General features: G+C 42.8%; 1 protein-coding gene across 1 annotated transcript; it reads left to right on the forward strand.

Moving 5' to 3' along the window:
- Nucleotides 1-6,319: 6,319 nt before the first annotated feature.
- gpr143 (G protein-coupled receptor 143) lies at nucleotides 6,320-60,376 on the forward strand. Its single transcript, XM_063054911.1, has 8 exons — nucleotides 6,320-6,578; nucleotides 19,173-19,279; nucleotides 19,468-19,562; nucleotides 27,687-27,779; nucleotides 30,517-30,626; nucleotides 33,680-33,788; nucleotides 42,377-42,494; nucleotides 60,065-60,376. The coding sequence occupies exons 1-8, from the start codon at nucleotides 6,320-6,322 to the stop codon at nucleotides 60,374-60,376; spliced, it is 1,203 nt and encodes a 400-aa protein (XP_062910981.1).
- The last annotated feature ends 10,109 nt before the right edge of the window (nucleotides 60,377-70,485 follow it).

Raw genomic sequence — 70,485 nt, forward strand, 5'->3', positions numbered from 1 at the left:
AAAGGGTAATGTTACAATAGTCATGGGGGATTTCAATATGCATGTAGATTAGTAAGATCAGGTTGGTGCTGGATTCCAGTAAGGGGAACTTCTCGACTGCCTACGAGATGGATTTTTAGAGCAGCTCGTGGTTGAGCCCACTAGGGGATCAGCTATTCTGGATTGGGTGTTGTGCAATAAACCAAAATTGATTGGACAGCTTAAGGTAAAAGAACCCTTAAGGGAAAGTTATCATAATATGATCGCATTCAGACTGAAATTTGAGAAGGAGGAGCTATCCATATTATAGTGCAGTAAAAAGAATTACAGAGGCATGAGAGAGGAGGCGGCCAGAATTGATTGGAAAAGAACACTGGCAGGGATGATGGCAGAGCAGCAATGGCTGGAATTTCTGGAAGCGCTTTGGAAGGCACAGGATATATACATCCCAAAGAGGAAGAAGTATTATAAAGAAAAGTTGACTCAACCGCAGCAAACAAGGGAAGTCAAAGCCAACATATAAGCCAAAAAGAGAGCGTATAATAATGCAAAACTTAGTGGGAAGTTACAGGATTGGGATGCTTTTAAAAACCAACAGAAACCAAATAAAAAAATCATCAAAAAGCTAAAGATGGAATACAAAAATAAGCAAGCCAATAATATTAAAAAGGATACCAAAAGTTTCTTCATATAAAGTGTAAAAGGTGAGAGTGAATATCGAACCGCTGGAAAATGATGCTGGAGAGGTAGTAATGGGGGACAACGAAATAGCGGACCAACTGAATATGTTATTTTACATCAGTTTTCACTATGTAAGGTATTAGCAGTATGGTGTCAGGGCTCATGAAGTGTGTGAAATTACCATAACTAGAGAAGGTTCTTGGGAAACTGAAAAGTCTGAAGGTCGATAAGTCGCCTGGACCAGATGGTGTACACCCCAAGGTTCTGAAAGAGGTGACTGAAGATATCATTGAGGAATTAGTAATAATCTTTCAAGAATCACTAGATTTTGGAATGGTTCCAGAAGACTGGAAAATTGCAAATGTCATTTCACTCTTCAAGAAGGGAGAAAGGCAGAAGAAAATAAACTATAGACAAGTTTGTCTGGCCTCAGTGGTTCGGAAGATGTTGGATTTGATTATTAAAGATGAGGTCTCAGAGGCACATGATAAAGTAGGCTGTGGTCAGCATTGTGTCCTCAAGGGAAAATCTTGCCTGACAAAGCTGTTGGAATTCTTTGAAGAAATAACAAGCAGGATAGACAAAGGAGAATCAGTTGATGTTCTGTACTTGGATTTTCAGAAGGCCTTTGACAAGGTGCCATCCATGAGTGAGGCTGCTTAACAAGCTACGAGCCCACGGTATTACAGGAAAGATTCTAGCATGGATAACGCAGTGGCTGAGTGGTGGGAGGCAAAGAGTGGGAATAAAGGGAGGCTTTTCTGGTTAACTGCAGGTGACTATTTATGTTTCACAGGAGTCTGTGTTGGGACCGATTCCGGGAGGCAAAGAGTGGGAATAAAGGGAGCCTTTTCTGGTTAACTGCGGGTGACTATTGGTGTTTCACAGGAGTCTGTGTTGGGACCAATTCTTTTTACATTATATGTCAATGATTTGGATGATGGAATTGATGGCTTTGTTTCAAAGTTTACAGATGATATGAAGATAGGTGGAAGGACAGGTAGTTTCGAGGAAGTAAAGATGCTACAGAAGGACACTGACAGATTAGGAGAATGGGCAAAGAAATGGCAAATGGAATACAGTTTCAGGAACTGTATGGTCATGCACTTTAGTAGAAATTAAAGGGTTGACTATTTTCTAAATGGAAAGAAAATACCAAAAAAAAATCTGAGGCACAAATCTGAGTCCTTGAGCAGGGTTCCCTAAAGGCTGATTTGCAGGTTGAGCCTGTGGTGAGGAAGACAAGTGTGATGTTAGCATTCATATCAAGAGGACTAGAATACAAAAGCAAAGATGTAATGTTGAGACTTCATAAAGTACTGGTGAGGCCTCACTTGGAGTATCATGAGTAGTTTTTTGGCTCCTTATCTTCGAAAGAATTTGCTGAAACTGGAGCGGGTTTAACAGAGGTGCATGAAAATGTTCCAGGATTGAATGGCTTGTCATCTGAAGAGTGTTTGATGGATCTGGGGCTGCATTCACTGGAATTCAGAAGAATAAAGGATAACCTCATTGAAACCTATCAAATGGTGAAAGGCTTTGATCGAGTGGATATGGAGAGCATGTTTCCTATAGTGGGTGAGTCCAAGACCAGAGGACACAGCCTCAGAATAGAGGGGCCTTCTTTTAGAACAGAGATGAGGAGGAATTCCTTTAGCCAGAGAGCAGTGAATCTGTGGAATTCTTTGCCACATGTAGCTGTGAAGGCCAAGTCTTTATATTTAAGTCAGAGACTGATAAGATTCTTGATGATCAGGGCGTGAAGGGATACTGGGAGAAGGCAGGAGACTGGGGCTGAGAGGAATATTGGATCCGCCATGATGAAATGGCGGAGCAGACTTGATGGGCTAAGTGGCCTAATTCTGCTTCTATATCTTATGGTTTTATGGTCTAAAAGGTTTGAAGGTATTACTGAGACTGTAAGGTTTAAAATATTAGGAAAGGCTGGAAAGCTATGACCTCTTCCCCAGGGGCTGATGGAAGACCTTTTGCGAGTTTTTTTAAGGATCATAAGGGGCAAAGAAAAGACAAATGACCACAGTCTTTTCCCCAGGGTATTTAAGTCCAAAACTAGAGAGCATGGAGTTAAGATGACAAGGGAAAGATTTCAAAAAGGACTTAAAGGGCAACTTCTTCAAACAGAGGATGGTATGTACATGCAATGAACTGCAAGAGGAAGTGGTAGAGGAGGGTACAGTCTTAAGATTTAAAAAAACATTTGGAAAGACACACGGCTAGAAAAGGTATAGAGGGATTATGAGCCAAATGGGACTAACCCAGTTAGGTAACATGGGTAGCATGGATGAATTGGGTCAAATGGCCTGTGTTCCCTGCTGTATAGAGGGTGGAGAGTGCTGGTAAATGGCCTCACCGGAGATAAGTTCTTAATGGCCAGCAGAGACACAGTGGCCTGAAATGCTTGGTTTTGGTGCGGTAAGGTTCACAAATTTCAATTTTAATACCAAGATTTTTGCCCACCTGGAGATAATACAGGTCAGTAAATTCAGGAGCAATGGGTGACCTTTGGGGCAAGTTGGTACACAGGCTTTAGGGCACCTTAAGTGTTAGGGAATAGTAGGAAGAGGAGTTCAGGTAACTCATCTCCAAGTTGTTTCCAACTATTCACACCGACAAGTGTAAACTATGTTTTACTTAAATGAATAGAATCGAGACTCGCAAACTGCTGGGAGGTAATGGATGATGCAGTGGATATTGTATATTTGGATTTTCAGAAGGCCTTTGACAAGGTGCCACACATGAGGCTAGTTAACAAGATAAGAGCCCATGGAATTACAGGAAAGTTACATACGTGGATAGAGCATTGGCTGATTGGTAGGAAACAGAGAGTGGGAATAAAGGGATCCTATTCTGGTTGGCTGCCAGTTACCAGTGGTGTTCCACAGGGATCCGTGTTGGGGCCGCTTCTTTTTACGTTGTACATCAACGATGTGGATTATGGAATAGATGGCTTTGTGGCTAAGTTTGCTGATGATACAAAGATAGGTGGAGGGGCCGGTAATGCTGAGGAAACAGAGAGTCTGCAGAGGGACTTGGATAGATTGGAAGAATGGGCAAAGAAGAGGAAAAATGAAACACAATGTTGGAAAGTGTATGGTTCTGCACTTTGGCAGAAGAAATAAACGGGCAGACTATTATTTAAATGGGGAGAGAATTCAAAGTTCTGAGATGCAACGGGACTTGGGAGTCCTCGTACAGGATACCCTTAAGGTTAACCTCCAGGTTGAGTCAGTAGTGAAGAAGGCGAATGCAATGTTGGCATTCATTTCTAGAGGAATAGAGTATAGGAGCAGGGATGTGATGTTGAGGCTCTATAAGGCGCTGGTAAGACCTCACTTGGAGTACTGTGGGCAGTTTTGATCTCCTTATTTAAGAAAGGATGTGCTGACATTGGAGAGGGCACGGAGAAGAATCACTAAAATGATTCCGGGAATGAGAGGGTTAACATATGAGTAACGTTTGTCCACTCTTGGACTGTATTCCTTGGAGTTTAGAAGAATGAGGGGAGACCTCATAGAAACATTTCGAATGTTGAAAGGCATGGACAGAGTGGATGTGGCAAAGTTGTTTCCCATGATGGGAGAGTCTAGTACGAGAGGGCATGACTTAAGGATTGGAGGGCACCCTTTCAGAACAGAGATGCGAAGAATTTTTTTAGCCAGAGGGTGGTGAATCTATGGAATTTGTTGCCACGGGCGGCAGTGGAAGCCAAGTCATTGGGTGTATTTAAGCCAGAGATTGATAGGTATCCGAGTAGCCAGGGCATCAAAGGTTATGGTGAGAAGGCGGGGGAGTGGGACTAAATGGGAGAATGGATCAGCTCATGATAAAATGGCGGAGCAGACTCGATGGGCCGAATGGCCGACTTCTGCTCCTTTGTCTTGTGGTCTTATGGTCTAATGGAAACCCGGCTAATTATTGCCCGTGCATTATCTAATCCATGCCTCATAGGAGATTTACACCACACTGCCATTCTGTGGGGATGATCCCTGGCTCTGCCCTCTCTGAGGCACTCTTCTCCAGCCTTTTGTTTGTAACTGGATCATTCCTACTAATAAAAAGTGTTGGCGCCAATATTTCAAGTCGCAATGTGTGTGAAGAAAGCACTAAGCTTGGCTCAAACAACGGCCCGAAAGACTTCCACTTAAATTAACGTAGCTCAGAGGATAGTTTTACCTCTTGTAAGGGGCTTTCGACTTTTATGTTACTGCGGAGGCTAATTAAAATGGCGTCTTTGTTATGTTAATCTGGGGAATGCGACTTTGTTGTGTTAAACGTTGAGAAAGTTTGCGCTAGCAGCTTGTTTTTGCTTTAGAGTGTGATAAGAGAGTGCTATTAACCAAGTTGGATAGTTGTTATGTTTTTGGTGTATTTGAAGATACTGTATGTGCGGGGTTTTGGGGCAGAAGGCGGGAGAGCGAGACAGAGGATGGACGATGTGCTGTGATGTCCACTGACGGGGTCGGACCCCGAGCGGGACATTCGGCGAGGAGACGGAGACGGAGACGGACTCGTGTGGAGCGTCTGGTCGACCACCGTTGGTGGTCCCAGGCGGCCGGTCGAGGTGGTCCGAGAGGGTCGCAGGGTGAAGAAGAAGGTCCTTGAGCTCCAACGGTTGTTGTGCACGAAGAGATTGAACTTTGATAAGTGTGGCGCCTTTTATTTTCCTTTTATATTTCTCTTTTAATTATATAGTTCCAGTAATATCTATAAACTGTAAATTATTTAATTGCATCTGGTGTATTGTCTGTTATTTGGGCGGGGTGGGGTACCTCACACAGCATCCACACAAACGAATTACCCAGTTTGGCGGGGCCGAGGCTGTTTCCCTAGATGACAGCGAGCCGAGCGACCCTGAGGGTGGCCGGGGGGGCTACACTCTGAAGTAACAAATCTAAAAAGTGGCCACATTCCAAAGCTCTTACAAACTGTAGTTAACATATTCGCTTAATAAACTTGTGATTACACGAGACCTTTAGCTTGGGATGTGTACACAATACTCACATTGTAATCGTTTATTTAAACGTCTGAAGGGTTCTTTCAAAATTCCCCCATTTACAATGGTCTTTTTTGTTTAAAGAAGATGAATATATAGTACATTCCTCATTCAAATTATTCACTATTTCCGCAACCAAAAATTTCTCAGTTTGTCCAAACGATTTGAAGGGAGACACTTAACATTAAAAAAAAGATGAGCTTTGACAATACAGTAAATGAGAGACAACCGCCTTCATAACGCTTTTAAGGCCCCGACTACATCTAGTTACTATTTATTGTCCTTTGATGCATCTCATTCATTAAAATCATTACATCAGGAACGTGGAAGTCCGCCTCACCTCCCTGCACCAACAGTGGCCCGGCGATTGTGATCTTACCCTGAGGCTGAACAAGTTTATCATGAGGATTCACGCGTGATTATAAAGTAACGAATGATCCTCTCCTGGATTCTGGTACAACAAAGAGTCTCGGGAATCGCGGACTATCAAAGGGATCTAATTTTTTTCTCCCAGTCAATTAAAAGAGAATTGACTCAGCGAGTGAGATTGTGATGAGACTTGAGAGAATACGCATGATGTTCGTCCCGTGATCCAAGAGAGAGGCGGTTCATGCTTCTCCCGCTCGCTCTGGCTGCCTGTTTCCTATGGCTTCTCCACGCTTGGAAACTTTTTGCTGTCCCACTCGGGACCCGGCCACCGATTTTGTCCTCGGTTTTCAGTCTGTCTTTTTCAACGGCATCTGCGTGGCCAGTGCCAGTCTGAGTCTTGTTGGCACACTTATTCAGATCTTGCCAAAACGGAGGTTCAGTTACCGCAGGTTCAGCCAGTACCCTCTGCAGAAGCCATCAGCATCTTCTCGAATCCTGCTCATCATTAATATCTGTGACATCTTAGGCTGCGTAGGTAGGTGGCTCTCCACTTCCACATTTACTTTCAATCAAAGTTTTTAAATTGTAGAAATTATTATAGCGGACGTCTTCGGTACTTTATGTCGATACTGCCACGTATTTAGTCACGGGTAAATCTTTTGGTGTGTGAATATCTGCTAGAAATGCTTCAAATGTTGCCAACTTGTCAACCCTGGAGAGTGTAAACGTGCTGTGTGGGGTTGATGCCTAAACGTGGGAGTAAAATGCCAATGGAGTGATGGGTGAAACGGGTGTCATTTTAACTGCTGGTCTTCTGGGAGTTTGTGGAAACCGAGGATTTCCATCGATCTCAGGCCACCAGGCAGACATTTGGCGCTAGCTGGGAGGCCCATGGACGGAGCTGTGGGGGGGGGGCTTGTATAACTGATTGCACATTTTTTTCATTCACCTGGTCTGGAGAAACCCATCAGAATGGCCAAGTAAGAATATTGCCAGCAGGCACTGTGACCAAGCCTTCACTGCCTGCTTCAGAATCAAGCAACGCGACTTTGGGTCACAATTGCTTCATAAGGAAATGATCATCTCATTCTACAAACTGCAAATATAAGGAAGCTCACTGGCCAGTTGCCCTTCTCAGGATCAAAAAATTCAAAGCAAATTTATTCAAAGTACATATACGTAACCATATACCACCCTGCTATTCATTTCCTCCCGGGCATACCCAGTAAATCCAAGAAAATACAAAAGAAAAAAATAGGAAATAATAAATAAGCAATAGATATCAAGAACATGAGATGAAGAGTCCTTGAAAATGAGTTATGGGAACTGTTCAGTGATGGAGTTATCAGATGGTTGAGATGGTCCAAGATGAGGAGCCTTGGAGGTTACATGGGAATGGGGTTGTTAGATTTTACCCACTGGTCAGCACAGTGAGTAGGTACCTTACGGTATCAGAGATATGGGTTTAATCCTGACCTTAATTTCTGTTTGAGTGGCTTTCCTCCAGTTCTCATCCAAGGAGGTACAGGTTTGTAGGTTAATTGGCCGCTGTAAGTTGCCCCCAGTGTAGAGGCAAGTGGTAGAATCCGGGGTGGAGGGGAGTTGATGACAATGTGGATGAATGAAGAAAATGGGATTAATGTACAATGGGTAGTTGATAGATGGCATGGGCTTGATGGGCCAAAGGGCCAGTTTTTGTGCCGTATTTCTCTGTCTCTGACTTTGGGCCTGTCCCAGGAACTGAAGATGGATCTCCAATATACTACTATGATCACTCTTGCTGCAGATATGAGCCACTGTCAGCAATTCGGAAGCCTGGGTTAAGGAGTTGTGAGTTCGGCAACTGGGGGATTCAAATTGAGTTAATGAATTAAATAAACCTAATTATAACCTATCATTCATAATGATAACCAGGAGATTACCAGATCTGCATAAGACAAAACTGATTCCCTAGCACCTTTGATACAAGGAAATCTTTGACTCTTGCCTGTCTATTGATGTCCAACTGGTATTTGCAATAGCTTAGCACAGGGGTCCCCAACCTTTCTCGCACTGTGGACCGGTTTCATATTGACAATATTCTTGCGGACCGGCCGACCTGGGGGGGGGGGGGCGCGTTGACAACGGACAAGAGTAGCAGTCAAATACGCTGGGTTTACCCCCGAGAAAGGCTACAATGACCATGAAGCCTTGCGTGGGAACCAGTGCGCATGTGTGTACGATTTTTTTTCCGCAAATCGTTTTTGGCGATTCTTTTCCGGGGCAGGGGGGATGTTAATCACGACCGGAATACCGATGATAATTAGCTAATACACTCAATTTCATTTCTAAAAGGGTTTATCTAAAGAATTTAATATTAAACACACAGCGCATGTTTTCCTTGCATTAATATAGTGATGAGTCAATTATCAGGGGAGGACAGGGGAGCTTGAAGTAAGTGTTGAATGAACTTCCAGTAGAAGTGGTAGAGGCAGGTTCGATATTATCATTTAAAGAAAAATTGGATAGGTATATAGACAGGAAAAGAATGGAGGGTTATGGGCTGAGTGCAGGTCGGTGGGACTAGGTGAGAGTAGCGATCAGCATGGATTAGAAGGGCAGAGATGGCCTGTTTCCGTGCTGTAATTGTTATATAGTTATATAAGTCAATAGCATCATAACATTTTAAGTATTGTTTGGATATTAAACAAGCAGCACATATTTTCCCCGTATGAACATATAAAATCACTGCAACACACCAATATCGCTGAAACAGTGGGAGCCCTGGGATTGTTTTCCTGCAACAAGACGGTCCTATTGAAGGGTGACGAGAGACAGCGATACTCGAACGGAGTTCCTTATGTCCAGTCTATTCCGCAATTTAGTTTTCGTCGCATTCATTGCAGAGATATGTTGGGAATGGAAGCAATGTTTTCAGTGCTTTCGCGGCTATCTCAGGATATTCAGCCTTGACTTTGATCTGGAATGCCAGCGGAGATGTCAAACATACTTTTCAGTCCACCGTCATTTGCAAGCTTGAGGAGTTGATCTCTTTCCTGCGCTGACATGGACGACGCGCGGGTAATGACCTCGCATGCGTAATGGCTCAACAGTGCGCGTGACAGGGAATGAGGAAAGGTGCAGCTGACTCATATCGCCAAATCATATCGTTTCCTCGCGGCCCGGTAGCATGTGCTCTGCGGCCCGGTGGTTGGGGACCGCTGGCTTAGCAAACCATAAGTTGTATCATGATAAAATAACAACAAAAACAGATGGAGAAACACAAGTTTCTATGAAAGGTTTGAGGTATGTGATGGACAGGGGGTCCTGATTGGGAGAGGGAGTGGTATGGGGATATGAAGAGAATGTTTTCTCTTGTGGGAGTTTTTATAAATGTTTAATACTAGGAATCTGCCCAGTTAAGGCAGAGATCAAATCACTACTTTTTTTTCTCACAGGTTGTCATGACTCTTTGGAATTCTCTTCCTTAAATATGAATGGAAACAGTATTTAGATATTTTAAAGACAGAGTTAGATAGGTTATCATTGAGTAAAGGGTGAAAGGTTATTCTGTGACGCTGTGCTAAGTTTACAATAGTTCAGCCAAAATTGCAGAGTGGGTTTGAAGAGCAGAGTGGCCTACTTCTGCTCCTAACTTGTATATTTGGGCAGTAAACTCTGCCCATTGAATCATACCAATTCTTCCTTATTAATATTTTAAAGTTGCATCCAAAATGGGAGAACTGTGCCAGAGCTTAATGAAGTAGTGCAGTGTGCTTGATTGGAGGAGCAACAAGAGGGAAGAGCCAACTTAACCGTCGTCAATCCATTCACGACTGAGGAAAGACAATATGCTTGCTTTATATGCTTTGCCACACATAAACGCAAGATTCTGTGCAGGAGTGTAATCAAGCAAATTCTCTTACTTGTCATATGACTGCTTCAGACCGGTCTCTCTCTCTCTCTCTCTCTCTCTTCCTGCTACTACCATTGGGCAGGATCAGCAGGAAGCTTGGGTACCATGCCACCAAGTTCAGGAACCGTTGCTGCCCTGCACCCATCGGATTCCTGGATGGGCTTCATTTGCTTCTGCACTAAGCTGACTCCGCAGCCTGTGGACTCAGTTTCAGGGACACTGGAGCTCATGTTCTGTGTGTTACTTGTTTACTTTTTTATTATTTGCACGATCTGACCTCTTTTGCATATCGGACATGCGGTGGACTTCGTGTGTGTATTTTATTTTTGGTGGATTCCATTGTGAATTTTGTTTTGTGAGTAACTGCAAGAAGATGAATCTCAAGGTTATATATGGTATACCTGCTTTGATAATAAATTTGGAATGAGGTGCGATTATGGCAGTAACAAAACTCTTGGTCAAAGAGAAGAACGAGAAGGGACAAGAGGGTCAGGAATGGAATTCTAGAGCACAGTCACCATTAGTGGAATGATTAAACCAGAGGATGATTAAGAGATCAGAATGGAATGATTATAAGTATCATGTGGGAGTGTTAGCCTCGTGATGACTACAGAGATAGAGTGATAACGTCATTGTAAGATTTGAAAGAAGAGCATTTTGCAAACTAGTTGTTGGTTAACAGAGCTAATGAAGGGCACAAAGAGCAGGGATTATGGGAGAGGAGGACGAGGATCACCTTAGCCGAAGGCCTCTATCATGATTTGGAAATTAATCAGTACAGTTGATTGGAATCAAGGTGCCTCCACCAATGAGCAGTGTGGAATTATTTTCAAAGCCCCGACTGATAACAATTCAATAGCATAAGGCAGTATTTTAAGTGAGAATGCTGGACACTAAATGCTTGTGTTTAATGCTCACATCCCAAGAAAAATTTAAGAAAATCATGACATTAAATAACAGTTTTTAAAAACTTTGTTTGAATATGCAGTAGCCTTTTTGTTTGTTGAAATTCTGGAAATGATAGAAATTGTGTTATTTTTAAATCTCCTACCTCGATTAAGCAGCATAGTGTCCCAAATAAATGAAGGGAATTTCGGCAGTTCTCGCAATTTGCTTTGTTCCTTAAGAGTTGTCCAAAATAAGCAGCGTCATTTATTAACCTGTGACCCAATTAACCTGAATCCACTGTATTTGAAAACCATGACTCTGTTATCAACTTATTGTCAAAAAAGTTTCTCCCTATTTGATCTGTCAAGACTCTTAATAAATTTGCATAACTCCTCCTGGATCTACTACTAACATTAACCATACTTGAAGAAAAGAAGTACAACTTCATCTGTTGGGACATTAGTGAAATCTTCAGTTCTATAATTGCCATCCTTTCCAAGCATGGTATCTATGCTTATATTCAGTACTCTGAGTGAAGACCCAGCCAATGACTTGCAAGTATTAGCATTATTTCTGTTTTTAGTATGCCATTCACAAAGCCAAATTTTCCCAATGTACTTTGTCACGTTTATAAATTCATGCATGTTTCCCAACCTCAGTTATTGACAGAGGAATTCATCCGGTGTAGGTGCCGTGTTCTTTTGATTGACTGTTAATGTACAAATCAGCAGGAACATGATGAACTACTTTCATACAATGCTTTCAATGATTGCACCTTTCAAATCTTCATTTTCATTGTAACATTCAAAATGATTGTTTATACCTTCAAGTTCTTCGTAGTTCCTAACTTGTTGAAATAATGAAATTATTTTCATTTTCGCTTACTGCCATTTCTGGCATTTCTAAGCCTGAATGCTTGAATCTGTAGTGAACGACACAGTTCTGAATTGTCTTACTGGTTATTTCATGCCAACTATCAGTGACTAAACTCACTGCTTTATGAACACAAACACAAGCAACTGATGCTATTTTAAAAATTGTTTGCTCTAAGCATTGATGTGATGTCTAACGACCATGACACACGACTGATAGTTAGAAATTGTTTGGCAACAGTCTCCTGCCCCACTTGTGACATAGTGTCCCAAATAAATGAGGAGAGTCCCTGCTATTTTCTCAATTAGGTTTTGTTCTTTAAGTGTTGTCCCAAATAAGCGGCTGCCACAATTTACCAATGACCCAATTAACCGGAATATACTATAAATAGCAGAATTGGTTAAAAAGAAAGAAAAATTAAAAACCGAATGTGCAGGAAATACTTGTTGAGTATTACAGAACGAGGAACAGTTGATATTTTGGATTGGAGATTCTTCAACTGATTCCTTCATCACTTCTGAGCAGAAATATTAAGCTGCATCTCTTTCTGCAGATGTTGCCTGACAAGTTGAGTTTTGTGCTATTTTTTCTGGTTTATTTCAGATTTCCAGAATCTGCAGTTAGCTGTTTAGACAATTTTGTTATGATTCCTACATTGTGCTTTGAGGAACTAAAATTAGTAGCTCCTATGGCTGCACTCTTCTCTTTTCATACTTGTATCAGAAATGTAAACCATAAAGCAGGTACAGTAGTTTTTTAAAAAAAGTCCCCTGGATGAGTGAAAAGAAAGTAATTTAACAGAATAAAACATAGGATCAGAATTAGGCCACCTGGCCTATCGATTCTACTCTGCCATTCCATCATGGCTGATTTATTCTCCCCATCAATCCTATTCTTCTGCCTTCCAGTAACCTTTGACACCCTTACTAATCAAAAAACTATCAACCTCTCTTGAAATATACCCAATGATTTGGTGTCCATAACCGACTGTGGAAACAGATTCACCACGCTCTGGCTAAAGAAATTCCTTCTCATCTCTGTTCTAAAGAGACGTCCTTTCATTCTAACATCCTTCTATCATCCCCATGTCTACTCTGTCTGGGCCTTAAAATATTCAGTAGTTTTCAATAATAATTCCCCCCTCATTCTTTTAAACACTGGTGAGTACAGGGCCAGAGCCATCAAACAAGCTTCATACATTAACACTTTTATTCCTGGGATCATTCTCATGAGAAAGTAGGATTTATACATTTGTACTTTTTATAAAAGGAGAATTTATGGTTTTGTCATTTTATACGTTTGACTGTGACCAAAGGTAACTTATCTGAACAAGAGTTCAAGGCCAGTTGGTCTGTCAGGCCCATTCTAAAGCATGAAGATGTTAGCTGTGTATGCTGTAAATTGCACAAGTCCTCACTACTACGATTGCATTCTCTCCTGGGAAAGGAACTTTTTTAAATGGATGGAAAAGGATTCGAGGATGCTGAAGCAAGAGGTTCCCTGATACTCTGTTTTCTGTAAAATATGTTTTTACTTATCTTCGTCACTGTTGTAAATATTCTTTGCCCATACATGTCCTCTTTACTTTCCTTACGGACACTGAATCATAAACAGAGGCATGGTTATAATATTGTCTGAAGCAAGAATTTACCCAGCCTCACCTGAACCGTTTCCATGGAGTCCACACAGTGAATGGGCCAACAGCATATCTATAGATCGAAGTCTTTGTGAAAAGAATTCCCTACTGTGGTTTTCGTCGGAAGAAATTCATGGACTCTGGGTAACTCAAAATAACCCCTCTACATGAACCAAACATAAGGTTTTTGTGCCTTCTGCCTGATGTGAGGGGGAAGAAGAGGAAATGTCCGGGGTGGGAGGGCTCTTTGATTATGCTGACTGTTTTACTGAAGCAGTGAAGAGTATAGACAGAGTCCAGAGTCCATGGAGATAAGGCTGGCTTTCCGTGACCCGCTGAGCTGCAGCTTCAGATGGTTTCAGATAGAGCAGTTGCCAAACCAAGCTATGATAAATCCAGATGTGGTGCTTTCTCTGGTGTGTTGATAAAACTGATGGGTGTCAAAAGGGACATGGAATTAGTTTGGAACTTGTATCCATCCCAAAACCAAATAAAGCGCACAGTTGTTCTATTTCTTTGCCAATCCAGGTGCACACAATAGTTTAAAGAGTAAATGTACAGAGGAGCATTTATCTCTGTTCTTGCTTTCCTAATTCACCTGAACCATATTGTTTCTTTCAAATTGGTTCTTTCCATAAGGTCTTCTGAAAAGTTGAGGATTTCTGGAGTCATTCTTTTAAAAAAAGAAACTCTACAGTAGTTCACACAAAATGCTGGTGGAACGCAGCAGGCCAGGCAGCATCCATAGGAAGAAGCACAGTTGACGTTTCAGGCCGAGACCCTTCGTCAGGACTCGTACTGAGGGTCTTGGCCTGAAACGTTGACTGTGCTTCTCCCTGTGGACACTGCCTGGCCTGCTGCATTCCACCAGCATTCTGTGTGTGTTGCTTGAATTTCCAGCATCTGCAGATTTCCTTGTCTCTACAGTAGTTTCTTTGTAATGGATATTATTGTCAACACTACTTATGGAGATGGATGTATTATTCCCTCTCTTCTGTTGTCCCATCCCTCATGTCAGAATTGCAAAGCTGTTTTCTAATGAGGCCACGAACACAAGTCAAGACTATGAATTTGCTGCATCATGACATTTCAGAAGAAAGCCAAAAGTAAGAGTCAGCTAATTTTTACTCTGACACACCAGAACTTAAAATATCTTGGGAGAGAGAAAAAAGCAAAACTTGTACTAAATGGAAAAAAGTTCAAAAATTTCAAAGTAGCCAAGTCAGCTTGAAAAAGTCACTGAATAGTTTTTTTCAACAAATCAGAATCAGATTTAATATCACCAGCATATGTCATTAAATTTGTTAACTTTACAGCAGCAGTACAATGAAATACATGATAAATAAATAGAAATAAAACTGAGTGACAATAAATGTATACATATTATAATAGTTAAGTTAAAATAAGTATTGCAAAATAACAGAAATAAAAAAGTAGTGAGGTAGCGTTCATGGTTTCAGTGTCTATTTAGAAATCGGGTGATGGAGGGGAAGAAGCTGTTCCTGAATCGCTGACTGTGTGCCTTCAGGTTTCTGTGCCTCCTACCTGAGGGTAACAGTGAGAAAAGGGCATTTCTGGGTTGTGGGGATCCGTAATGATGGATGCCGCCTTCCTAAGGCACCGCTCCTTGAAGATGTCTTGGATACTGTGGAGCCTGGTACCCATAATGGAGCTGACCAATTTTACAAGTTTCTGTAACTTATTTTGATCTTGTACAGTAAGTAGCCCCCCCTCCCTCCCACACCAAACAATGATGCAGCCAGTCAGAATGCTCTCCATGGTATATTTGTAGAAGTTTTCAAGTGTTTCAGTTGACAAACCAAATCTCCTCACGCTCCTAATGTAATATACCCACTAACTTGCCTTCTTTATAGTGGCATCAATGTGTTGTAGTACCAGAAAAAACAACACACTGGACCACTGTCACACTAAGATCAAGAGTGCTTACCGTGCTATTCCATGCCCTCACTTCGGGAAGTCTGATCACTTAGTTGTACTTCTACTCCCTGAGAACAGGCAGAGACTAAAGACTGCAGCGCCAGTAGTGAGGACCAAGAAGGTTTGGACGAGAGAGGAACAGAAGTGCCTACAAGACTGCTTTGAATCGGTGGACTGGACTGTATTCAGGGATTCATCTTCGAACCTGGATGAGTGTGCTGCAGTTGCCACCGACTTCATTAAAACCTGGGTGGATGAGCGTGTGCCTGCAAAGATTTACTGTACATTCCCAAACTAAAAGCCATGGATGAACCAGGAGGTTTGTCATCAGCTGAGGACTAGATCTGTGGCATTTAAGTCTGCTGATCCAGGTCTGTATAAGAAGACTAGGTATGACTTGCGGAAGGCTATTTCAAGAGTGAGTGAGGTTGGGGGTGTCATTGGATGCACGTCAACTCTGGCAGGGCTTGCAAGATATTATTTCCTACAAAGTGAAACCCAACATCATGAACGACAGCGAAGCTTCACTACCAGACGAGCTCACACCTTTTATGCTCACTGTAAGAGGGAGAATAAAACTACAGCTGTCAGGTTCCCTGCAGCACCCGGTGGCCCGATGATCTCTGTCTCAGGGGCTGATGTTAGGAGGGTGAACCCTTGCAAGGCAGCAGGTCCCGATGGAGTACCTGATAGAGCTCTGAAAACTTGTGCCAACCAACTGGCAGGGGTATTCAAAGACACTTTCAATCTCTCACTGCTACAGTCAGAAGTTCTCACCTACTTCAAAAAGGTAACAATTATAGCAGGGCCCAAGAAGTGCTGTATGAACTGCCTTAATGACTGTCGTCTAGTTGCACCCACATCTACAGTGATGAAATGTTTTGAGAGATTGGTCATAGCTAGGATCAACTCCTGCATCAGCAAGGACTTGAACTCACTGCAATTTGCCTATTGGCACAATAGGTCTGCGACGGATGCGATCTTAATGGCTCTCCACGTGGCCTTGGATCACCTGGACAATACAAACACCTATGTCAGGATGCTGATTATTGACAATAGCTCAGTGTTTAACACCATCGTTCCTACAGTTCTGATCAGAAAGCTACAGAACCTGAAACTCTGTGTCTCCCTCTGCGACTGGTTTCTCAACTTCCTAACTGGAAGACCACAATCCGTGCAGATTGGAAATAACTTCTCAGCCGCTGAGAATTAACACTGGCACTCCATGGGGGTGGTGTGCTTAGCCCACTGCTCTACTCTCTCTATACCCATGACTGTGTGGCTAGGCCTAGCACAAATGCCATCTATACATTTGCTGATGATTCAACCATTGTTGGCAGAATCTCAGATGGTGACGAGAGGGTCATACAGGAGTGAGATATATCAGCTACTTGAGTGGTGTCATAGCAACAACCTTGCACTCAATGTTAATAAGACCAAAGTGCTAATTGTGGACTTCAGAAAGGATAACATGAGGGAACACAAACCAATCCTCATAGAGGGATCTGAAGTGGAGAGAGTGAGCAATTTCAATTTCCTGAGTGTCAATCTGGTCCCAACATATTGATGCAGCTATAAAGAAAGCAAGACATCGGCTATATTTCATTAGGCGTTTGAGAAGATTTGGTTCGTCACCTAAAACACTCAAACTTCTACAGATACTGTATACCGTGAAGAACGTTCTGACTGGCTGCATCACTGTCTGGTATGGGAGGCGGGCGGCTACTGCACAGAATTGAAGTTAGCAAGCTGCAGAAAGTTGTAACATTAGTTAGCTCCACCATCGGTACCAGCCTCTGCAGTGTCCAGGTCATCTTCAAGAAGCGATGCCTGAGAAAGGCGGCATCCATCATTAACCTCCATCACCCAGGACATCTCCACTTCTCATTGTTACCATCAGAAAGTAGGTACAGAAGCCTGAAGGCACACACAGTCAGCAATTCGGGGACAGCTTCTTCCCCTCTGCCACCCGATTCTTAAGTGGATATTGAACCCATGAAGGCTACCTCACTTCCAATTTTGATATCTAATTTTCCACTACTTACTTTAATGTAGCTGTTTAATATAGACATATACTTACAGTAATTCAGTTTTTTCTGTATTATTTATCATGTATTGCATTGTACTGCTGCTGCAAAGTTAGCAAATTTGACAACATATGTCGATGATATTCAACCTGATTCTGAAGTACACTTATTATCAAGTATTTATACTGTATAGTCTTGAGATCCATCTTCTTGCAGGAAGCCACGAAACAAAGAAACACAATAAAACCCACTTTTTAATAAAAATCCACATAACAAAGACAGTCAAACATCCAATGTGTGAAAAAAGAACAAATCGTGCAAACAATAAAAAAGTCAACAAATAATACATCAAACGTTAACCGCAGAGTTCCTGACAGTCAGTCCAGAGTTACAGAGCACCAACAATTACAGAATCCCTTCCTCCTCAGCTGTCATCTCTGGCAGTGTCATTGGTGCTACTTTGTTGATAGAATATCAGCGAGTGACAAGGAGGTTTAAAGGAGTGAGAAAGTTCATCTGGTTGGGTGGTATCACAACAATAACTTTGTACTCAACATCAGCAAGACCAAAGGACTGGTTGTGGACTTCAGGAAGGAGATGTCAGGCTGACACATGCTGGTCCTCATTGAAGGATCAGCGGTGAAAGAAAGTGAGCAGCTTTAACCTCTTGGGGTCAACATCTCAAGGACCCTACCTTGCACTGAACACAGACACAATTGTGAAGAAAGCACACCAAAGGCTGTCCTTCATCTGAAGCTTTGGAGATTTGGTACATCAAAAAGACTTGCAAATTTCTAGAGATGTACATTGAAGAACATTCTGACTGGCTACATCACAACCTGGTATGGAACCTCCAATGCACGAGGTTGCAAAGGGTTGTTCACTCACTCAGTTCCATCGTGGGTACAAACACTCCCTGGCATCAAGGACAGCTTCTAAAGGTAGTTCCTTAGAAAGGCCCTCTTATCCTGGATATGCCCTCTTCTTGTTACTTCCATCAGGGATTCAGTACAGGAGCCTGAGACCTGCACTCAATAATTTAGGAATAGCTCCTTCCCCTCTGCTGTCAGATTTCTGACCAGCCCATGAACACTATCTTATTATTCCTTTTTTTCTCTTTTGCACTAGCTTTTTGTCTTTGTACTGTCCTACTGCTGCAAAACAACACATTTCACTTCATGTGTAGGTGACAATAAATCTGATTCTGATGTCAAAATATATCCTGACTTGTAAATATATCACCATTCTTTCATCATCTTTGGATCCATATCCTGGAATTCATACCCAACAGAACTCTGGTGGGCCTTTGGTAGAAGAATTGTAGTAGTACAAGAAAATGGCTCAGCATGTTCTAGATGGGCTGAAGGGCCTGTTTCTGTGCTGTACTTTTCTATGACTCTAAAATAGCTCATCACCACCTTCTTAATGGCAACTAAGAAAGCAACTATGCCTATAGCTTATAGAATTGGATTAATAAAAAGTGGCTTCTGTTATGCTTTGTTACCTGAAACCACAATCAAGATGTTTTTCTCCATGTTTTCGATGCACAATGCATCACCTAGAACTACAAGATAATGGTTCACACAATTATGATCAAAGATCTGATACATTCTGGTGCATCTGTTTTTAACTTCACTTTGCACCACTATCTATGGTTCAATAAATAAAGTGAGGGAACATTTAAAAAGTGAACGGTGAAGTTCGTCCATGTGTAAACAAGTAGAGATGTGTCCATATGAGAGAAGGGTTCAAGTGATATGGTCTAAAAAGAGCATTAGTAATTGCTTAAAAGGGATCAACTTATTGCAGGTTTCCTGCTACTAATGTACTTACTCTGTGTTCAAAGTTCTCTCATGACTATCTGCCCCTTAGGTATTATAATCAGATCATCAGTGTGGCTTAGCTCTCCAAATTTTACATCAAGAATCTCTGCTAATGGGACTGAATTGTGGCCAACAGCCTTCTGTGTAGCCAGTGCTGTAAGTAGAAATTACTTGTAAAACCTCAACATTGCTTTTTTTCTAATGTTGCAATTAAGATATTGAAACATGTTTAAGAAGTAACATTTTTCTCTGCACCCTTATTATCTATTTAAGATGATCAATTTGTAAGTTGTTTATCTGATAGCAATAAAGACATCTAAATTTTTGTCCCTTCCTCCTAGCAGATATGGATTCAGCTGTTCTACAGTGCCACATTCTGGTGGTTGTTCTGCTATGCTGTGGATGTTTACCTTATTGTAAAACGATCTTCTGGACTAAGGCAAGTTCACAGAGTAAATTATCTAAATAGTTTGTAACAGCATCATACATTGCAGACAGGAATAACCTTCAACTTGGGAGCTGTAGGCCTCTGTTAGTCTCGTGAGACCATGGATTTGCACTTTGGAAGGTTTCCAGGGCGCAGGCCTGGGCAAGGTTGTATGGAAGACCGGCAGTTGCCCATGCTGCAGGTCTCTCCTCTCCACGCCACCTATGTTGTCCAAGGGAAGGGCGTTAAGACCCATACAGCTTGGCACCGGTGTCACCGCAGAGCAATGTGTGGTTAAGTGCCTTGCTCAAGGACACACACACTGCCTCAGCCAAGGCTCGAATTAGCGACCTTAACCACTTGGCCACGCACTATAACTTGCGAGTTATAGTATTAAAATTAATTTGCACTTTTTGTAATTTGGGGCTACATTTTTGAAGATTCAATTATTACACAAAAATATACCGTAATAAGCTTAAGAATTCTTGCTGAAATAGTTGCATTCAATGTTAATTGAGTTATTTTCAGTGTTTGTAAAAACTATTGACAGAGGTTGATTATAACACAATGTCTGTATGACAATTGAAACACATTAGACAGTTTTAGATGGATAGAATGAGAGAACGTGAGGGAAGTTGGTGGTAGATCTTGTTTATGTGTAAAGAACCAAATGTGTGCAAATGAGAGAAGGGTTCAAGTGATGACTTTTTTTTAAAAAAATTGGTAATTATTGAAACATGTCTGCTGATTGTGATTCTCCTCTTACTAATAATTTGCTTTTTTTCTATTTTTTCAATTTTTTTTGGCTGCTTCTGCTCTCTTTCCCATCATACTACTGTCTTGTTACATGTTACACTTAGTGAAGGGACTTTTGGAGATTTCTGAAGAGCAAATAATAAAGTGGTAATCATTCTCCACCAGTCATGATTCCCTTGTAGCTCCTCCAAATATAGTCATTATCTCTGCGTCGCTGACTAGAGTGGCAAATTTTAAAACTGGAGAGACACCAAGTTAATTTGAGGATACACTGATGTTTGTTTGCTGATGTTTGAGTGCAACATTATGGAGCATCACTTGGTGAGATAATTAGCACTTGCTGCCTTCAGATATGTTCCCACCAAGCCACAGGGGCATATAATGTACAATTAAAATTGTTCCCTATCACCCATTATGAAATAAATGTTTCATAAGTAATTAGTCCACAGCGATGAAGAGCATTTTCTAATTCTAGAACAGGAATCATATCTCATTTTATACAGCAATTCTACTTAGATTGTCTACAATGCAGCTTGTTAAGTATAGACATACACTTACTGGCCACTTTATTAAGTACGTGCTAATGCAAATATCTAATCAGCCAGTCATGTGGCAGCAACTTAATGCATTACAGCATGCTGGCACAGTCAAGAGATTTAATTGTTGCTCAGATGAAACATGAAGAAATGTGATCTTAGTGACTTTGACTGTGGAATGATTGGTGTCAGATGGGGTGGTTTAAGTATTTCAGAAACTGCTGATCTCCAGGGATTTTTCACACACAGCACTTTCTAGAGTTCACAGACAACAGTGTGTTAAACAAAAAATATCCAGTGAACCACCTTGTTAATGAAAGAGATCAGAGGAGAATGGCCAGAATGGTTCAAGCTGACAGGAAGGCATCAGTAACTCAAGTAACTACGTGTTACAACAGTGGTGTGCAGAGGAGTATCTTTGAATGCACAGCGCGTTGAACCTTGAAGTGGATGGGCTACAGCAGCAGAAGATCATAAACATACATTCAGTGGCCATTCTGTTATATTCAGGAGGTACCCAATAAATTGGCCACTGAATGCGTAGCTTTAGATAATGGAATCTAAGAGTAATACTCAGACTCTCTGACTCTTAATGGGGGCGATGTGGTGCTGGTTGGAGCTGATGGAGGCCAATCTGTTTGTCTATAGCTGGTCTTGGGAAGGGTGGTCAGGACTGCTCCACAGTTAGAACATAGAACAGTACAGCACAGGAATAGGCCATTCAGCCCACTATCATCTGTTGTCAACGAACAAGAATGTTCCAATGTTGGTTGTATTGTGAGGACAAGATTTGGAGGAGACCAATAGCTGAAGATTAGATTGGGGTGGCATAGCGGTTAGCACAATTGTTTTAGATTATGAGGACACTCAGTCCTCGTTTATTGTCATTTAGAAATGCATGCATTAAAAAATGATGCAATATTCCTCCAGAATGATATCACAAGAAAACACAGGACAAACCAAGACTAAAACTGACAAAACCACATAATTATAGCATATAGTTACAACAGTGCAAAGCAATACCGTAATTTGATAAAGAGCAGATCATGAGCACGGTAAACAAAAAGCCAGCAATCACCAGTCGGGGTTTAATCCCTGCTACTGTTTGTAAAAGGTTTGTACGTTCCCTCTGTGACCATGTGGGTTTTCTCCAGTTTCCTCCCATATTCCAAAGGTTAGGATTAGTCAGTTGTGGGCATGCTAAGTTGGCACTGGAAGCATGGCAACAGCACAATCCTTGCTGGTACACGTGACAAAGCCAATCTTTAATCTTTAGTATTCTTTAATTCCATACTGTTTTTAGCAATGTATTTATTAATTTTCGGTTCTCAAAAGCCATCTAACAAAAACCACTGAGTCATTTAAATCGGAGAGATTTCCAGATTGGACACCTGATCTGTGCTGCCAGAAAATCTGTCTGAGGGGGGTGCTCCAGGCAGAGACACAGCCAGTGTTTCATGTGTTTTGTACTAATTGATTGTGTACAGTTCTCATTGCCCCTTTGCACCAAGGGCGTGGGGGCTTTGGAAAGGGTACAGAAATTGCTTACCAGGATGCTGACTGGCTTAGAGTGCATAAGCTATAAGGAGAGGTTGAGCAAATTTCTCGTATTTTCTCTGGAACGCTGGAGGCTGAAGGGATTGAAGTGTACTGTAGACAGGGTAGACAACAATGTTCCGTCTAATTTTTTTACAGCTGCATGGTCCAACTATTGCTCAAAGCAGGACATTTTTACATGGCCTGTAAACTGTGCAGCACTTTAAATGCTTTTTTTGGTTATTATCTTTACTAAGAATATTGACTAGGCGATGTCAGTGTTCAGTAGGCCTACAGTTTATTAACAATGAGTTACTGACTTCCATTCTGTGTTTGTTGTTACAATTTGTAACAGTGTTGTATCTTGAAACACCGACAATGTAAAAATGTTGAAGCCCTAAAATGCTTCGAAGTAAAGGTTGTGGTACATTTATTATTTAGAAAGTTGATTGATTATATTCATTAACGTAATTACAGGATATTTCACAGTTATAGTAGCATAATTTAAAAATTGTATTTACATTATATAAAATTCCAGCTGCATAGCAACAAAGGCTGTGTTAGTGGGAGCATTTCAGTTGCTGTGCGGCCGTGCACCTGAGCAGCTTAGAGGGAACAGTGTAGACAAACTAGTATTTGACATTTCTACCCAAGGGGAAAAATGTTTTTTCTCTCTCTGGGTAGAAATGGATACCAGGGATAGTGGTGGATGCAGATACAATGCCAATTAAAAGGTTTTTCCAGCAGATATTCAGCATTCAAGGACGTGGATCATATGCAGGCAGAGAAGCTTGTTTAATTTGGCATCATATTCAGCAGAGACACTGTGGGTTGAAGGGCCTGTGCCTCTGCTGTACTATTTCCATATTTTTAACCCGACGTTGATCCATTTCTCCAGATTTTCTTTGCTTTAAAATTGTCTTGATTTACAAGATTATGAATTCTGTAATTTTGAGGTCCTGATGCATTCTGGTGTCTCTCCTCTTAATTTAGTCCTGCACTGTAATACCATAAGACAAAGGAGCAGAATTAGGCTATTCAGCCCATTGAGTCTGTTCCGTCTCTCCATCTTGGCTGATTCGTTAACCCTCTCAACCCCATTCTCAGGACTCTCTATGTAAACTTTATTATGTCCTTACCAATAAGTATGTTCTTTTCCTAACCATCAGTTCTTGCTTTTAGATAATATTCGTCCCTTTTAAACAATTATTTCTATTCATCAGCCCTATTAACTACTGAGCAGTTTGAGATAGAGAAATGGATTTGTGAGCACGATTTTTTTTTGGCGGGGGTGCAAAGTGAACCCTTAGAGTACCTATGGCACAAGATATTTAACTACACCTTTCCACGTTCCTCATTCATCTGCACAAATGTATTTCCAACAACAGTAAAGCAGCACTACCCAGGACACAGCAGGCTGAGTGATCCACAACTGGTGCATAGTGACTGCAGTGTGAACCATCTACAAATTTCTCCTGTAGCAATTGGCCTCCCAAACTTGTGATCTCTACTGCTACAGATACTAAAAGCTTTTTTAAGTTTATAAAGGGTAAAAGAGAGATAAGGGTAGATACAGGACAATAGAAAATAATGCTGGAGGTATTGTAATGAGAGACACAGAGATGGCAGAGGAACTGAATGCTTATTTTGCATCAGTATTCACAGTGGAAGACATCTGCAATATACTGGACATTCAAGACTGTCAGGGAAGTGAGTTTGTGCAGTGAAAATTATGACTGAGAAGGTGCTCAGGAAGCTTAATGGTCTGAGGGTGGATAAATCTCCTGGACCTGATGGCATTCACCCTCGGGTTCTGAAGGAAGTAGCTGAAGAGATTGCGGAGGCATTAACAATGATCTTTCAAGAATCAATAGATTCTGGCATTGTACTGGATGACTGGAAAACTGCAAATGTTACTCCACTATTTAAGAAGGGTGGGAGGCAGCAGAAGGGAAATGATAGACCTGTCAGCCTGACATCAGTTGTTGGGAAGTTGTTGGAATCGGTTGTTAGGAATGAGATTATGGAGTACCTGGAGGCACATGAGAAGATAGGCCAAAGCCAGCATGGTTTCCTGAAAGGAAAATCCTGCCTGACAAACCTACTGCAATTTGAGGAAATTACAAGTAGGGTAGACAAAGGAGATGCAGTAGATATGGTGTACTTGGATTTTCAGAAGGCCTTTGACAAGGTGCCACACATGAGGCTGCTTGGCAAGATAAGAGCCCATGGAATTACAGGGAAGTTACTAGCATGGGTGGAGCATTGGCTGATCGGCAGAAAACAGAAAGTGGGAATAAAGGGATCCTATTCTGGCTGGCTGCCGGTTACCAGTGGAGTTAGGTGGAGGAGAGGGTAGTGTTGAGGAAACAGAGAGCTTGCAGAGAGACTTAGATAGTTTAGGGGAATGGGCAAAGAAGTGGCAAATGAAATACAATGTTGGAAAGTGTATGGTCATGCACTTTGGTGGAAGAAATAAACGGACAGACTATGATTTAGATGGGGAGAGAACTCAAAATGAAGAGATGCAAAGGGACTTGGGAGTCCTTGTGCAGGATACCCTAAAGGTTAACCTCCAGGCTGAGTTGGTGGTGAAGAAGGCAAATGCAATGTTGGCATTCATTTCTAGAGGTATAGAATATAAGAGCAGGGATGTGATGTTGAGGCACTCGTGAGACCACACTTGGAGTATTGTGTGCAGTTTTGGGCTCCTTATTTTAGAAAGGATATACTGACATTGGAAAGGGTTCAGAGAAGGTTCATGAGAATGGTTCTAGGAATGAAAGGGTTACTATATGAGGAATGTCTGGCAGCTCCTGGGCTGTATTCCCTGGAGTTCAGAAGAATGAAGGGGGATCTCATAGAAACATTCCAAATGTTAAAAGGCATGAACAGATTAGATATGACAAAGTTATTTCCCATGGTAGGGTAGTCTAGGCCAAGAGGGCATGACTTCAGGATTGAAGGATGTCCATTTAGAACTCAGATGCGGAGAAATTACTTTAATCAGAGGGTGGTAAATCTACAGAATTTGTTGCCACGAGTGTCTGTGGAGGCCAAGTCATTGGGTGTATTTAAGGCAGAGATAGATAGGTTCTTAATTATCTAGGGCATCAAAGGGTATGAGGAGAAGGCAGGGGAGTGGGGATGACTGGAAGAATTAGATCAGCCCATGATTGAACGGTGGAGTAGACTCAATGGGCCGAATGGCCTACTTCTCCAATATCTTATGGTCTTACAGATGCATGGAAATACATCAAGTCACAAAACATTCCGGCTTGGAAATGCATCCCTGGTCTTCCATTGTCATCCCGGAATTCACTGGCTAACTACAGTATGGAAATACTTTCATAAGAAGGACTTGGAGGTTCAAGAAGGGGACTTGCCATGACCACCTTAAGGGTGACTGGAGATGGGTGATAAAGTTGGCCGAACTGATGTGCTCCAATGTTGGAAAGAAAACCCCGAATCTTGGACTGGATGCGGTGCTGGCAGGCGTGTAAATGTGTCGAGAGTTCCTGGAGCACTCTGCAGGGAGATAGAACCGAGATGGGTGGTGGTCTGCTATTTGCTATATAGCCTCCCAACCAATAGGGAGTAGCTGCCTAGCAAGAGGAGGCAACCTCATGGCCTGTCCCTACCACTCTGTCAGTAACTCTGCCCCAACTCTTTCAGTGGCACACCCTGTCACCACTTACAATCACAGGAAAGGATGGGCTTCAAGCTCTGCATAACACCTCATGCCTAATTAGTTCATTATTCTGCTTTGTCCTATTGATCCACATCTGGACCCATAGCTCTCGATTCCCCATCCATGTGCTTATCCAAACATCTCTTAAATGTTGAAATTGAACCCATATCCACCACTTACGCTGGGAGCTTGTTCCACACTCGTAGCTCCCCCTGAATGAAGAAGTTCCCCCTCAAGTTCCCCTTAAATATTTCACCTTTCTCCCTTAACCTATGACCTCTAGTTCTAGTCTCACCCAATGCCTGTGGGGAAGAAAAAAAACATGGTTGCATTTACTCTATCTATGCCCCTCATAATTTTGTAGACCTTTATCAAATCTCTCCTCGTTCTCCGACATTCCAGGGAATCTATGGAGCAAGTATTTCACTGCAAACTGCCTTGTGAAAGCTGCCCTTTGAAGTCCTCATCTGAGACCTCTGCAGTGGAACTTGGACAGTGCTGCCCCCTGTCAGGTTTCCAGTGGTAATACCCTTCCCTTCCTTCCTCTGCCTCATCCCCCAGTCTTGTGCAGCCATCCCTTTGGAGAGGAAAGCATGGGCTGATAATCTTTACAACTGAAGATGTGGCACAGTATCCAAAGATGGGAATCTGTGGCCTTATGATGCCCTATAGTTTCTAGTTTTCTAGAATATTACAGCAGGGACACAGGCCCATTGGCCAATTTAGTCCATAATGAACTTTTATACTGCCTAGTCCCATCGATCTGCACCTGTACCATAGCCCTCCATTCCCCTCTCGTCTATATGCCTAAGCAAATTTCTCTTAAATGTTGAAATGAAACCTGCTTCCACCACTTCCACTGGCAGGTTGTTACACACTCTCACCACCCTCTGAGTGAAGAGGTTCTCCTTCATGTTCCCCTTAAGCATTTCACCTTTCACCCTTAACCCATAATCTCATCCAACCTCAGTGAAAAATGCCTGCTTGCTTTTACTCTTTCTATACCCCTCATAATTCTGTATACCTCTGTCTAATCTCTGCTCAGTCTCCTGTGCTCCAGGGAGTAAAGTCCTAACCTATTCGATCTTTCCCTATAACTCAGGTCCACAAGTCCCTGCAATAGCCTTGTAAATTTTCTCTGCACTCTTTCAATCTTATTGATGTCTTTCCTGTAGGTAAGTGTCCAGAACGACACACTATGATCCAAATAGGGGTCCACCAAAGTCTTATACAACATTAAAATAATCCCGACTCCTGTACTCAATACTTTGATTTATGAAGGCCCATGTTCTAAAAGCCGTCTTTACAATTCTATCTACCTGTGACACCACTTGCAATGAATTATGGATCTGTATTCCCAGATCCCTCAGTTCTACCGCATTCTTAGTGGCCTACTGCTCATTGTGTAAGACTTACCCTGGTTTGTCCTCCTAAAGTGCAGCACTTCCCAATTGTTTGCTTTGAATTCAATCTTCCATTTTCATCCCGTTTTTCCAGCTGGTCCAAATCCTGCTGCAATCTTTGATAGCCTTCCTCACTGTGCACTACGCCCCTGATCTTGGTGTCTTCTGCGCTTTGACTACTAATAGATATTAAAAGTTATTTGTTTTTTTTTAGTATCCTTGTGCTGTACCACATGTTGACCTGGGGTCTGGCAATCCTCTTGTGTGTCGAAGGTGTAAGCATGCTCTACTATCCCTCGATTTCCAGGTAGGTCCACATTCATGGAAGAGATACCTAATGGCAAAAGGGCATGGGTTTTAAGGTGAGGATTTCCAAGGTTAAGAGGGGACCTTCACTGAGAGGGTAGCAGGAATCTGGGACGTGTTCTGAGAAGGTGGTAGAAGTAGATATTTTCACAACTTTTAAAAAACAATTAGATGAGCACTTGAATTGCCAAGGCACTGTGGGCCTTGGGCCATACTGGTAAATGTGATTAGTACATTACAAATGAGGGGAATTAAGAGTTATGGGGGAAAGACAGGCAGGTGGAAAGACAGCCATTCAATAAGATCAACCATGATCTTACTAAATGGAGCAGGCTCAATGGGCCAGACAACCTACTCCTGCTCCTATTTCTTACGTTCTTATGTACATATAGGTACTTGATGGTCAGCAGGGAGCTGGTGGGCCAAAAGGTTTGTTTCAGTGCTCTGTGACCCTGGGTAGGATTGGATGAGCTTTTTTTCCCTCTTAACTTTCACAAACTGGATGCAGTTTAAAAAATATTTTATGATTGTTTAACATTGCTGAACGCTACTTCCCACACACTTGACTGAAAAGGCAATAGTAGAATTTCAACACCTTCTGCAGCTTCTAAATTATATTATTCAAAGGTGTATCTTTCATGATGGTTAACAATTGTATCACAACACCCCTGGCATTGGGCTCAAGTTCAAGTTTATTGTCATAATCGTACATGGTATAAATGCCATGAAGATTGGCTTTTTGCAGCAGCAGTACATTATAAACATTACAAGCATGTTAAAATACTTAAATTAACATAATGATACATTATTTACGTCAAAATTAACATAATGACATTAGTGCATGAGTTCATTGGATAAGACCTAGACAGAGGAATTAGGCCATTCAGCCCATTGAATCTGCTCCACCATTCTATCATGGTTAATTTATTTTCCCTCTCAAACCCACTTTCCTGCTTTTTTTGCTGTAACTTTTGACACCATTACTAATCAAATACCTATCAACCTCTGCCTGACTTATATCCAATGACTTGACCTCCACAGCCATCTGTGACAGTGAATTGACAGATTCATCACCCTTTTCCTGAAAAAAGTTCATCCTCATCTCTGTTCTAAAGGATGTCCTTCTGTTTTAAGGCTGTGCTGAGACTTGCCCACTATTGGAAACATCCTGTCCATGTCCACTCTGTCTTGGCCTTTCAATATTTCATAGGATTCAGTGAAATCACCCCTCATTCTTCTAAACTCCAGCAAGTACAGGCCCAGACCCAACAAACACCCCTCGTGTATTAACCCTTTCATTCCCAGAATCATTCTTACAAACAACCTCTGGACCTTCTTTGCGTGTCATCCTAATCTGTCCAAGTCCTTCTGCAGACTCCCTGCTTCCTCAATGCTACCTGCCCACCCACCTATCTTTGTATCATGCTCAAACTTGGCCAAAAGCCCATCAATTCCATCATCAAAATCGTTGGCCTATAAAGTGGCCCAACACGGCTGATGGGTGTACAGTAAAAGCGAACCTCCCTTCAAATGTTCTGCAGAGTGGTGAGTTGATTAGCCGATGAGCTGTTCCATCATCAAAGTATCAAAGTTCAAAGATGACAGTAAATCTAATACGGAACTACGTGTATGTCCCCATATATTACCTCAAGACTTATTTTCTTGCAGGCATTTACAGAAAAATAAAGAAATACAATAGAATTTAGGAAGAACTATAAACAACAAAGATTGACAAACAACCAGTGTGCAAGGGAAGACAAATTGTGCAGATGATAATAAAAAAGTAAATAAATAATACTGAGTTGCAGAGTTCTTGAAAATGAGTTTATCGATGGTGGAGTCAGTTCCGTGTTGAGGCGAATGGAGTTATCCACACTGGTTCAGGAGCCAGATTGTGGGGTAATAACTGCTCCTGAAGCTGGTGGTATGGGACCTAAGACTCCTGTACATCCAGAGCGGTGGTAATACTGAGAAGAGAGCGTGGCCTGGATGATGGGGTCCTTGAAGATGGATGCTCCTTTCTTGTGGCAGCAATCCTTGTAAATGTTTTTGATGATGTGGAGGACTTTGCCTGTGATGGGCTGGGCTGTATCCACTACCTTTTGTAGGCTTATCCATTCAAGGGATTTGGTGTTTCCATGTCAGGCCATGATACAACCAGTCAGGTCCACTGCACATCTGTAGAAGCTGGCCAAAGTTTTAGACGTGACATGCCGAATCTTTGTAAACTTCTAAGAAAGTAGAGGCACAGTTTGTGATGGCACTTGCATGCTGGCCCCAGGACAGACCCCTGATATGGTCACGGCATATCATGTCATGGATCCCATAACTCACTCTCAAAAAAGATCAATTTACAGATCTGAGCCCCACACCGGACTTCAATAAACTACTAAATGGTGGTCATAGGAGCAAGATAGTGGGAAACAGCTTTCAGATATCAACCAGCTTTTGAGTATATATCCAGATTAACACATGTAACTGATAATGTAATCCTCCTCTACTAGTGAGAAAACATTTAATTCTGACTTGTTTTTGTTCATTTAAGGTTTTAGGAGTTCTCACAAGCACATTCTTGTTGTAACATGAAACGTAGAGCACTACAGTACAGTACAGGCCCTTCAGCCCACAATGTTGTCCCGGGACATTTCAACTCAGTCTGAGACCATGTTTTGTGGTAGGCAGAATTACCCTACCACCAATTCCCAGGCATGGCTAACATAAGTTTAATTATCTTTCAGCTGTGAAAATGGACTACAGCATGCAGTTCCACATTACGTCACCACCTATGCTCCACTGTTACTCGTTCTGTTTATTAACCCCATTCTGTTTGGGAAAGCTGCATCTGCAGGTAGGATCAATAAAGAGTTGTTCACTGTTGGTATGACTTATGCCAGAGTTGCTCATGAGTTCGTTTTCAACATTTAAAGAAGTGGCAATTCTCGGAGGCTTTTGGTGATTAATGAACTGTAAGGGCCTGAGATTTAGTTTCCAGATTCTGCACAGGTTGGTCTCTGCTGAGGTACTATCGACCACAGCGCCTCTAGTTCACTGGGGAAAATTCAACCTCTGTGGTTTTTATCCAGTTCCTTCCCCTGGAAATTCCTGTACAGGCATTGGGCCTACTGTAATGTTGCCCATGGCTGACTTAGTGTGCTCACACTCCGAGGGAATAATATTCACGGGTAATATAATGTCACCCATGAATCGGTATTTGCTCCACACCTCTGTCTCCCATCTTGTGTTACTAGCTAGATGTAAGCTACATACCATTCACCAGGAACTGCTTCATTCCACCAGTGTTTGGCGCTATCTGCTTTACCCTCTGTTTAACAGCATGAATTATAGAATGAAAGTGCACTTCTCTTTGGTGAGTCACCATCGTCCTCCAGCTATCTGATTAGTGAATAAGAATCATGGGATTCCTGATTGCACAGACCTTGGCTTTCCTTGAAAAGTGGAAATGGAATTGTGTGATCCACAACTCCTTCCTTCTGCTAATGATTGGTGCTGTGTAATCCCAATTCCTACTGGTGGCTTGTGGTGGCATTCTGCTCTCCATTCAAGCTGAGCAGAGAGTTGGCAGAGACTCATGGGAGGAATAATTCAAGGCCTTCGAGTGGCAGAAGGAGCAAACACAACCTGGTAAATGAGGAGTATAATTAATTTACCTGATGACTGAGGGCCATTTATTTGTGCCATGGGAGTGAGTGAGGGAGGGGAAAAAATTAATCTATTAAGTCATAAACACAAGAGATTCTGCAGACACTGGAAACCTTGGGCAAGGCACAAAATGCTGGAGACTCTTTGGAGGGGAATAAGCAGTCAACATTTTAGACCAAAACCCTTCAGAAGGGTTGACTGTTTATTCTCCTTCATAGACACTGCCTGACTTGCTGAATTCCTCCAACATTTTGTGTGTGCATTTACAGTGCCTATAAAAAGTATTCATCCCCCCTTCCCTGAAGTTTTCATGTTTTATTGTTTCACAACATTGAATCACAGTGGAGTTAATTTGGCTTTTTTATGCTGATAAACAGAAAAAAACTCTCATGTCAAAGTGAAACCAAATCTCTACAAAGTGATCTAAATTAATTACAAATATAAAACACAAAATAATTGTTGCATAAGTATTCGCTCCTTTTAATATGACACACCAAATCACTGGGGTGCAGCCAACTGGTTCTAAAAGTCACGTAATTAGTTAAATGGAGATAACCTGTGTGCAGTCAATGTGTTTCAATTGATTGTAGTAAAAATACACCTGTATCTGGAAACATACATCAAAGTTGCTGGTGAACGCAGCAGGCCAAGCAGCATCTGTAGGAAGAGGTGCAGTCAACGTTTCAGGCCGAGACCCTTCGTCAGGACCTGTATCTGGAAGGTCCAATTGCTGGTGAGTCAGTGTCCTGGCAAAAACTACACCATGAAGACAAAAGAACACTCAAAGTTACTTTGTGAAAAGCACAAGTCAGGAGATGGAAACAAGAAAATTTCCAAGTCATTAAATGCTCCTTGGAGTACAGTTAAGTCAATCATCAAGAGATGGAAAGAATAGGGCACAACTATAAATCTGCCTAGAGCAGGTCGTCCTCAAAAACTGAGTGACCATGCAAGAAGGGGACTAGTGAGGGAGGCCACCAAGAGACTTATGACAACTCTTGGAGGAGTTACAAGCTTCAGTGGCTGAGATGGGAAAGACTGTGCATACACCAACTGTTGCCCAGGTGCTTCATCAGTTGCAGCTTTATGGGAGAGTGGCAACGTGAAGGCCACAATTGAAAAAAACTCACATGAAATCTCAGCTAGTGTTTGCCAGAGGATGTGGGAGACTCTGAAGTCAGCTGGAAGAATGTTCTTTGGTCTGATGAAATGAAAATTGAACCTTTAGCTATCAGATTAAATGATGTGTTTAGCGTAAGCCGAACACAGCACATCATCAAAAACAAACCATCCCTACCATGAGGCATGGTGGTGGCCGTATGATGCTGTGGGGATATTTCACTGCAGCAGCCCCTGGAAGGCTTGTGAAGGTAGAGGGTAAAATGAATGCAACAAAATACAGGGAAATCCTGGAGGAAAACCTATTGCGGTCTGCAAGAGAACTGCGACTTGCGAGAAGATTTGTTTTCCAGCAAGAGTGAGCCCAAGCATAAAGCCAAAGCTACACAGGAATGGCTTAAAAACAACTAAGTTAATATCCTGGAGTGGTCAACTCAGAGTCCAGACCTCAATCTAGTTGAGAATTTTGTGGCTGGATTTGAAAATGGCTGTTCACTCACGATCCCCATGCAATCTGACAGAGCTTGAGCAGTTTTGTAAAGAAGAATGGGGAAAAATTGCAGAGTCCAGATGTGCAAAGCTAATAGAGACCTATCCACACAGACTCAAGGTTGCAATTGCTACCAAAGGTGCATCTACTAAATACTGACTTCATGGCGATGAATAATTATGCAATCAATAATCTGGGTTTAATAATTGTAATAAATTTAGACCAAATTTGTAGAAATTTGTTTTCACTTTGACATGAAAGAGTCTTTTCTATTGATCGGTGTTAAAAAAGGCAAATTAAATTCACTGTGATTCAATGTTGTAAAACAACAAAACATGAGAATGTCTGCGGGGGGGGGGCGAGGGGAATACTTTTTATAGGCACTGTATTAATTCACCAGGCAGCATGTTTTCACTTGCCTGTGGAAGCTGTGGTGTGCAATTCACTGAGGAAACTAACGCTGTCAGTCAGTTTCTTTCAATTTGGATCACTATATGCTGTATATGATAGTATTTCTGAATGTAATAATATTGTAGGATTCTGCATGTGAATGATCCATCTGATCTGTGCTGATTTGTATATGTTAAGATGTTCTATGCCATGGGGTTCAAAGGAAGTCCTTTATTTTTCAGTTTCTTCATTGCTGAAGGGAAGACAGGGTATCTACACAGAAAATGAAAGGCGTTTGTCAACAGAGATTAAATTAAGGTTTTTCAAGATTCTGCTTGTGTTTATTATTTGGTAAGAGATGGCATTTAACTACCTTGGCTATTCTGTATCATTTGAACTTACTAACAGGATTTTCTTTTCATCCAAGAGTCCCGTAATGCATGTTTGTGCAGTGATGTGCACTACCAAGATCAAATGAGCACATTGGAGCAGGAGTAGAACATTTAGTTCTTTTGATCCTGCCATGCTTGATCTCAATCTTAGTGCCTACTGCAATATCTCTTCAAAACCTTCCTCCACATGAAATAGCCTGATCTCAGTTATAAGCCCTCATAAAGCACACAAAGCAGGACTTCACAATGAAGGGTCCAGTAATCATGAGGATCGTTTGCTGCTGAAACCAATGGTTTCTGCAATACTGTGGGGAGGTGGGTGTCATCGCCGGTCAGGGTTTCTATAGCCATTAGTGGTAATGGCCCAAAACAAAGGCTATTTTGTCCATTGAGTTCATTTCAGCTCCCTCGTGAACATGTTATTCAGTCCATACGATATGGGAGCAGAATTAGGCCACTCAGCCCATCGAATCTGCTCTGCCATTCCATCATGGCTGATGTAATACCCCTCAACCCATTCTCCTGCCTTCTCCCCATAACCTTTGATGCCCTGACTAATCAGGAACCTATCAACCTCTGCCTTAAATGTACTCAATGACTTGGCCTGCACAGCTGTCCGTGGCAATGAATTCCACAGACTCACCACCCTCCATTTTTTAAAAAAAATGTTCTCATCTATGTTCAAAATGGACATCTCCCTATTCTGAGATTGTGCCCTCTGGTCCTAGACTCACCCATTATAGGAAGCATCCTCTCCACATTCACTCCATCCAGGCATTTCAGTATTCGATAGGTTTCAATGAGTTCCCCCCCGCCCCACCACTCTATTCTTCTAAACTCCAGTGAGTACAGACCCAGAGCCATCAAACATTCCTCACACATTAACACTTTCATTCCTGGAACCGTTCTCATGAACCTCCTATGGGCCCCCTCAATGCCAGCACAGCTTTTCTTCGATAAAGTGCCCAAAACTGCACAAATCCTTCAAGCGCAGGCTGACTTGTGCTTTGTAAAGTTTCAACATTACATCCTTGTTTTTATATTTTAGTCCTCTTGAAATGAATGCTAATATGACATTTGCCATCCTCACCACCAACTCAGCCAGCAAGTTCTGCACAAGGACTCCCAAGACCCTTTGCACTTCAGATTTTTTGAATTTTCTCTCCATTTAGGAAACAGACTACGCCTTTATTCTTTCTTCTAAAGTGCCTGACCATACACTTCCTGACACTATATTCCATCTACCACCTCTTTGCCCATTCTCCCAATCTGTCTAAGTCCATCTGCAGACTCCCTGCTTCCTCTGCACAACCTGACCCTCCACCTATCTTTGTACTGTCTGCAAACTTGGCCATAAAGCCATTAATTCCAGCATCCAAATCATTGACACATAACATGAAAAAAGGGGTCCCAATGCAGACTCCTTCGGAGCACCCACTTTTTTTTTAAGAGTACACCCTCATTTTTTTTAACTCTTTGCCTCCTGCCAGTGAGCCAATTGTCTACCCATGCCAGTATCTTTCCTGTAATACCATGGACTCTTAACTTGTTAAGCAGCCTCATGTGTGGCGCCTTGTCAAAGGCCTTCTGATAATCGAAGTAATCACTATCCACTGACTCTCCTTTGTCTTCCCTGCCCATTATTTCCTCAAAGAATTCCAGTAGATGTATCTGGCAAGATTTCCCCTTAAGGAAACTATACTGACTTTGGCCTGCTTTGTCAAGTGGCTGCAAGTATCCTGAAACCTCATCCTTAATAATGGACTCAAACACCTTCCCAGCCACTGAAGTTGGGCTAATTGGCCTTTAATTTCCTTTCTCCTGCCTTCCTCCCTTCTTAAAGAGTGGAGTGACATTTGCAATCTTCCAGTCCTCTGGAATCATTCCAGAATCTAGTGATTCTTGAAAGATCAAAACTAATGCCTCCACAATTTCTTCATCTCCCACTTTCAGAACCCTCAGGTGTAGTCCATCTGGTCCATGTAACATATCTACTTCCAGCTTTCCAAGCACCTTCTCCTTAGTAATAGCAATTAATCTCACTTCTGCCCTCTGACACTCGAATTTCTCGCATACTGCTAGTGACGCATACTGAGGTAGAATACTTAATTTCATCTGCCATTTCTCTGTCCCTCATTACTACCTCCAAGAGTAGTTTTCCAGTGGTCCAATATCAGCTGTCACCTCTTTTGTACTATTTATATATGTTTAACAAAAAAACTTTTTGATATAATTGGCTAGCTTACCTTCATATTTCATCTTTTCTCTCCTTATGGTTTCTTTAGTTGTCTTCTGTTGGTTTTTAAAAGCTTCCCAATCCTCTAATTTCCTACTATTTTTTGATAAATTATATGCCCTATCTTTTGCTTTTATGCTGTCTTTGACTACCTTGTCAGCCACAGTTGTATCATCCTTCCTTTAGAAAACTTCTTCACCTTTGGGATGTATTTATTCTCTGCCCTCTGAATTGCCTACATTACCTCTAGCTATTAACCAGCTCCTCTCCTGTACCTCTGTAATTCCCTTTACACCACTGTAATACTGATACATCTGACTTTATTTTCATTCCCTCTCAAACTGCAGGGTGAATTCTATCATATTACAATCACTGTCTCCTAAGGGTTCCTTTACCTTAAGCTTCCTAATCAAAACTGGTTATTGCACAACACCCAATCCAGAACTGCCTTCCTCCTAGTGGGCTCAACCACAAGGTGCTGTAAAAAGCAATCTCATAGGCATTCTACAAATTCTCTGTCTTGGGGTTTCAGCACTAACCCGATTTTCCTAATCTACCTGCATATTGATATGCCTCATGACTATCATAACGTTGCCCTTATTACATGGTTTTTCTATTTCCCATTTGAAATTTTTATCCCATATCCTGGCTACTATTTGCAGACCAGTATATAAATCCCATCAAGGCCAGAACAGTTAGTGGAGAGGTTGTGGAGACAGATGTTGGTGAGACCTCAAACAAAGTCAAGAATCAAAAAGTTGAGCATGGTGTGACTAGAGTTCTAAGGTCCATACTGTATATTTCAATGCAAGAAGTATTGTAGGAAAGACAGATGAGTTCAGAGCTTGGATCAACAGCTGGAATTATGACATCGTAGCCATTAGTGAGACTTGGTTGCAGGAGGGGCAGGACTGACAGCTCAATATTCTGACATGCTGTTATTTTAGGCATGACAAAGTGGGAGGGATTACCGGTCAGTAAAAATGTCACTCTGGTGCTCTGTCAGGCTAGACTGGAGAACTCGTCATTATGGGTGGAACTGAGAAATAAGAAAGGTATGAGCATGTTAATGGGATTGTATTACAGACTATCCGATAGTCCTAGGGATTTAAATGAACAAATTTGTGGCGAGATCACAGACTGCTGCAAGAAACTTGAATTTGTTATACTAGGTGATTATAACTTTCCACAAATTGACTAGGAGTCCTACACTGTAAAAGGACTAAATGGGATAGAGTTTGCCAAATGTGTTTGGAAAAGTTACCTTCATTAGTACATAGAAGTCCCAACAAGAGAGTGTGCAATACTGGATCTACGATTAGGGAATGAGACAGGGCAGGTGACAGAAGTTTGTGTAGGGGGATCACTTTGCATCCAGTGACCACAATGCCATTAGTTCCAAAGCAAATATGCAAAATGATCGGTCTGATCCACAGTTTGAGATTCTAAATTGCAGAAAGGCCAATTTTGATGGTATCAGAAATGACCTGGCAAGTGTGGATTCGGACAGGCTGTTTTCTGGCAAAGGTGTACTTGGAAAGTTGGAAGCCTTCAAAAACTAAATTTTGGGAGTACAAAGCTTGTATGTGTCTGTCCGAATAAAAGGTAGAGATAACAAGTGTAGGGAACCTTGTTTTTCAAGAGGTATTGAGGCCCTAGTTAAGAGAAACAAAGAAGGTGAATAGCAGGTTAAGCAGGTAAGAACAAATGAGGTGCTTATGGAGTGTAAGAAATGCAAGTGAACACTTAAGAAAGAAATCAGGAGGGCAAAAAGAAGGCATGAAGTTTCTCAGCAGGCAAGGTGAAGGAGAATCTTAAGAGATTCTATAGCTATTTTTAAGAGTAAAAAGAATTCAAGGAACAAAATTAGATCTCTGAAGACCAGAATGTTAATTCATGTGTGGAGCCAAAACAGATGGGGGGGGGATCTTAAATTATTTTTTTGCATCTGTATTTACTCAGGAGACAGACCCAGAGTCTATAGAAATGAGGCAAAGAGGCATCAACTTCAAGGACCCTGTACAGATTAGAGAGGAGGAGGTGTTTGCTATCTTGAGGCAAATCAGGGTGGAAAAATCCCCAGGGCCTGACAAGGTGTTCCCTCAGACCCTACAGGAGGCAAGTGCAGAAATTGCTGGAGCCCTAGCACAGATATTTAATTCTTCCTTAGTGACAGGAGAGGTACCCAAGGACTGGAGGATAGCCAATGATGTTCCACTGTTTTTTTAAAAAATAGGCTCTAAACAGAAACCAAGAAATTATTGAGTTGTGAGTCTGGCATCAGTTGTGTGAAAATCATTGGAAGATATTCTAAGGGACCGGATATAGAAGTATTCAGATAGACATGGACTGATTAAGGATAGTCATGCAGGCTAGATCATGTCTAACCAATTTTAAGAGTTTTTTGAGGAAGTTGCCAGAAAAGTGGATGAAGGCAAGGCAGTGGATGTTGTCTGCATAGACTCTAGCAAGGCATTTGACAAGGGACCGCATGAGAGGTTGGTCAAGAAGGTTCAGTCACTTACAATTCAAGATGAGATTATATTGAGTATAAGAGCTGGAATGTTATGATGAGGTTGTATAAGGCATTGGTGAGGCCGAATCTGGAGTATTGTATTCAGTTTTGGTCACCAAATTACAGGAAGGATATTAATAAGGTTGAAAGAGTGCAGAGAAGGTTTACAAGGATGTTGCCGGGACTTGAGAAACTCAGTGACAGAGAAAGGTTGAATAGGTTAGGACTTTATTCCCTGGAGCGTAGAAGAATGAGGGGAGATTTGATAGAGGTATATAAAATTATGATGGGTATAGATAGAGTGAATGCAAGCAGGCTTTTTCCACTGAGTTAAGGGGAGAAAAAAACCAGAAGACATGGGTTAAGGGTGAAGGGGGAAAAGTTTAAAGGGAACATGGGGGGGCTTCTTCACACAGAGAGTGGTGGGAGTATGGAATGAGCTGCCAGGTGAGGTGGTAAATGCGGGTTCTTTTTTAACATTTAAGAATAAATTGGACAGATACATGGATGGGAGGTGTATGGAGGGATATGGTCCGTGTGCAGGTCAGTGGGACAAGGCAGAAAATGGTTCGGCACAGCTAAGAAGGGCCAAAAGGCCTGTTTCTGTGCTGTAGTTTTTCCATGGTTTCTATTAGACATTGGCTTTGTGGGGGAAGCCAGAGAGTGGTAGTAGGGGGTTGCCTCTCTGACTGGAGACCAGTGACTAGTGGTGTACTGCAAGGATCAGTGCTGGGTCCTCTGTTATTTGTCGTCTATATCAATGATCTGGATGAAAATGTGGTTAACTGGACCAGCAGATTTGAGGAGAACATCAAGATTGGGGGTGTAGTGGACAGTGAGGAAGGCTATCATGACTTGTAGAGGGGTCTGCGTCAGCTGGAAAAATGGACTGAAATAGGGCAGATGGAATTTAATGAAGACAAGTGTGAGGTTTTGTGCTTCCTTGGGAGCAACCAGGGTAGGTCTTACACAGTGAATGGTAGTGCACTGAGGAGAGTGGTAGAACGAAGGGATCTAGGTATACAGGTCCATAATTCATTGAAAGTGGCATCACAGGTAGATAGGGTCATATAGAAAGCTTTTGGCACTTTGGCCTTCATAAATCAAAGTATTGAGTCCAGTGATGGGATGCTATGTTGAGTTCTAATTTGGAGTATTGTGTGCAGTTTTGGTCACCTAGCTACAGGAAAGATGTAAACAAGATTGAAAGAGTACAGAGAAAATTTAAGGATGGTGCCAGGTCTGGAGGACCTGGGTTATAAGGAAAGATTGAATCGGTTAGGACTGTATTCCTTAGAACGTAGAAGACTGAGAGGGGATTTGATAGAGGTATACAAAGTTATGAGGTGTATAGATCGGGTAAATGAAAACAGGGTTTTTTTTCCCACTGAGTTTGGGTGGGATTGCAACTAGAGGTCATGGGTTAAGGGTGAAAGGTTTTAAGGGAAGCATGAGGGGAAGCTTCTTCACTCAGAGGGTCATGAGAGTGTGGAATGAGCTGCCAGCACAAGTGGTGCATGCAAGCTCAATTTCAACATTTAAAAGAAGTTTGGACAGGTACATGGGTAGTAGGGATATGGGACACTATGGTCCCAGTGCAAGTCGATGGGAGTAGGCAATTTAAATGGTTTTGGCATGGACTAGGTGGGCTAAAGGGTCTGCTTTTGTGCTGTACTCCTCTATGACTCTGATCTCATGTCCCCTCGTTCTAGGGATTTGATTTCATTTCTTTTCTACCACAGAGCCAAATTGCCCACTCTGCCTACCTGTCTAGCCTTTCAATACAATGTGTATCCTTGGATGTTGAGCTACCAACTATGATCTTCTTTCATTCATGACTCAGTGAAGGCATGACAATGTCATACCTGCCGATCTCTAACTGCACATTTCATCTACCTTATTCCATATACTGTATGCATTCAAATATAACACCCTTGGTATTGCCTTTATCACCCTTTTTGATTTTTGCACTTCAACTCATGACATTGACTGCAGTTTTGCCCCATCATCTGCCTGTCCTTCCTCACGGTGTCACTGCACCCTGCATTGACTTGTATACCAACTGCCTCATTCTCAGCCCTTTAAATCTGGTTCCCATCCCCCTGACAACTTAGTTTAAACCCTCCCCGGCAGCTCTAGCAAATGCCGCCAAGGTTATGGTCCTCGGGTTGGTTATTAGTCTCCCAGTCGTTTCCCAAATTCTTTTCCTGCACACCTGGAAACTGTGTAGCCTCGAGAGCTTATTTTGAACTTTACAGGTAGCAAGACCCAGGTCACCATTATTCTGCCTATTTTAAAAAAAAAGTCCCTCACAAACCCTACGTCTTATACGTTTGATTTTTCTGAATTGGGCAGGGGACTTTGGAATCCCTTCATTATGATTGCTTTATTCCAGATATGACAGTGCTGATAACAAATCATCATCTATTTCTTTCATTAGGTAGAAAGATTGGGGATTCTGTAGGAGGGAAGGGTTGGATTCATCTTTGAGTAAAAGGTCGACACAACATTGTCGGCTGAAGGGTCTGTACTGTGTTGTTAATGTTCTAGATCCTAGCGCTGCATTTCAGAAATGGATAGTGTTTATTTAGTGTACAGCACAGCTAAATTACATGTATGTTGCACGCTACGAATTGTGATTGCTGCTTGTTCCATTTTAAACAACTCGAGCTACTACTGCAGTGGGCTTCTGAGAGAAAGTGCATGGCTATCAGTCAGAATCAGGTTTAATATCATTGGCATATAATATCATTTAATTACAATAAGAAATATTTCTATTAAATTAAATGAGTTGTGCAAAAAAAAAATGAGGTTGTATTCATGGGTTTATTGTCCATTCAGAAATCTGATGGCAGAGGGGAAGAAGCTGTTCCTGAAACATTGAATGTGTGTCTTCAGGCTCCTGTACCTCCTCCTTGATGGTAGCAGTGAGAAGAGGGCATATCCTGGGTGACGAGGCTCTTGTGTCCTTGTGCTACGTTAAGCCAATTTGCCCCAGTCATTCAGTTAGAGATATCCTGTTGCATAGAAACCTGGACAAGCTGCCTCTCCCAACCGAAATAAAACTCTTTGCCCCCATTTCATTGATGCCCAGGGTCCTTTTGTGCGGGGAAAGCACTGGCCCTGTTTGAACACTCAAACTGTGCATTAAAATTGTTGAATTGTTTTACAAGTACACGCATGCACAGGGCAATGGAAACATTCTTAGAGGCAGCATGGGCTGTAATTGTAATATTCTCACAGGTACATGGCATCATGTAAACAATATTCGGAAGACACCCATAAGTTAGACCCAATTTGTACTAGAAAGAACACAACTGGGACAAAAAAACACACACTTTAGAGAAAAGTGGTCGAAGTGGCCATGGTGATTTGGACTGTGCCAGTTGGTTCAAGAACCAGATGGCTGAGGGAAGTAGTTGCTCTTGAACTTGATGGTGTAGGACTTCAGGGCCAAGGTAGCTGAGAGAAGATGGCTTGGTTCAGATGGTGGGGATCTTTGATGGAGATTGCCTTCTTGGGGCATAGCCTCCTGTAGAAGCTCCTAATGGTGGGCAGGGATGTGCATGTGCTGTATCGGCCAGAGTCCCCAGCTCCAGCATCTGGCATTCCCTGCGTATTCAAATTGCCAAACCAGACAACGGTTCAACCAGTCAGATAACTGACAAACCAAATAATCTATTGTGCTATTTCTGACGGCGATGGAGAGGCAGCTTGTTATATCAAATTCACTCTTTGCTTTTAAGTCCGTTGCTGTGCTTCTGAAATGATACAGATATTGTTCCTTTCCACACAGTTGGCTGCCAAACCTCATCAATGAGAGCCTTTTATTCTACCTTGAACTGCAGCCAGACATGAACAAAGATCTGCAGAAGAATGTCAAGAATGCAGCTCTCATCACTTGGTTTATCATGGTAAGATATCTTCACACAGACTCTAATATTCTAGACCACATTATCATTCCTCAGCAGGACGACGATGCTTCCTGAGAATAAAAGCTAACTGTTGGGTTTAATTTAAAAGTTCACTAGTTTTTTTTTAGCCGAGTTTGTCAAAGGATGTCTTAGAAATCTGCTAGTTACATCACAATGACACATAAAAAAACAATTAGAGAAACAATAATACTTAGTGGCCATTTTATTAGGTACAGTTATGCACCCAACTCTGGTCTTCTGCTGTACCCGTCCACCTCAAGGTTTGACATGTTATGCATTCAGAGATTTTCTGTAGACCACTGTTATAACATGTGGTTATCTGAGTTACTTTTTCCTTAGTGTCAGCTTGAACCAGTCTGGCCATTCTCATCTGAGCTCTCTCATCAACAAGGCGTTTTCTCCCACAGAAGTGTCACTCACTGGATGTTTCCTTTTCCGTACCATTCTCTGTAAACCCTTGGCGGGGACTGTTAAGCATGAAAATCCCAGGAGATCAGCAGTTTCTGAGATGTGCAAACTTCCCTATTTGGCATCAACGATGAAAGTCACTTGGATCAAATTCCTTCCCCATTCTAATGTTTGGTCCGAAGAACAACTGATTACGTCAGCATGCTTTGATGCATTGAGTTGCTGCCACACGATTGGCTGATTAGATATTTGCATTCGCGAGCGGTGTACCTAATAAAGTGGCCACTAAGCGTATTTCCTTGAATAAATCGAGCGGATGTTGTTTGGTTGGCCTGGAAGGTAAGAAACAGCTGTTAACAACTTGGTCCAGAGATTGCTGGAAACACTCAGCATCTGTGGAAGGGAGACGGTCAACATTTCAGGTCACGGACTTTTCATCAGAACCAGGAAGGAAACGTCCAGATGAAAGGTCTAGTCCCAAAAATGATGAGTGTCCCTTGCCCTTCACAGATGCTGTTGAGTTCCTGCTCCAGCATTTTGCTGGGAAAGGAAGAAAAGCAAGTTAGCAACCAATAGGAGAGAAGGTGTGGTGAGAAGAAAGGGAATGTTTCTCCAAATGGATTAACCTCCAAATCCAAAAGGCTTCTGTGTCTGCAGAATGTGGTGGTAATGGTGACACTGAGGGCTTAGAATGCTTGAATTAGATCCATGTGCTTCACTCTCATTTGAATACTGATGACCACAATCATTACATAGTGCCAGCAAGTGCACATGTGAGTTCAGACAGATTATGCTGTCACAAAATCATAATCCATACTTATTTGTAAAAACCTGATTATAGAATACTGCAAATCACATGTTGTGCAAGAGGCCAGTTATTCAATCTGATTAATTGCTCTGATCGACTCGACCTACAGATGTCAACATGGGAGATAAAAAGGAAATCAAACTGAGTATTCATTGAGTCAAATGAAAACATTTTTATGAAGTACAGCCAACACAGTTGTCGATAGTTGTTACTCACTGCCTTTGCCATATAATGCTGGATATTTTACCAGGAGGAACCCACAGGCAAATATTCTCCATTGTGACAAGTGGAGAGTGTGGAAAACATGAAAGGAGATGTCTACATCCTGCCTTCACCTTGCTAATTTAAGAAGAACATTCGCTGGTCACTTTTCGGTTAGTCTTGGGTTTGCTGAGGTTTTGTATTTGGTCCCTGACATCTGTACCCCTGTGTGTAGGGGAGAAAGCAGGTGAAGGCAGTTTCCAGGTCTGCTGTGATTTGCAAATGAATAGCTGTTGACTTTTGCGTTCTGGGTGTAATAAAACATGGAGGAAAGAGCACCTGGCTGTGCTCTGAGGCGTTGCTAATACTCAAGGCAAGATGCTGAATTGTTGTCTCCCAGGGAGCTGTACCTTGACATTAAACATAGACCAGCATGGCCCATGGTGCCATATTAATCTGAAGTAACCCTATCCACCTGCTGATGATTCACATCCCTTCAGTCCTTGCCTGTTAGTGTGTTTGTCTAAATGCTTGTTAAAGCCCACTATCGTATCTGCTTCCACCACCGCTAGTGATGCAGTGTGTTTCAGGCACCTACTATTCTGTGTCGGCTTTAAAAATAGTTTTCCCCTCACATTCCCTCCTTTAAACTATCCCCCCTCACCCTTTGGTATACAATCGTTCCACTCAGGGAGGGGGCAGAGAAAGACTCTGTTGATCCAATCTATGCCGCTCATAATTTAGTAACTTCTAGCAGGTCTTCCCTCAGCCGCTGCTCCTGCGAAAACACCCCAAGTCTGTCCTCGCTCTCCTTATCAATAAACCAAGCAGCATGGGTGAACCTCTTCTGCACCCTCTCCAAGGCCTTCACGTCCTCCCTGTGACAGAGTGACTTGAATTGCACACAGTACTCCAAATATAGCCTGACCAAAGCAAACATGCCATATGCCTTCTTTTCTTTCCACTTGTGTTACCGCCTTCCGTTAACTGTAGACTTGCGTCCCAAGGTCCCTCTGTACGACAATGCTCTGATGGGTTTTGCATTTAATCTCCAAACACTTCACCTTTGCCCAGATTAAAATGCATCTGCTGTTCTTTTGCCTATATTTGTATTGACTATATCTTGCTGAATCCTTTGACAAACTTCACTGTCTACATTTCCATCCAATTCTTGTGTTGTCTACAAACTTAATCAGCTCATCTATGTTTTCATCCAATTTGTATATCATCATCAATAGACATTTATGATATATAAATACTAATATATCCACTCAGTGGCCACTTTGTTACGTGCCTCCTATACCTGATAAAATGGCCACTGGGAGCAGGTTCATGGTCTTCTGCTACTGTAGCCCACCCACTTCAAGGTTCGATCTGTTGTGGGTTCGGAGATGCTCTTCTGCACACCACTGTTGTAATGCATGGTTTTTTGAGCCACGATCTCCATCCTGTCAGCTTGAACTGGTCTGTCCATTGTCCTCTGACCTCTCTCGTAAACAAGGCATTTTCACCTCACTGGATGTTCTCGCACTATTCTCTGTAAACTCTAGAGACTGTTGTCCGTGAAAATCCCAGCTGATCAGCAGTTTCTGAGGTAGTTAAACTATCCCATCTGGCACCAACAATCATTTCACAGTCGAAGTCATTTAGATCACATTTCTTCCCCATTCTGATGTTTGGTCTGAACAACCAATGAATCTCTTAATCATGTCAGCATACTTTTATGCACTGAGTTGCTGCCATGTGATTGGCTGATTAAATATTTGCATTAATGAGCAGGTGTACGTATGTACCTAATAAGTTGGCCGCTGAGTATAAGTATTGATATATATAAGTACTGATCCCTCCAGAACACACTAGTTACAGACTAGAATGAAACTCTTCTACCAGTAACCTGTCTTCGATGGCTAAATCAACTTTGAATCCAATCGACCGTGTCACCGTGGATCCCATGCATCTTAATCTTCTGGATCAGTTTACCAAGTGGGATCTTGCCAAAGTCCATGCTTACTAAATTCCATGTATACAACATTCACTGCACTGCTCTGATCAATCACCTTCATCACCTCAAAAAGAGACTAAATAAGGATTGTAAGATGTGGCCTGCCCTGCTCAAAGCCATGCTGACCATTTCTAATAAGTCCATGCTTCTGCAAGTGTGAGTAAATTGTACCCTTAGGAACGTTCTCCATTAAATTCCCTGTCTTTGATGTGTAAACCACGGCCCTTTTATTTTTCAGATTATCTCTATTATCATTCACTAAGAAGGGAAAAATATTGGCTACCAGGCAGTCTTCAGGGCCTCTGCCCATGGCTGAAGAGGATATAACAATCTTTGCCAAGTCTATAGCAATTTGCTGTCTTGTCTGTCTCAATGCACTACAACAGATCCCGTCAGCCCCTGATGACGTAGAAACATAGAAAACCAACAGCACAATACAGGCCCTTTGGCCCACAAAGCTGTGCCGAACATGTACGTACTTTAGAAATTACCTAGGGTTACCCATAGCCCTCTATTTTTCTAAGCTCCATGTACCTATCCAGGAGTCTCTTAAAAGACCCTATTGTATCCACCTCCACCACCTTTGCCAGCAGCCCATTCCATGTACTCACCACCCTCTGCATAAAAAAACTTATCCCCTGACATCTCCTCTATACCTTCTTCCAAGCACCTTAAAACTGTGCCCTCTCGTGTTAGCCATTTCAGCCCCAGGAAAAAGCCTCTGACTATCCACACGATCAATGCCTCTTATCATCTTGTACACCTCTATCAGGTCACCTCTCATCCTCCATTGCTCCAAGGGGAAAAGGCTGAGTTCACTCACTTACTGGCATAGAACATAAAAACGGACTGTAAAAGCTTTTATAGATATGTAAAAAGGAAAAGACTGATAAAGACAAATGTAGGTCCCCTGCAAACAGAAACAGGTGAATTGATTATGGGGAGCAAGGACATGGCAGACCAATTGAATAATTACTTTGGTTCTGTCTTCACTAAGGAGGACATAAATAATCTTCCAGAAATAGTAAGGGACAGAGGGTCCAGTGAGATGGAGGAACTGAGCGAAATACATGTTAGTAGGGAAGTGGTGTTAGGTAAATTGAAGGGATTGAAGGCAGATAAATCCCCGGGGCCAGATGGTCTGCATCCCAGAGTGCTTAAGGAAGTGGCCCAAGAAATAGTGGATGCATTAGTGATAATTTTTCAAAACTCGTTAGATTCTGGACTAGTTCCTGAGGATTGGAGGGTGGCTAATGTAACCCCACTTTTTAAAAAAGGAGGGAGAGAGAAACCGGGGAATTATAGGCCGGTTAGCCTAACGTCGGTGGTGGGGAAACTGCTGGAGTCAGTTATCAAGGATGTGATAACAGCACATTTGGAAAGCGGTGAAATGATCGGACAAAGTCAGCATGGATTTGTGAAAGGAAAATCATGTCTGACGAATCTCATAGAATTTTTTGAGGATGTAACTAGTAGAGTGGATAGGGGAGAACCAGTGGATGTGGTATATTTGGATTTTCAAAAGGCTTTTGACAAGGTCCCACATAGGAGATTAGTGTGCAAACTTAAAGCACATGGTATTGGGGGTAAGGTATTGGTGTGGGTGGAGAATTGGTTAGCAGACAGGAAGCAAAGAGTGGGAATAAACGGGACCTTTTCAGAATGGCAGGCGGTGACTAGTGGGGTACCGCAAGGCTCAGTGCTGGGACCCCAGTTGTTTACAATATATATTAATGACTTGGATGAGGGAATTAAATGCAGCATCTCCAAGTTTGCGGATGACACAAAGCTGGGTGGCAGTGTTAGCAGTGAGGAGGATGCTAAGAGGATGCAGGGTGACTTGGATAGGTTGGGTGAGTGGGCAAACTCATGGCAGATGCAATTTAATGTGGATAAATGTGAAGTTATCCACTTTGGTGGCAAAAATAGGAAAACAGATTATTATCTGAATGGTGGCCGATTAGGAAAAGGGGAGGTGCAACCAGACCTGGGTGTCATTATACACCAGTCATTGAAAGTGGGCATGCAGGTACAGCAGGTGGTGAAAAAGGCGAACGGTATGCTGGCATTTATAGCAAGAGGATTCGAGTACAGGAGCAGGGAGGTACTACTGCAGTTGTACAAGGCCTTGGTGAGACCACACCTGGAGTATTGTGTGCAGTTTTGGTCCCCTAATCTGAGGAAAGACATCTTTGCCATAGAGGGAGTACAAAGAAGGTTCACCAGATTGATTCCTGGGATGGCAGGTCTTTCATATGAAGAAAGACTGGATGAACTGGGCTTGTACTCGTTGGAATTTAGAAGATTGAGGGGGGATCTGATTGAAACGTATAAGATCCTAAAGGGATTGGACAGGCTAGATGCGGGAAGATTGTTCCCGATGTTGGGGAGGTCTAGAACGAGGGGTCACAGTTTGAGGATAGAGGGGAAGCCTTTTAGGACCGAGGTTAGGAAAAACTTCTTCACACAGAGAGTGGTGAATCTGTGGAATTCTCTGCCACAGCAAACTGTTGAGGCCAGTTCATTAGCTATGTTTAAAAGGAAGTTAGATATGGCCCTTGTGGCTACAGGGGTCAGGGGGTATGGAGGAAGGCTGGGTTCTGAGTTGGATGATCAGCCATGATCATAATAAATGGCGGTGCAGGCTCGAAGGGCCGAATGGCCTACTCCTGCACCTATTTTCTATGTTTCTATGTTTCTATGTTCTATGTTACTCTCATAAGGCACGCTCCCCAATCCAGGCAACATCCTCTGCACCCTTTCTATGGTTTCCACATCCTTCCTGTAGTGAGGTGACCAGAACTGAGCACAGTACTCCAGGTGTGGTCTGACCAGGGTCCTATATAGCTGCAACATTACCTCTCAGCTCCTAAACTCAGTCCCACGATTGATGAAGGCCAATACACCGTATGCCTTCTGAACCACAGAGACAACCTGTGCAGCAGCTTTGAGTGTCCTATGGACACTTGTTCTTCAATGGACCCAACATTTGATCTCAACATGATCTAGAGCAATGCAAGCACAAGCCTGGTGTATCTTAATCCCCGCGTCTCGTTTCAAATGATTGACAGACAAAACTGGTGCGTCATTATGTTTTTTGTGACTGATCTTTTGTGGTGAGTACATTTTCTTTAGTTGTAATCTGAAATACTGAACATACTGTCCCATTAACTATAGATAGAGGGCAGTAAGACCTCTGATGAAAATTTCTCATTGGTGAAAGTGTAGTGGAATAGAATTATTTTATCACAACAATTCCATTCACCACATATTTCCTGTACCAATTCCCCCCCCCAAAATTCAAAGTAAAATTTATTATCAGAATACATGCATGTCACCACATACAACCCTCAGATTCGTTTTCTGAAGGCATACGTAGCAAATCTATAGAAAAGGAACTGTAAACTGTAAACAAACTGCAAATTCAGATATAAATAAATAGCAATAAGTAATAAGCAATAAGTGGGTGAGGCTTGCAGGTGGACCTGCAAAGCAGGTTGTGAGAAGATTGTGTGGGTCACCTGGCCTGTTATAATTGACTATTGCTGTATGATATCTGTGCCAAGGGTTGTTCAGGTTGATGGAGCTCCCTGCAGGACTAAGACTTCCCCATCTAAGACCAAACTCTGCACCATAAACACCTGTCCTTACCATTGCTCCTCCAAGAGCACCATTCTAACACAACTCCCTTTTGCTGTTACCCACATCTCCTCTGCACCATGTTCACCAAGGAGCAGTACTCACTAATCTATAGCGGTCACCAGTCAAGCACTAGGTACTACCGCGTTTCCAACCACTCGCCCTTGTTTTCAATTCTTCCATGGCTTCACCTTCCTTCTCCACCCTTCATCTCTCAGGCGTAGGAGAGTACAACACAGGATCCGTTTGGGCCACAAAGCCCAATGTTCAATCTGAAGTCCAGAAGTTGAAGAAGTCAAAAGGCCCAATATCTGCAGTCTACCACTCTACTGGAGGCTGGAGGCCTGTCTGGGTGGGTGAGAGGAACAGGGCTTACGTTACTGTTGTTGGTTTGTTGATGTCGTTGCTCATGTTGTTTTGAGAACATGGTGGGTATGTTATGTTGGGAACGGAATATGTGGCCACACTCACATCCCTAGGTTGTGTTGGTTGTTCAAACTTCAAAATAAAACTTATTATCAGAGTACATACGCGTCAGCACATACAACCCTCAGATTCTTTCTCCTATGAGGAATGCTCAGCAAATCTATAGAATAGTAACTGTAAACAGGATCAATGAAAGAGCAAGAACCCAGAAGACCACAAACTGTGCAAATGCAGATATAAATAAATAGCTATAAATAACGAATGCATGAAATAACAGGATAAAGAATCCTTCAAGTGAGATCATTGGTTGTGGTAACATCTCAATTGACGAGTGCAGTTGATCTTCTTTATTCAAGATCCTGATGTTTGAGGGGTAGTAACTGTTCTTGAAACTGATGATGTGAGTTCTGAGGCTCTGGTACCTTCTACCTGACAGCAGCAGCAAGGAAAGAGCATGGCCTGGGTGGTGAGGACCTTTGATGAAGGATGCTGCTTTCCTATGACAGTATTTCATGTAGGTGTACTCGAGGATTGGTAGGGCATTACCCATGATGTACCGGGCCAAATCCTCTACCTGTTGTAGGATTTTCCATTCAAAGGCAAAGGTGTTCCTATACCAGACAGTAATGCAGCCAGTCAATACACTTTCCACCACACATCTATAGAAGTTTGTCAACATTTTTGATGATACGCCGAACTTCCGCAGACTCCTGAAGAAGTAAAGGCATTGTTGTACTTTATTCGCAACTACATTTATATGATGGGTCCAGGACAGATCCTCTGAGATAGTGACACCAGGAATTTAAAGTTCTCTACCTCTGATCCTCCAATGATTACTGGCCCATGGACCTCTGCTTTCCCTCTTCTGAAGTCTACAAGCAGTTCCTTGGTCTTATTGGCATTGAGTGAGAGGTTATTTTTATTACACCTTGCAGCCAAGTTTTCAATCACCCTCCTGTGTGCTAATTCATCACCCCCTTTGATACAGCCCACAACAGTGGTGTCATCAGTAAACTTGTAAATGGTGTTGGGGCTGTACTTAGCCACACAGTCGTCGGTATAAAGTGAGTAGAGCAGTGGGCTAAGTACACAGCCTTGTGGTACAGCTGTGCTGATGGAGATTGTGGAGGAGATGTTTTTGCCAGTCCGATTGTTAAATGGATTATTACTTTGAATTGCTTTACTCTCAGATAACAAAGGAAGTAAAACCTGAAGATAAAGGAGTGCAATTGGTGATGGGCAGAAATTAAAGTTTTTCTGAACAATAATGACTTATTTTACTAGGCTCTTGGTCTACTGTTCCAGTACAGGAGGGTACTAATGTCTATGTCTAAGCAAGCCAAACACAGAGCAGCATAATGAATAGTACGACAACAACAGTATGTAAGAATCCAAACTGTCTAGTCAATCATCATTTCAAGTCCAGTCAAGTTTATTGTCATTTAACCGGTTGGCATCTGTCTGTCTCGGACGACAATGGGTGATGATGATCATTATCACAAGCCTGTGTGGAAGGAATGCAGATGCCCAGTCATGAAGATCCCCCTCTGGACCTCACCAGTGTAGTCCAGAGGAAAGCTTATGAAGCAACACGTTTGGCACCAGCTTGGCTGCAGGAGCTGCCGGAAGGATGTTCAGTGATGTCCAGCTGCCTGAGGGGCTCCACTCCGGATTTGCTGTCTGGGTTTAGTCCCATAGCGTTCGTCTCTCCCGAGGCTGCCCGCAAGGCAGTGGGGCTATTCACCCATAGCTGGGGATCTGGTTCACGAGCACCAGGACGTGTCCACACACCGGTGGGCCTGCATGCCTATGTGTGCAGGGGCCAGACCTCCCATAGTATAGTATAGTCATTTAACTATATACATGTAAATGAGACAATATTTCTCCAGACCAGGGTGTAAAGCACAATAACACATTTTATGTAAATATTGTAAGGTACAGAGCAGATTAACTGGTGACAATTCAAATTCTACTACCTGCCAATGTGTTTTTCGTAATAAAATAACATTATTTATAAAATGCTTATTTGAGTTTTGTAGAAAAATAAACAATAGCATTATCTGTTCTTATGTAGAATCTAGGATTGCTGGCAAAAATCACATCTTTACCAAAGCTATTACCTTTCTGACTGTTGTTCTGCTTTTGCAAATGGTGCAGTTGTATATAGCGGCCAGCAGGGGGCGCGGTTGACCCATTATTGTCTGCATTGGGCCTGCTCCCGATGACCATGACATCTCTGCAGGGGTCGGTGACTGAGCATTGATTAATCCAGTTTGTGCTTCAGGCTGACTGAGGAAGAGCTGCTGCTTTGGCTTGCATCATTAACAGTGAACTTGCTGCTAAGAGATCTGTGCTGTTTCCATTTCTTTTCTCTTTTCTTCCCCTCCTGAGTGGAACAATTAGCTTTTAACCAACACCTTTAACCGAGTAAGGTTCCCCAAGGCCCTCCAAACTGCACAATCAATGAAACTTGACTCTGACTTGCACGTGTTACCGAGGCAGGTTAACAATAGTTTGGTAACAGGTACTAGATCATAAGACATAAAAGTTGCTGGTGAACGCAGCAGACCAGGCAGCATCTCTAGGAAGAGGTGCAGTCGACGTTTCAGGCTGAGGCCCTTCGACCCTGAAACATCGACTGCACCTCTTCCTAGAGATGCTGCCTGGCCTGCTGCGTTCACCAGCAACTTTTATGTGCGTTGCTTGAACTTCCAGCATCTGCAGAATTCCTGTTGTCTAGATCATAAGACATTGGCCATTTGGCCCATCAAGTCTTCTCTGTCATTCCATCATGACTGATTATTCCTCTCACCCCCATTCCCCTACCTTCTACCTGTAACCTTTGATCCCCTTACTAATCAAAAACTTATCAACCTCTGTTTTAAATACAGCCAATGACTTGGCCTCTGCAGCTGCCTATGCAATGAATTCCAGATAGTAACCACCCTCTGGCTAAAGAAATTACTCCTCATTGCTATTCTAAACGGACGTCCTTTTATTCTGAAGCCGTGTCTTCTGGTCCTAGACTCCCCCCACTACAGGAAACATCCTCTCCACGTCCACTCTCTCTAGAGCTTTCAATAATCAATGAGATCTCCCCTCAGTCTCCTAATCTCCAGTGATCATTTATTGAGATACAGTGCGGAATAGGCCCTTTGTGACCTTTCAACTGTGCCACCCGGCATTCCTCAGTTTAACCCCAGCCCAATCACAGAGCGATTTACAATGACCAATTAACTTACCAGCTGTTGTGGCTTTGGACTGTGGGAGGAAACCAGAGCACCCGGAGGAAACCCATGCAGTCATGGGGAGAACGTACAAACTGCTTACAGACAGCAGTGGGAATTGAACCTGGGTCGCAGGTACTGTAAAGCATCATGCTGACCATTGCACTTCTGTGCTGCCCCAGTGTACAGGCCCAGAGTCATCAAATGCTCCACGTGTGTTAACCCTTTCACTCCTGAGATCATTCTCATATACCTTGTCTGGACCCTCTCCAATGCCCCCACATCCCTTTCTTAGATAAAGGGCCCAAAACTGCAAGTGCAGTTTGACCAATGCCTTATAACACCTCCGATGTGACTATTAGAAGCAGAGTGAGGGACAGAGAACTGCAGATAATACTCCTGTGGCAGAAAGATTGGTGGAATGGAGGAGGGTTGTCAAAGGATACAGCAAGATATAAATCAGTGGGGAATTTTGGGGGGAGGGGAATGGCATATAATGCTGTATCTGGAGAAATGTGCACTTTGGGTAGTTACGTGTAAGAAAAGGCAGAGCAGACTTAATGGGCAAAATGGCCTAATTCTGCTCCTGTACCTTATGGTCTAAAAGTATATAGTCACGTGTGTTGGCGCGTGGCCAAGTGGTTAAGGCGTTCATCTAGTGACCTGAAAGTTGCTAGTTCGAGGCTTGGCTGAGGCAGTGTGTGTGTCCTTGAGCAAGGCACTTAACCACACATTGCTCTGCGACGACACTGGTGCCAAGCTGTATGGGTGCTAATGCCCTTCCCTTGGACAACATCGGTGGGATGGAGAGGGGAGACTTGCAGCATGGGCAACTGCTGGTGTTCCATACAACCTTGCCCAGGCCTGCGCCCTGGAAACCTTCCAAGGCGCAAATCCATGGTCTCACGAGACTAACGGATGCCTATATATATAGTCAATGGCAGGACCCTTGGGAGCATTGATGTAGGGAGGGGCCTCAGGGTGGTAGCCCATAGCCTCCTGAAAATAGGAACATGAGCAGATAGGGTGGCCAAGATAATACAGCAATGTCAATATAGAAGTTAGAAAGTCATGTTGCAGCTGTATAAAACTTTGGCTAGGCCACATTTGGAATATTGTGCAAACAACAGGAATTCTGCAGATGCTGGAAATTCAAGCAACACACATCAAAGTTGCTGGTGAACGCAGCAGGCCAGGCAGCATCTGTAGGAAGAGGTGCAGTCGACGTTTCAGGCCGAGACCCTTCATCAGGACTAACTGAAGGAAGAGTGAGTAAGGGATTTGAAAGCTGGAGGGGGAGGGGGAGATGCAAAATGATAGGAGAAGACAGGAGGGGGAGGGATAGAGCCGAGAGCTGGACAGGTGATAGGCAAAAGGGGATACGAGAGGATCATGGGACAGGAGGTCCGGGAAGAAAGACGGGGGGGGGTGACCCAGAGGATGGGCAAGAGGTATATTCAGAGGGACAGAGGGAGAAAAAGGGGAGTGAGAGAAAGAATGTGTGCATAAAAATGAGTAACAGATGGGGTACGAGGGGGAGGTGGGGCCTAGCGGAAGTTAGAGAAGTCAATGTTCATGCCATCAGGTTGGAGGCTACCCAGACGGAATATAAGGTGTTGTTCCTCCAACCTGAGTGTGGCTTCATCTTTACAGTAGAGGAGGCCGTGGATAGACATGTCAGAATGGGAATGGGATGTGGAATTAAAATGTGTGGCCACTGGGAGATCCTGCTTTCTCTGGTGGACAGAGCGTAGATGTTCAGCAAAGCGGTCTCCCAGTCTGCGTCGGGTCTCACCAATATATAAAAGGCCACATCGGGAGCACCGGACGCAGTATTTCACCCCAGTCGACTCACAGGTGAAGTGATGCCTCACCTAGAAGGACTGTTTGGGGCCCTGAATGGTGGTAAGGGAGGAAGTGTAAGGGCATGTGTCGCACTTGTTCCGCTTACACGGATAAGTGCCAGGAGGGAGATCAGTGGGGAGGGATGGGGGGGACGAATGGACAAGGGAGTTGTGTAGGGAGCGATCCCTGCGGAATGCAGGGGGGGGAGGGGGGGAGGGAAAGATGTGCTTAGTGGTGGGATCCCGTTGGAGGTGGCGGAAGTTACGGAGAATAATATGTTGGACCCGGAGGCTGGTGGGGTGGTAGGTGAGGACCAGGGGAACCCTATTCCTAGTGGGGTGGTGGGAGGATGGAGTGAGAGCAGATGTACGTGAAATGGGGGAGATGCGAACCCGCTGATAAAGGGGGTGCTGTTGTAGTCTGGCGTACTGACCTCTACCTTGCCGAGGCACAGCGACAACTCGCGGATACCTCCTCTTATTTACCCCTCGATCGTGACCCCACTAAGGAGCACCAGGCCATTGTCTCCCACACTATCAACGACTTTATCCGCTCAGGGGATCTCCCATCTACTGCTACCAACCTTATAGTTCCCACACCCCGCACTTCCCGTTTCTACCTCCTACCCAAGATCCACAAACCTGCCTGTCCTGGCCGACCTATTGTCTCAGCTTGCTCCTGCCCCACCGAACTCATCTCTGCATACCTCGACACGGTTTTATCCCCCCTTGTTCAATTCCTTCCGACCTATGTTCGTGACACTTCTCACGCTCTTAAACTTTTCGATGATTTTAAGTTCCCTGGCCTCCACCGCTTTATTTTCACCATGGATGTCCAGTCCTTATATACTTCCATCCCCCATCAGGAAGGTCTCAAAGCTCTACGCTTCTTTTTGGATTCCAGACCTAATCAGTTCCCCTCTACCACCACTCTGCTCCGTCTAGCGGAATTAGTCCTTACTCTTAATAATTTCTCCTTTTGCTCCTCCCATTTCCTCCAAACTAAAGGTGTAGCTATGGGCACCCGTATGGGTCCTAGCTATGCCTGCCTTTTTGTTGGGTTTGTGGAACAATCTATGTTCCGTGCCTATTCTGGTATCTGTCCCCCACTTTTCCTTCGCTACATCGACGACTGCATTGGCGCTGCTTCCTGCACGCATGCAGAACTCGTTGACTTTATTAACTTTGCCTCCAACTTTCACCCTGCCCTCAAGTTTACCTGGTCCATTTCCGACACCTCCCTCCCCTTTCTAGATCTTTCTGTCTCTGTCTCTGGAGACAGCTTATCCACTGATGTCTACTATAAGCCTACTGACTCTCACAGCTATCTGGACTATTCCTCTTCTCACCCTGCCTCTTGCAAAAACGCCATCCCCTTCTCGCAATTCCTCCGTCTCTGCCGCATCTGCTCTCAGGATGAGGCTTTTCATTCTAGGACGAGGGAGATGTCTTCCTTTTTTAAAGAAAGGGGCTTCCCTTCCTCCACTATCAACTCTGCTCTTAAACGCATCTCCCCCATTTCACGTACATCTGCTCTCATTCCATCTCCCACCACCCCACTAGGAATAGAGTTCCCCTGGTCCTCACCTACCACCCCACCAGCCTCCGGGTCCAACATATTATTCTCCGTAACTTCCGCCACCTCCAACGGGATCCCACCACTAAGCACATCTTTCCCTCCCCCCCTCTCTCTGCATTCCGCAGGGATCGCTCCCTACACAACTCCCTTGTCCATTCGTCCCCCCCATCCCTCCCCACTGATCTCCCTCCTGGCACTTATCTGTGTAAGCGGAACAAGTGCTACACATGCCCTTACACTTCCTCCCTTACCACCATTCAGGGCCCCAAACAGCCCTTCCAGGTGAGGCATCACTTCACCTGTGAGTCGACTGGGGTGATATACTGCGTCCGGTGCTCCCGATGTGGCCTTTTATATATTGGTGAGACCCGACGCAGACTGGGAGACCGCTTTGCTGAACATCTACGCTCTGTCTGCCAGAGAAAGCAGGATCTCCCAGTGGCCACACATTTTAATTCCACATCCCATTCCCATTCTGACATGTCTATCCACGGCCTCCTCTACTGTAAAGATGAAGCCACACTCAGGTTGGAGGAACAACACCTTATATTCCGTCTGGGTAGCCTCCAACCTGATGGCATGAACATTGACTTCTCTAACTTCCGCTAGGCCCCACCTCCCCCTCGTACCCCATCTGTTACTCATTTTTATGCACACATTCTTTCTCTCACTCTCCTTTTTCTCCCTCTGTCCCTCTGAATATACCTCTTGCCCATCCTCTGGGTCACCCCCCCTACTGTCTTTCTTCCCGGACCTCCTGTCCCATGATCCTCTCGTATCCCCTTTTGCCTATCACCTGTCCAGCTCTTGGCTCCATCCCTCCCCCTCCTGTCTTCTCCTATCATTTTGCATCTCCCCCTCCCCCTCCAGCTTTCAAATCCCTTACTCACTCTTCCTTCAGTTAGTCCTGACGAAGGGTCTCGGCCTGAAACGTCGACTGCGCCTCTTCCTATAGATGCTGCCTGGCCTGCTGCGTTCACCAGCAACTTTGATGTGTGTTGTTTGGAATATTGTGTGCAGTTCTGGTCACTACATTACAGGGAGGATGTGAAGGCTTTAGAGAGGGTGCAGTAAAGTTTTCCAGCACCTCGCCTGAAATAGGAAGTATGAGGAGAGGTTGGGCAGACCTGGATTGTTTTCACTGGAGAGTCAGGGACTGAGGAGTAAGCTAGTAGAAGTGTGTAAAATGATGAGAGACACAAGGCAGATAAAATCTTCTTCCCAGCAGTGGAAATATCAAATACTAGAGGGCAGAGCTTTTAAGAATCTCTTAAGTCAACTTTCTTTTTAAACAGACACAGTGGCAGGTGCCTGGATTGTGTTGCTAGGGGTGGTGATTTAAGCAGGTACAATAGCAACATTTGAAAGGCATTGAGACGGGCAAGTGAACAGGTAGGGAGGAAGGGATATAGACTCTGTGCAGATAGATGATATCAGTTTAAATTCGCATCATGATCAGAGTCAGATTCATTTATTCATATGCTCCTCAAGACATAGAGTGAAATGCATTGTTTGTGTTAACCCTTGTTCGCTTTAACCCTATGTGTGACTAAATGCAGCTCCAACTCCAGTTACAAGTTTGCTGATGACACCAGTGTTGTGGGCTGTGTCAAAGGTGCTGATGAATCAGCATGCAGGAGGGAGATTGAAAATTTGGATGTGCGGTGTAATAACAACAACCCCTCACTCAATGTCAGCAAGACCAAGGAACTGATTGTAGACTGCAGGAGAGGGAAACCAGAGATCCATGAGTCAGTAATCATCGGAGAATCAGAGCTGCAGAGCGTCAATAACTCTAAATTCCTGGGTGTCACTATCTCAGAGGACCAGTCCTCGACCCATTATATAAATATTATTGCGAGGCACTGAAAGCATACCAGTGCCTCTACTTCCTCAGGAGGCTGCGGAGGTTCGGCATATCATCAAAACCATGACAATCTTCTATAGATGTGAGGCGGAAAGTGTATTGACTGGCTGCATTACAGTCTGGTATAGGAACACCTTTGCCTTTGAATGGAAAATCCTACAAAAGGTAGAGGATTTGGCCCAGTAAAGCTCTCCCTACCATTGAGCACATCTGAAATACTGTCAGGGGAAAGCAGCATCCTTCATCAAAGATCTTCCCCACCCAGGCCATGCTCTTTTCTCACTGCTGCCAGCAGGTAGAAGGTACAAGTGCCACAGGACTCTCACAACCAGGTTCAAGAACAGTTACTACCCCTCATCCATCAGAACCTATCAACCTCTGCCTTACGTGCACCCAACGACCTGACCTCCACAGCTGCATGTGGCAAAAAATTCCACAAATTCACCACCCTTTGGCTAAAGGAATTTCTCTGCATCTCTGTTTTGAAAGGGCGCCCCTCTATCCTGAGGCTGTGCCCTCTTGTCCTAGACTCTCCCACCATGGGAAACATCCTTTCCACATCTATTCTGTCTAGGCCTTAAAACATTCGAAAGGTTTCAATGAGATCCCCCCTCAACCTTCTAAATTCTAGCCAGTACAGACCCAGTGCCATCAAACGTTCCTCATATGATAACCCTTTCATTCCTGGAATCATCCTTGTGAACCTCCTCTGGACCCTCTCCAATGCCAGCACATCTTTTCTAAGATGAGGGGCCCAAAACTGTTCACAATACTCAATTCTCCTCCCACAGATGCTGCCTAACCTGCAGAATATTGCATTTTAATTTCAGATCTCCAGCATCTGTTTTTTTTAACATTTTTGTTCATATAAATCTCATTTAAATTTCCTCCTCTCACCTCAAAGCTATGCCTTTTAATATTAGATATTTCCACCCGAGGAAAAAGATTTTCTCTATCGAACTGCCAGCTGAAGTGGTGGATGTAGGTTTGATCTCAACATTTAGGAGAAACTTGGATAAGGTACTTGGATGGGAGGGGGAGATGGAGATGGAGATGGAGGGCTATGGTCCAGATGTATATCGATAGGACTAGGCAGATTAATGGTTTGGCACAGACTAGATGGGCCAAAGGGCCTGTTTCTGTGCTGTCATGTCTGTGACTCTATCCTGCTATGTCTCTTACAATTCTATCAGGTCATCTCTCAACCTCTGGTGCTGCAGGAGGGAAAATAATGCAGGTTTTGTCTGACAGCTCCTTGTACAGTCTAATCCTGGCAGTAACCTGATAAACCTCTTTGGCACTCTCTCCAATTTATTAATCACCTCCTCTGAACTAATTGCTAATTATTCGGACTACTGTCTCCTTTTTGTGAAGAAGGTATGAGATCTTTTACATGTTTATTAATCAATACAGCAATAGAAGTGTTATCTTTATTGTAGTTTCCTGCATCTATTTTAAAATTTTTTTTCAAAAAAACTGTGTAACCTAATTTCCAAGATCCCAGTGTCCTGTATCTATTTTCAAGCCTAATGCTGTGTTCCTTTGCAGAGTATCCTGAATCCAATGCAGGGTTTCCTCAGCACTCTTGCATTTTACGGCTGGACCGGATGGGATTTTGATTTCAATCTACGAAGGCAAGAAATCCCTTGGGAGTCCTCAGTAGGTTCGACTGCTGCGGAGAATGCCTACAGCAGCCCCATGGCCACGTCGGTCAATCACCATGGACTTCTGCAGCAGAGTGACAAGATGCAGACTGGAAACAGTTATGAAAATAGTGATGAGCTTTCTGGCCTCTCTGAAGGTAATGGGAAAGCAAATAACTCCTTTGTAAAAACCTCCCCTGTCTATCAGGGCCTGTGACCGGTTCCCTGTGGATGGTGTGAGCCGTCCTACAGTTTCCACACTTCCCTCTTCCCTTGAGGGGGAGGAGGTATTTGGCCATTGAGTGTATATCACAAATCCTGTTCCCCTACTATCTTTCCCTGTGACCTATTATCAGCACAGTCTCATTAGTGTTATCACCCGCCTACATCAGGGGCATCTTACAGTGACCAATCAGCCTCCCAAGCTGCATGGATCTGGGAACGTGAAAGGAACTTGGAAGGCATTCAGGCCGTCACAGGAAGAAAATGTAGACCTCACACAGACAGCATCCAATGTTAGTATTTGAACCCCTGTTGTTGGAGCTTTGTGGCAGGCGTTCTCCTAACTCTACTACCCTGCCCCACCCCACCCCACCCATTCTTGTTAAAGCTCCTGAAGGTGTGACAGGACCATCAATAGTCAACCTGTTGATTTGATTTGGATAAAAATCGCTGCTTTATCCTGCTCCCTGGAAGCACCCTGAAGGTGTAATGAATGGGGGAGAAAAATAGCAGGAAAAGGCCTTTTTAGCCACTTGTGCTTGCTCGGTAATTCAGCTAACCTTTCACCCCAGTTTACTTCCCTGCAGCACATCCCTGCTCTTTTTGATTTACTCAACATCAAACAACCTGGCAACCTCTGAGTTGCATAATCAGCTCTTCTCAATTTTTTTGCCCTTGGGATCTCTCACTCTACGCACCAAAGATCATAATTTTTAACCCTTGATTAAATCTCTGCTCAGCCTTAATGTGGCATTATCCCCAAAAAAAGGCCTTTCCTCGGTCACTTAGCCAGCCCTGGCTTGCACCTCAGTAAAGTTGAACTTACCACAGTTTCTCCTCTTTTTGCAATTCTGTTTGTGATTTAGATCAGTTGCCAGTGGGAGCTATCTTTTAACCATAATAGGCCAAGCTTTGATTTTCCTCCCCTATCCACATCACGGCACTTTTTAGACCAGACCTTAGACCATCTGAACTGTGTGCCTAGTAATGAACTACAAAATACTTTGGATACCTATGTAAAAATTGCTTCAAGCCTTCTCCAGGCTGCAAATACCCATCTTGTGTGTTGCCTATACATAGGCGTGTGTTAGGATGACTCCAGGAGGATGGATTTGGTTGTTCTGGGGCAAATTTTGTCGCATGGGAACTTGGCTTGACTTGCAGACTGTCCTGGTTACAGTCAGGTCACAGGAACTGAATCCACCTGTCACTTGGTAAGGACCTGCACGGAAATACTTCTGTTATCTCTCGGGTTTACTTTTCCCATTAGTTTGATGTTCTTGTCTCCTAGAGAGAGACATGAGTTCAAATAACAAAGACCATTTTATATGGTGCATGTTGGATGTAGCAATCTACCTTTACAAATACCAAAGTAGATCAATTTCAAATATATAAATTTTATATATTGTTCCAGAGTGTACTTGAGTGTTGTTCATTTTAACCCTCTAAAAGATTATCAAACAGTATATTTAATAGAATTGTATCAACTAATGGGTTAATCACCTGTTTAAAAATAACAGTTAAGGGATCCAGCAGGCAGGGTGCAGTGATGAACTGTGGCAGTGTTTAATCTGAACCTGTATTCACTCCCTGCTGTGAATTGGACTTTAATGACATTTCTTTCGGGCTGTAACTGCCGTCACCTGCTTCTTGCTGTCAGCCCGCAGCTTTATCGTGTTGTACAATGGACACTAGGACTGCTGATCTGCTGAAATATCATTGTGTTTAATGCTTTGTTTAATATATTTTTGATGCACTGATTAAATTTGCATAAGTTCCTTGCATCCTTTAATTTTTGATTTTTCCTGTCCTTAGATCATAAGACATGGGAGTAGAATTAGGCCATTTGGCCCATCGAGTCTGCTCTACCTTTCAATCATGCCTGATGTATTATCTCTCTCAACCCCATTTTCCTGCCTTCTCCCAAAACTTCTCATGTCCTTACTAATGAAGAACTATCAGCCTCTGCTTTAAGTACACCCAATAAGTTGCGCTTCACAGCCGTCTGTGGCAATGAAGTCGACGGATTCACCACACTCCAGCTAAAGAAAGTCCTACATCTCTGGTATAAGGGGGTAGCCTTCTATTGAGGCCGTGCTCTCTGGTACTAAACTCCCCATCTATAGGACACACCCTCTTCATGTCCACTCCATCCAGGCCTTTCAATATTCAATAGGTTTCAATGAGATCCCCTCATTCTTCTGAATTCAAGCGAGTACAGGCCCAGAACCATCAAAATGCTCCACATTTGTTAACCCTTTCATTCCCAGAATAATTCTTCTGAACTTTCTCTAGACCCTCTCCAATGCCGGCATATCCTTTTGTAGATAAGGGCCCAAAACTCCAGGAGCAGTCTGACCAGTACCTTATAAAGCCTCAGCATTACATACTTGATCTTATATTCTAGTCCTCTAAAAATGAAGGCTAAGATTGGATTTGCCTTCCTTACTACTGACCCAACATGCAAGTTAAGCTTTACAGAATCTTTCACAAAGACCCTTTGTACCTTTGATTATGAATTTTCTCCCCATTTAGAATATAGTCTACATCTTTATTCCTTTTACTGAAGTACATGACCAGTACAGTACTTTCTGACATTATATTCCATCTTCCACTTCCTGGTCCGGTCCTCCAATCTGCCTAAGTCCTTCTGCATTCTCCCTACTTTGTCAACACTACCTGCCTCTCCATCTATCTGCGTATCTTCCACGAACTTGATCACAAAGCCGTCAAATCCGTCATTCAAATCTTTGACATATTATGTGAAAAGAAATGGTCCCAATACCGATCCCTGCAGAACACCACTAGTTACGATCAGCCAACCAGGAAAGGACCTCTTTATTCCCACTCTCTGCCTCCTGCTAATCTTCTATCCATGCTAGTATCTTTCCTGTAATACCATGGACTCTTAGCTTGTTAAGTAGCCTCATGTGCAGCATCTTGTCAAAGACCTTCTGGAAATCCAAGTAAGCAACATCACTAACTCTCCTATCTCTACCCTGCCTGCACTTTCCTCGAAGAATCCCAACAGTTTGTCGGGCAAGATTTCCCCTTAAGGAACCCATGCTGACTTTGGCTTACTTTATCATGTGTCTCCGTTTTATTATGTTATTGCCTCTTTTATGTTTTTTCTTTGAAAAAAAATAATATTTCATAGGTTGTTTAAACTCCCCTGTGATTTGCAACTGGGCATAACCCTCCATATGGCCTTGTTGCTGGCTCTGTTGTTACATAGTCAGTTTATCTGTACCATCCCCTTGGGGCCGATGAAAGTTGTTTCTTTCTCCACAGATACCTGATCTGCTTACCACTTTCACATTTCTGGTTTTTCAGGGTTCCAGCTTGTGCAGTAAGTTCTTCTCTGTATATTTCCAAACTGGGCAGTGAATAATGAATTAACTCATCTTGTGCTATATCATTTCTTTAACAGATCAATAATCATTTCTCATAAATGTTTTGCTCTCCGATTATCTATTTAGTGGCCACTTTATTAGGTACTCCTGTACACCTGCTCGTTAATGCAAATATCTAATCAGCCAAATCATGTGGGCAGCAACTCAGTGCAGCAAAGCACGCAGACAAAGGTTCAGTTGTTTAGACTAAACATCAGAAAGGGGAAGAAATGTGATCTAAGTGACCTTGACTGTGGAATGATCCTTGGCGCCAGATGGAGTGGTTTGAGTATCTCCCGGGATTTTCACACACAACAGTCCCTAGAGTTTACGGAGAGTGAGGTAAAAACAAAACAAAGAGGAAACATGTAGTAGCAGCGGTTATGTGGGCAAATACATCTTGTTAATGAGAGAGGTCAGAGGAGAATGGCCAGACTGGTTCAAGCTGACAGGAGGGTGGTAGTAACTCAAATAGCCCCTCATTATGACAGTGGTGTGCAGAAGAGCATCTCTGGACAGTCAACATGTTGAACTGTGAAGTGATGGGCTACAGCAGCAGAAGGTATAGTATCCTGTCTCTACAAACCCCATTTCCAGAAAAGTTGGGATATTTTCCAAAATGCAATAAAAACAAAAATCTGTGATATGTTAATTCATGTGAACCTTTATTTAACTGACAGAAGTACAAAGAAAAGATTTTCAATAGTTTTACTGACCAACTTAATTGTATTTTGTAAATATACACAAATTTAGAATTTGATGGCTGCAACACACTCAACAAAAGTTGGGGCAGAGTTAAAATAAGATTGAAAAGTGCACAGAAAAGTCATGCTACTGTGACAATTATAGCCACCTGGGCTCAGGAGTACCTCGGAAAACCATTGTCACTCAACACAGTCCATCGCTGCATCCAGAAATGCAACTTGAAATTGTAATACGCAAGGAGGAAGCCACACATCAACTCTATGCAGAAACGCCGGCGAGTTCTCTGGGTCCGAGCTCATCTCAGATGGACCGAAAGACTGTGGAGCCGTGTGCTGTTGTCAGATGAGTCCACATTTCAGCTAGTTTTCGGAAAAAACGGGTGTCGAGTTCTCCGTGCCAAAGATGAAAACGACCATCCAGATTGTTATCAGCAAAAGGTGCAAAAGCCAGCATCTGTGATGGTATAGGAGTGCATCAGTGCCCACGGCATGGGTGAGTTTCATGTATGTGAAGGTACCATTGACTCTGAGGCATATATTAGGATTTTAGAGAGACATATGTTGCCATCAAGGCGACGTCTCTTCCCGGGACGTCCATGCTTATTTCAGCAGGACAATGCCAGACCACATTCTGCAAAGGCTACAGCAGCGTGGCTTTGTAGACACAGAGTGCGTGTGCTTGACTGGCCTGCTGCCAGTCCAGATCTATCTCCTATTGAAAACGTATGGCGCATCATGAAGAGGAGAATCAGACAACGGAGACTATGGACTGTTGAGCAGCTGAAGTCTTATATCAAACAAGAATGGACAAAATTTCTAATTGCAAATCTACTACAATTAGTATCCTCAGTTCCAAAACAATTAAAAAGTGTTATTAAAAGGAAAGGTGATGTAACACAATGGTAAACATGCCTCTGTCCCAACTTTTGTTGAGTGTGTTGCAGCCATCAAATTCTAAACTTGTGTATGTTTACAAAATACAATTAAGTTGGTCAGTAAAACTATTGAAAATCTTTTCTTTGTACTTTTGTCAGTTAAATAAAGCAGACATCCCACCTCTCCTGGAAGTTCCGGGAGTCTCCTGCATATTAATAGTGGCTCCCTGATGCCCGCAAATTATATACTATATCACGGAAATCAATTTTTTTGAGACCGAGCGAGAGAAAAGCAAGAGAGAGCACGCGCGCGCGAGAGCGAGAGAGAAAGCAAACGAGAGCCTTTGAAGGCAAGCGAGAGAGCGAGAGCGCGCAAGCGAGAGCGAAAGCAAGCGAGAGTGCGTGAGCGACCACGCGAGAGAGAGAGCGAGAGCACGAGTGAGAGCACGCCATAGCAGAGTGTTCCAAAAAAATATAAAACGTACGTCACCCCAGACTACACTAAAGTGTACCCCTGCCTAATAGGGGTCAAAATAATGACAGTGTTGCTCACTGCACTGTTTGCAACAGTGACTTTTCTATTGCCCATGGTGGGTTAAGACTGTAAAAGACGTGTTGAGGTGAGTTTAACAAGTGTCATTCATTTATTAGCATAGCTAACGTTATTTAAACTAGCTGGCCAGCTGCTAAGGAGCTACTCTATTGCAGACATCCCACCTCTCCCGTAAGTCTCCCGCAAATTGATGGTTGTACCTCCCTGAAATGAGTTTTTGCAGGGTCAGATGTCTGATAAAGGTTCACGTGAATTAACATATCACAGATTTTTGTTTTTATTGCATTTTGGAAAATATCCCAACTTTTCTGGAAATGGAGTTTGTAATAAAGTGGACACTGAGTGTGTTTCATGGACACAGTCCAAAGCAATCTGATTACAACAAATTACACAGGTTAAAATAGTACCCTTACTGTCAATTGGAAAATATGAAAATATGTGAAATAGCACTTTCAGGCAAAAATAATGGCCAGATTTATTCCTGACAGTGATTCACTGAAGCCAATATTTCTGCAAAATTCCACATACGGCTGTTAATTTGAAACCCAAACAAGTGAGATGCTGATATGAAAAGAATGCTGCTTCCAGTACCTCTGGCAATCTCTTGAGATATCAAAGTTTCTAGTGATAATTATCAAACGGCGCACTCTGTCAAATATGCAATAGCACATTAAATGAAACAAGGTTGACATTTATATATTGTCCTTTAATGCAAAAACTGTCTTCAGAAAAAAATCTTTTGCATATTAAGTGAACAGTGCAAAGGTTAATGTCCAAGTAAACATTGAGGTGATTATCTTGTGTTTTATTGTTTTCTATCATGTGACTTTAATACACTTCAATCAATACTTTAGTTAGTACACTATGCATATTAAAATGCCATATTTGACTACAATCTATCGCTATCTGACTTCCTGCAAATACACCACTGGTCACAACAGAATTACTTTTAGGACAATTTTGACATGGTCACTTATGCTAATCCTGTACTCTTATTGGCCTGGTGCCAGATGTAGTATACTTCAATGTGTTAGATGTACTGTTCCCAACTAAAGGAGATGTTGTTTTCTTTCAGTAAGCATGTTATCCTGCCTCCTTCTGGACTCTGATCTTTTCAGATAAGCTATTTTAAACTTGGCAAAAGGGTAAACTCCATTTGAACGTTATTGCCCTTGCTTTTATGACCAAAGGCAAAACACTTTGGCACAAAAAGGAACATTTTCCCCTGGTCTTTGATAGGCAGCGGGGTTGTAATAATATGTGTAAAATGAATGGAAATGTGTGTCAAGGTCACTATTCCCACTTACCATTCAGTGCTTTCTGTTAGAAATTGCATATGAGAGTTGACTTTCAGGGAAGGGCAGGGAAAACTTGCATATTTAGAAACCTTGTCACCGCTCGGTTCCCTTTCATTAAGGCATCCTGATAGTTACTCCAATTCTATTTTCCATGAAAAGGAATACCATAAAAAGGCAGACTTGTCATGAGAATAGGGGAGGAAAATTATTGAAGAACATTGATTATGCATCGAACATTGGTTACCTTTTAAATGCTTGGACTCAGTGGCCTAATTTTGCTCCTATGTCTTATGGACACCTGGAATGTGTACTCAGCTTCCTGTGATTTGTGTACAATGTAGTTTCTCAGATCACTTGGTGTGATGTTAACTCGTGAAGACTAAATTCTTATTTGAAAGTTTTGCGCTCTCCTATTTTAACTCCTACTCTAACAGGATAAGCAGGTGTTAAAATATGGAGAGAGAGAATTCTTGATAAATGCGTTGAGTGATTGTATGGTGGTATTGCACTTTATTACAGGGTCAGAAGATCTCTGTGAGCCTAAAGGTATTGAGAACCGCTGTCTGAATAAACTTTGTAAAGGGAAGCTGACAATTCTATCATTACTATTAGATTTAAATATTCCTTCAAGACGGATGCACTAATTGACAACAACTGGGTTCAATTAAGTTTTTGAAAATTGGAATTCAAGGACTAAATATTTGACTCGGACTCACAGAACATTCTAGTTTGATGTACTTACTGAAGAAACATTTCTGCTTTTATTTCCATACCACCAAAACAAATGTAGACACCCAGTGCTGTGAAGTCAATGAGAGGTCACCAGCTCTGTGACATTTTATCTGTCAAAAGAAGTTGCTTTTTGTAGAAGGAAACATTTAATAAAGCAGCTGTGTTTAAATTAAATAGAATTGCAATATTGTTCATTGTTTACTAATAATAATATATTTGTAATTTGCCGTCACATCCTGGTGAGGACTATTGAAGTTGATCCAGAATGAGGAACCAAGTATAGGCTGACTCATTATGGCTTTTAGCAGTGGAGATACCTAAACGTAAAACGTAGCAACTGGACAGAGTCACATGATGCAGCTGATGAAATGCCATTTCTCCTTCAGTTTGCTATCTCTTGTCCACAGGACCCAGTTCCTGCTCTCTCAATCCTGCTCCCACCAGCTGCAGGCCACACAACGTCCCTTCCTGCAATGACATTAGCCAATATGGTTAATAATCCTCTCTATTCAGGTGTAGCCAGACTTGCCTTTAAATCAGGCTTCATCATCTGTCTCCCCATTCTTACTCCCACCCTCTCTCCGCCTCGTGCTTACACATGACCTTTCCATCCTATTTTTTCTTACTTCCATGTAAGTTACCAAATCCATAGCCATTTTTACTGCACCATGTTGGAAACACTCCAAGTGGTTTCTATTCCTGTCATTGGAGCAGTTTGTGTCATTGTCTGACTATGCTGTTTTAAAAAAACTATCCCTTTCCCTACACAACCACTGTATAACCTTGGAACAGTTGTCTTTTGAGACAATCAACTATACCATCCTCCATTACTAATCGTGTGGGACCACACACAAGTTGGTCCCATTCCTAACCTACCAGTCACTGCCAGGTGATTATCTGGAGCAACACACACAGAAATGCTGAGGAACTCGGCAGGTCAGGTAGCATCTATGTAGAGGAATAAACAGTCAACATTTTGGGCCAAGGTTCTTCATCAGGACTTGACCCAAAAGGTCCACTATATACTCCTCTCCATAGATTCTGCCTGCCCTGCACAGTTCTCCAGCATTTTATGTATGTTATTCTGGATTTTCAACAACCGTGGAGCCATTTGTCCAAATAATTATCTGCTTTCCTTTTCATTCTCACACCCTTTCTCTAGGGAGAAGGGAGGGGATTAGGGCTGAGAGAGAAATGGATCAGCAATGACAAAATGGACAAGCAATCTCAATGGGCCAAATGGACTAATTCTGTTCCTATCTCTTATCTTATTTCTGATGTCTTCCAGATATTTATTGAGTTCCAATTATTTTGTAGTTACATATTATTTTCCTGTAATATCATCTGAAGAAATAGATTTCAATGCCGAGTACATCTTCACTGCACTCCTGCCTCTAACATTGTCAGGCTGCTTGTCAATGTTGGAGGAACAGAAATTCATTTCAATCAGCTGTCTTCACAAACCTCCACAACACTGATCACTGATCATGGATTCTGCTTCTTTCCTTGGCAGCTAAATGTGGCTGAACTAGACCTTTCCCCAGACTGTATCACCGTCGACCCTGAGTTCAACTTCCAACTCTGTTCTTAGAACGTAGAACAGTACAGCACAGCAGAGGCCCTTTGGCCTATGATATTGTGTAGACCTTTAGATGTAAACCAATATCTATCTAAACCTTCCCTCCACATAGCCCTCCATTGTTTCTTTCATCCATGTCGCTAGTTAAATGTCCTGAATGTATCTGCCTTCACCATCATCCCTGACAGTGCTTTTCAAGCATTTATTGCTCAGTTTAAAAAGGAGAAAAAAATTACCTCTGATATCCACCCCCATACCTTCCTCCAATTACTTTAAAATTATGCCCTCTTGTATTAGCCATTACCACTCTGGGGTAAAAGGTGCTGACCATCCACTCTATAACCGTTGTAGTCGTATACACTTCTATCAAGTCACCTCTAATCCTTCACTACAAAGGGAGACACCCTAGCTCAGTCAGCCTTTCCTCATAAAACATGTTCTCTAATCCAGGCAGCATCCTGATGAATCTCCTCTGCACCCCCTCTAAAACTTCCACATCCTTCCTTCCATTCTTCCACATCCTAATGACATGACCAGAACTGAATACAATACATCAAGTGTGATCTAAAGAGTTTTATAGAGCTGCAACATTACTTTGCTGCTCTTCAACTCAATCCCTTGAAATGCACACCTTCTTAAACACCATATCAACGTGTGGCAACTTTGAGGGATCTATGTATGTGAACTCCAAAATATCTCTATTCCTCCATATTGCCAAGAATCCTGCCATTAACTTTGTACTCTGCCTTCAAATTTGACCTTCCAAAGTGAAAGACTTCACACTTTTCTGGATTGAACTCCATCTGTCACTTCTCAACCCTGTTCTACATCCTATCAATGTCCTGTTGTAATCTATTTCCAACTGTCCACAACACCACCAATCTTCATGTCATCTGCATCCGGCCTCTTCGTCTCACCCAGTATAATATCTGCTGACTCTGAGCTTGGACAATAGGAATGCAGCTGAAACT

Source organism: Mobula hypostoma, chromosome 7 (genome assembly GCF_963921235.1).
Source record: "Mobula hypostoma chromosome 7, sMobHyp1.1, whole genome shotgun sequence".
NCBI classification, from domain to species: domain Eukaryota; kingdom Metazoa; phylum Chordata; class Chondrichthyes; order Myliobatiformes; family Myliobatidae; genus Mobula; species Mobula hypostoma.

What these genes read in the sequence shown, in the direction of transcription:
- gpr143 (XM_063054911.1), top strand. Translation starts at nt 6,320, where the DNA reads ATGGCTTCTCCACGCTTGGAAACTTTTTGCTGTCCCACTCGGGACCCG. An exon ending in CCTTCTGTGTAGCCAGTGCT is followed by an intron (nt 19,280 to 19,467) that starts GTAAGTAGAAAT and finishes TCCTCCTAGCAG; the next exon opens with ATATGGATTCAGCTGTTCTA. An exon ending in AAACGATCTTCTGGACTAAG is followed by an intron (nt 19,563 to 27,686) that starts GCAAGTTCACAG and finishes GTTTTTTTTTAG; the next exon opens with TATCCTTGTGCTGTACCACA.